The 72,089-nt window shown below is 38.4% G+C and overlaps 1 protein-coding gene across 2 annotated transcripts; it reads right to left on the bottom strand.

The window, feature by feature from the left end:
- Positions 1-19,665: 19,665 nt before the first annotated feature.
- On the bottom strand, positions 19,666-62,774 carry LOC124802475 (terminal nucleotidyltransferase 4B-like). 2 transcript variants are annotated; one of them, XM_047263274.1, is made up of 9 exons: positions 61,931-62,774; positions 61,668-61,838; positions 49,684-49,804; positions 45,204-45,440; positions 42,794-42,940; positions 39,253-39,446; positions 38,485-38,732; positions 21,242-21,434; positions 19,666-20,937 (listed from the first exon to the last, which is right to left on the bottom strand). In XM_047263274.1, the coding sequence occupies exons 1-9, from the start codon at positions 62,278-62,280 to the stop codon at positions 20,616-20,618; spliced, it is 1,983 nt and encodes a 660-aa protein (XP_047119230.1). In that variant the 5' UTR covers positions 62,281-62,774; the 3' UTR covers positions 19,666-20,615. The 2 variants fall into 2 exon arrangements, with proteins under 2 accessions (XP_047119230.1, XP_047119231.1); XM_047263275.1 differs by having other exon boundaries at positions 38,510-38,732; positions 61,931-62,761.
- Between the last annotated feature and the right edge of the window lie 9,315 nt (positions 62,775-72,089).

The raw sequence follows: 72,089 nt of genomic DNA, 5'->3' as shown, positions 1-72,089 counted from the left end.
TCTGTGGATGAAGGCACTCGCATGAAGGCATTGGAGTGCCACTTCTCATGAAACCATGTTGGAAAAGGTCACTCAATCTGCTCTTCCTGAAACAAATACATGTGATTAATGCACTGACCTGCCAGAACATTATGGCCACCAACCTACTATCAATATAAACCGCTCCAGGGGAGTAATGTCTGCTAGTCAGACAGGTGCACGGAGCATGTAAAATCAGCGAGTGTGCTGTCTGTGTGTAGAATGAGGAAGGTGTGCGAGCTATCCGAGTTTGACCAAGGGCAGACTGTGATGGTCTGGAGGCTTGGCCTGAGCATTTTGGCAATTGCACAGCTTGTTGGGTGTTCGAGGAGTGCAGTGGTGAGTGTCTTAAATATATGGCAAAATGAAGTTGAAACCATGTCCAGAAGTCATGGGCAGACTGATTAAATAGGACAGGCAGTGAACTGTGGCAGAACAAACATCAGACTTTAATGCTGAGTAGAGTACAAGTGTGTCTGAACACACAGTGCACCGAAAACTCCTAACAATGGGCCTCTGCAGTTGACTACCCATGCATGTGCCATTGACATTGATAACTACGACTGAAATGGGCACATGACCATTAACACTGGACATTAGCACAATGGCAGAGCATTACACAGTCTGACAAATGTCAATATCTTCTTCATGATGCTGATGAAAGGGCACAAATCCATCATTTTCCAGGGGAACAGTTCCTTGACACCTGTACTGTGGGATGGAGTCAAGCTGATGCCAGCTCCATTATGCTCTATGGAACATTCACATGGGCATCCATGGGTCCAGTGGAACTCGTGCAAGGCACCAAATAGCCAAGGATTATCGTACACTGCTTGCAGACCACATACACCCTTCATGATGAACAGATTTTCCAACAGCAGTGGCATTTTTTCAACAGGATAATGTGCCATGTCACAAGGCCAGGGTGCAATGGAGTGGTTCAAGTAACACAGTGGCGAGCTCCAACTGATGGGCTGGCCCTTCAACTCACCTGATCAAACACATCTGGGATGTGATTCAATGTGTTGGCAGAGCTTATCAGCCCCCTCCCTGGAATTTATGGGAATCAGATGACGTGTGTGCATATGTGGTGCCAACACCCTCCAGCAAGCGCTCACGGCTTCATTGCTTCCATGCCATGATGCGTCGCTGCTGTTATCTGTGCCAAAGGTGGCCATACGGGCTATTAGGTAGGTGGTAGTTATGTGCAACAGAAGTAGTATTTCATAATAAGTCCTTTGTAATAGCAAGTATATACAGAGCACCATCAGGAAACTAACTTCTCCTTAAAAAATCTGAAAGCTCTGTTGTCTAACCTCATAGTAAAAAATTCCTACTGTGAACTTTGCAACTAGGGTATATAAATGCTCTGAGACTGCTATTGATAATATCTTTATGGACAGGTATAAGAAAAAAAGTAATATTACAAAACCAACAGTAAATGGGCTATATGATCATGACATGTAGTGTCTTGTTTTAAATGTTGAAACTTGTCAGGATAAAAAAAATCTATTAAATGTGAGTATAGAAGGGTAATAAATCAGTCAAAAATTGAGAAGTATAGGAGATTGCTCAAAGACATGAACTGGATAGCTACACTCCTGGAAATGGAAAAAAGAACACATTGACACCGGTGTGTCAGACCCACCATACTTGCTCCGGACACTGCGAGAGGGCTGTACAAGCAATGATCACACGCACGGCACAGCGGACACACCAGGAACCGCGGTGTTGGCCGTCGAATGGCGCTAGCTGCGCAGCATTTGCTCACCGCCGCCGTCAGTGTCAGCCAGTTTGCCGTGGCATACGGAGCTCCATCGCAGTCTTTAACACTGGTAGCATGCCGCGACAGCGTGGACGTGAACCGTATGTGCAGTTGACGGACTTTGAGCGAGGGCGTATAGTGGGCATGCGGGAGGCCGGGTGGACGTACCGCCGAATTGCTCAACACGTGGGGCGTGAGGTCTCCACAGTACATCGATGTTGTCGCCAGTGGTCGGCGGAAGGTGCACGTGCCCGTCGACCTGGGACCGGACCGCAGCGACGCACGGATGCACCCCAAGACCGTAGGATCCTACGCAGTGCCGTAGGGGACCACACCGCCACTTCCCAGCAAATTAGGGACACTGTTGCTCCTGGGGTATCGGCGAGGACCATTCGCAACTGTCTCCATGAAGCTGGGCTACGGTCCCGCACACCGTTAGGCCGTCTTCCGCTCACGCCCCAACATCGTGCAGCCCGCCTCCAGTGGTGCCGCGACAGGCGTGAATGGAGGGACGAATGGAGACGTGTCGTCTTCAGCGATGAGAGTTGCTTCTGCCTTGGTGCCAATGATGGTCGTATGCGTGTTTGGCGCCGTGCAGGTGAGCGCCACAATCAGGACTGCATACGACCGAGGCACACAGGGCCAACACCCGGCATCATGCTGTGGGGAGCGATCTCCTACACTGGCCGTACACAACTGGTGATCGTCGAGGGGACACTGAATAGTGCACGGTACATCCAAACCGTCATCGAACCCATCGTTCTACCATTCCTAGACCGGCAAGGGAACTTGCTGTTCCAACAGGACAATGCACGTCCGCATGTATCCCGTGCCACCCAACGTGCTCTAGAAGGTGTAAGTCAACTACCCTGGCCAGCAAGATCTCCGGATCTGTCCCCCATTGAGTATGTTTGGGACTGGATGAAGCGTCGTCTCACGCGGTCTGCACGTCCAGCACGAGCGCTGGTCCAACTGAGGCGCCAGGTGGAAATGGCATGGCAAGCCGTTCCACAGGACTACATCCAGCATCTCTACGATCGCCTCCATGGGAGAATAGCAGCCTGCATTGCTGCGAAAGGTGGATATACACTGTACTAGTGCCGATATTGTGCATGCTTTGTTGCCTGTGTCTATGTGCCTGTGGTTCTGTCAGTGTGATCATGTGATGTATCTGACCCCAGGAATGTGTCAATAAAGTTTCCCCTTCCTGGGACAATGAATTCACGGTGTTCTTATTTCAATTTCCAGGAGTGTATTTATAGTACTTCTGAATCAAATGGAAAATACACAGCATTCATTAACAACGTTAATTCCTCTTTTGAAAATTGTTTGCCCCTAAAGATAACTCAAATCAAACAGAAATCTAAAAATAAACGATGGATTACACAAGGAATAAAGATATCATGTCGTACAAAAAGGAGACTGTATCTACAATCTAGGAGCAGATCTGACGTTAGCGTTGTAATGGATTACAAAGAATATTGCAAAATATTGAAGCAAGTAATCCAGACATCTAAGCAGCTTTATTATGAAAAAAGATAATTACATCAGGCAACAAAATAAAAACTATGTGGGACATAGTGAAGACAGAGATAGGTGGAACCAAAAATGAAGAGGAACAGATGGCTCTAAAAATAAATGAGACATTGGTAACAAGTGCATGTATTGCTGCAAACCTCTTAAACAAGTACTTCGTTTCTTTTACTGAAAGCTTGGGATTTTCAGGTTCAGTAAACAGAGCAATGAAGTAGCAGAGACCAGTCTTTATAAATAACTCCAGTAAAATGGAAATGACACATCTCCCAAAGAAGTAGAATCCATCATAAAATCCTTAAAATCTAAGATTCTAGTGATTACGACAATGTATCAACAAAGTTAGTCAAAGAGTGCTCATGCTAGTTGAGCTCTATCTTAAGTTATTTGAGTAATCAATCCCTTATCAGCAGAACATTTCCAGACTGGCTAAAGCATGCTGAAGTTAAGCCTCTTTACAAGAAGAGGGATGAAGAGATACAGTTGAACTATTGACCAATTTCACTTTTGCTGGCTTTTTCAAAAATATTTGAAAAAGTTATGTTCAAAAATCTCCTCAAGTTTTTATAGCAAATAATATATTGTCCAAGTCACAATATAGGTTTTTTAAGGGTTTTGATGTAGAGAAAGCTATTTACACACAATGAGAATGTGCTTAATTGATTAGATAACAAATTAAAGACTACTGACATTTTCTGTGGCCTGTCAGAAGCCTTTGACTTGGTGAGTCATAGCATTCTCTTAAGTAAGTTAGAATAGTATGGTGTCACCAGTAGTGCTGCAAAATGGTTTGAATCTTATCTAACTAACAGGAAACAAAGGGTGTCATTGTGAAATACCTTTAAGCAAGCAGTCAGTCTTCCTTTGATTGGGAATTAATTACATGTGGTGTTCCTCAGGGTTCCATTGCTTTTTCTTGTGTACATTAATCATTTCTTATCTGCTACATTGCCAGATGCTAAGTTTGTTTTGTTTCCAGATGATACAAACATTGCAATAAGTAGCAAGTCAAGTACAGATTTAGAAATGGCTGCTAATCAAATTTTCACTGACTTAATAAATGGTTTAAAGCTAAATCACTGTCATTAAACTTTGAAAAGACTCACTATATGCAGTTCAGAACCTGTAACAGATTTCCTTCCAACATGTGCATAACATGCAGATTGAAGAGGTCGACAGTGTTGAATTTCTGGGATTACAGCTCGATGATAAATTCAGTTGGGAAGTGCTTACCACAGAACTGCTGATGTGCATAAACTAGTCTGTATTTGCAGTGAGAATAATGTCAGATGTAGGAGATATAAATATATAAACAAAGGCTTGCATACTTTGCTTACTCTCATTGGGATTATATTCTGGGGTAACTTGTCAAACCAAACAAAAGTTATCAGGGTGCAAAAGTGTGTAATAAGACTCATTTGCAGTGTAAATTCAAGAACATCATGTAGAAACCTATTCAAGGAACTCTGTAGTCTAACCACTGCTTTCAGTGTATCTATTCCTAAATGAAATCTGTTGCAAGTAGTTTATCTCTGTTTCCAACCAATAGGTCAATACATAGTATCAATACTAGGAATAAGAACAATTTACATAAAGACCTAAAGTCACTTACCTTGACCCAGAAAGGGGTGCAATAATCAGGGAAAAACATTTTCAATAAATTGCGAGAAACCATAAGCAGCCTGTTTTCAGGTAAAACTCCGTTTGAAAGATTTTTTGATAGGCAATTCCTTCTACTCTATAGATGAATATTTTAACAGGGACTGTTAGACCAACTTAAATAAAAAGTCTGTTAGATTTCAGTTTTGACAGCAGTTGGTCACAACAGTCAAGATTAGGTATTTTGTGTATGATAAATTTATTAAAAGTGCATAACTATATTTTATTCTGAGAGAGTATTAATTCTATAAATATTAGCAAGTCCAGTTTACTGTAGTATATTCACTTATTTTGACAATCTCCTTACAAATGATCAGGTTCGTGAGTATTATATTAAAATGTTTTTGTGCATTTTGAGGTCCACATATGGATTCATGGAAAACTTAACTCAGATTAAAAGTGATGGTCAAGGTATTGAATTAGATTTAAAACAAAAAAGCTGCACATTTTTGAAGCTATATAGAGTAAAAGAAAACTGCTAATGCCAGTGTCAGCAAACGTCTACAGGGGTGCCTAATTGGTTTTGTGCAGATTCACTTCATAACTATTCGTCTAACATATTGGACCTACGTGATGAATAAAACCGAAATTCGTCTCATTGATGATACAGTTGATGTTCTTCAGGGACTTTTATATAGTGAAGAAGCATGCTATTGAGAAAGCAGACATCTACGACCACTAACACAGCTTACTGAGTCGAGCTTCTGAGAATACTTAGTGTGTAAAGGTTTCCTTCAGACTTTGTGAAAGAATTAGTTCTACCATTTTGGTGCTCCATTAGAAAAAAAAAATAATAATAACAGAGTGCATAGGTCAGCACCACGATAGGACCTGAGAACTCATGCCGCCTGCGCATCATAAAACAGGTTTCGAACCACTGAGATAACGAGAAGCTGGTGGCAGGCAGCTGGTCTGTCTCATTGCAGTATTAGTCGCTAAGCCTCATAATGCAACATTCAAGATAAGAAAGGTAATGCCAAGTGAATTTAGCAGAACACTTCACTTCAGAACCACATGTGGAAATAAATGCACCGTCACAGGGTTCCCAAACATTTGCAACCCAACTGCCATGTCTTGGCTGCACTTGGGGCAGCTATGTAGCAAAATGCTTGCTATGTCTTATATGGGCTCTCAGAGGGAAGGTGCGAGCACTTTTCATTTTTATGCACATTTATCTCCTGATCCTTTTTGACTAGCTATCTACATTTAAGGCATTAAATTAGACTTAATCCACAATTTCTCATTTTTGAGGCTTTCCAATGCAGAAGTCTGTTAATGCAAGTGTTATATAATTTCAGCAACAGGGATACCAAAGCTAGCGATAGTATTTCCAGTTATGCAGCATACAGCTTGTGATATACTGAGGTATACAATTTTCCATCACAATTGCAATATCCCAACAATAGAAGTGAATAAAACACTTTCTTTGGTAGTTTGTAACAAAAACTTATTTCAACGGAATAAAAAGGAATTGGCAATCAACCTTCCCCCACACACCACGAAACAGATCTCTCACGCTAGATTGCATTTCCAGTTCTGATCATTCATGATTCCAGCTGCAAAAATGCATTCTTCTTGCCATTAGCATACCCAAGATAGTGTAACATTGTATACATTGTTTGGCAACTCTACTGTCACGAAAGTGATTTGTGGGAGTGGGCCTGATTGATCCTTCTAAATTCACTTGACTTTTTCTTGTTGGCTCAATCAAATAGTCTGGGTAATTCACACTCAAGATATGACATTGGGTAGTGAAGTATAGCTTTTGATTCCAAAGTAACAGGAAAAGCCTAATAAAAAAAGATGAGGGACCCATGATGCAGTCAGAACTCTGCAAAAATATCTGCTTATTTATTTGGCACACCTGTGACAGTGTATTTACTTAACACTTTCGCTGTGGCATCGGTGCACGCGTGCAACTCTCGTGTGGCCCGGCAACGTGCGAGCGCGGGCTGGTAACGCTCGAGTGAAGGCCGGTGACAGTCTGAAATGGCAGGTACCGCTCGGAGCCGACGCTCCTAAGCACACCTGAACTACAGGCTGACGTCAAGACCTTGTAAGATCTGTAGGATCATGTTCAATACTGACCTGATGATGACACCTTAGGTACATTACTTCAAACAAGCTTCGACTGTATTGTGGTCATGTTTTAAAGTCTGTTTGCTACCTGACACCTGTAGGGGTCACTGGCGACATTCAGAGGTTTGTGATTTGTTGATAATGTAACAAAAATTACAATTTGGATTTCAAAACGCATATTCTTAAGAAGTAAAAAAAAAAAAAAAGGAAACTGGATTCATTTGAAATTATATTTACTTTAAATGCGCATTTTTAAGATTGACTCTGATAGAGGTTGTCAATTTAGTAGCATGTTTGCTCCTGCTGTGAGAGAATTAGCCATCTACATTTATCATAGACGCCCAGGGGACACCCGGATGTGTAGAAATTAGTAAGCGAAACACTTTTTCTGCTCCTTTTCACACTGGAAGGTCCATTAACCACCATTACGAACAATATAAGTTTGATAACTGACCACACAAAACAAAAGTTTACACGCTTTGATGCTAGCTTAGACGCTGCAAGCACTGACTCATGGCTTGTTGTGGCGCTTATAAGCGTCAGCCGCAGCGAAAGTGTTAAGCATGCAGCCAGAACTGTTCTGCTACATTCACCTGACATTTTCTTTCATATCTTGAATGTTGCATTATGAGACTCGGTGACAAGTACTGTGATGGGAGATACCAACTGCCACCAGCGTCTCATTATCACAGTGGTTGCAAACCAGTTTTATGATGCACAGGCAGCATGAGTTCTCAGTTCTAATAATGCAGCAGACCAGTACACTTCTAAGTTCTTATTTTGCACTTTATTTAATGGAGCTCCAAAATAGTAGAATTAAATCTTTAACGAAATCTGAAGGAAAGCTTCACACATTAAGTCTTCTCAGGGCTCAGCTCAGAGCTGTGTTCATGGTTATAGATGTCTGTTTTGTCAATAGCAAGCTTCTTCACTGTACAAATGTCTCTGACGAACTTTGACTCTACTGTCAACAACATGAATTTTGGTTTTGTTCATCTCACAGATCCCATATGTCAGAGGAAACGTGAATATAGTTCCTCGGTGCTGAATCTGCACGAAAGCAATTAGGCACCCCTGAAGAAATTTGCTGACACCAGCGTTAGAAGTTTCCTTCCACTCTAGGTAGCTTCAAAAATGAGCAATTTTTGGTGCTTTAAATCTAATTCAATACTTTAACCATCTCATTTGATTTGTGTTAAGTTCTCCAAGAATCCATATCTGATCCTCAGAATTTGCAGTGTGCCTGCCCTGCTACTGAACGTGCACTCTAAAGTATTTACACAATTTATTGCATACACTTACTGTAATAAATGAAACAACAGTAATACTCATTATACCAGAGTACTTCATCTGTTTACGTTGCTGTCGAGGCTGAAATGCAAGTCATAGACATTTTTTACGGAGAAACACTCAATAACAGCAAAGCATTTTATACTTTCCAAAGCGATGAGCAGTTGCTGACGCTTTCGACACAGGGTGATGCAGCACAGTGTTGCCACAGCAGCCACTGCAGTGCGCCAGCACGTGGGTCCAGGAGAAGACTGACACATGTAGCGTTTAGAGACAGACACAATCTGCCAAGAAATCGTTTGCAAAAATATTATTCAACACAGCTGTTATTAAAGATGTACCAGAAAGTGAAAAACATTGCAGCCATGCTACCATTACACTCAGAACTTCAACGCTAAAATATTTATGCAACGAGCTTACAGACTGCGAGACATTGCATTCTGACGATGCACTGTTTACCACTAGACCACAGGTGCAGACAAAGCATAGTAACTCTAACAGATGAGAAGACTTCCTCCAGGAACTGCTGCAGCTTACAGTGTTGCCACATTGTGCAGACTGCCAAACTCACACAAGTATTATCAGTGTGGACAGTATATTTGTCCCATGTCACAATTGGTGCAGACTGAAGGCACTGTGGCCTCCTGGAGCTTGTCACAAGTCATCATGGATGTTAAACAGATGATCAAATTTTATTCTTCGAAGATTAATATGTAACAACAGACCCAAGGACATACTTTTGTACAAAAGGAAATAAATAGTTCCCTGTTGTATTAAATAACAGCAGACTGCAAATAAATTATATTGCTTTGATACGAATAGTACTGGATGCCTTACCTCAAACAACAAATTCAGTACATTGTTGTATAGGCCTCTGGTATGATACGAGGCAAAAACCATGGTGATATCGCTGAACTTAATTTCATTTCAGCATATGACTGTCCCGAGGACAAAAAATTGTATCTCTTTTACTTTTATGTCTACTCTAAAGACATATTTTGTTTCTGACTTCAATCAGCCCAATTAACTTGCCGAACAATACTTCATACATCCCAAGGAAATATTTTAAGCAAGCAACTCGTAGCTCTTTAAGACAGCTAAGGGAGTGAACTACTTATCTTGCAGCCACATGTTCACCCCCCCCCCCCCCCTCCCTACTTACAATTTTGTTTCTGAATGGATGTTTGGTTTCGAACACAAATCAACTAGATATATTTCTTGAGATATATTCCATGGAAATGGTGGCGAAAAACTGACCCTTGCAATAATCTAAGCCCTACAAATTGTGCTACAATGAAAGTACATCAAAAGTAAGTAACAATATGCAATTTAAAGATCAATCAATAAGGTGTACAGATTTAGGATAAACACAAAAACAATACATTTATAGGAACAAAATGGTTCAAATGGCTCTGAGCACTATGGGACTCAACTGCTGAGGTCATTAGTCCCCTAGAACTTAGAACTAGTTAAACCTAACTAACCTAAGGACATCACAAACATCCATGCCCGAGGCAGGATTCGAACCTGCGACCGTAGCGGTCTTGCGGTTCCAGACTGCAGCGCCTTTAACCGCACGGTTTATAGGAACAGATGAATGTTTTTAATAATGTGAAATCGAATAAATGTTTTCTATTTTTAGACAGCACATTATCACCTACAGGGATAGAAAGATAATCCACTCTATCTGTGCAAAACACACAGGAGTAATCAGCACTGATGAAGGAATACAAAGATGTCAGATCAGTTAAAGTACAAGGCAGGTTGTTCACTGTCACAACTTTTTCGTTTGCATATAGACAAAAAAAAAAACAGAAGTCACGAGTTCTAAATGAGAGAGGTGTTTGTCACAGACAGAAAATCAGCTTGACATTGCCTGGTCATGACACAGAAGGCCACAAAGGTAATGCGCAGTAAGTGAACATCCTGGCTGGGGATGTATGACTTTTGCCATCTCATAAGCAAATAGAGAAAAAGAGCATGAATCAAGAAAGGCATAGGAGCAAACATTGCACAAGGCAAAATGACTTTTTCTAAAAAGAAACTGCTATTAATACCCAAAAATAAATGTTGAGATTAGAAAGAAAACATGAAAAGCTTTGTTTGAGCCACAGGCTCCATATGGAAAAAAAAAAAAAAGATAGAGGGCTACTGGGAAGACAAATGCAGCAATTGGAAGCATATGAAATGTGATTTATAGGAGACTATTGAAAATTGGACCGAGTGGGGAATGAAGACATCCTGCAGTAACTCAATGAGAAAAACCATGGCAAATAACAAATATGATGAAGCGAGGAGAGAAAATGGTTGGACACACAATACAACATTAGTAGTAGTTGAAGAGATGGTAGATGGAATTAACCACAGAAGAGACCCAGACATGAGGACACAAGCAGCATGTTACACTGAAATGAACACCATAGCTGGCTGGTGACAGGAATGGAGGTTTGTGGTCAAAACAACTGAGTTTATGCAAAATTACTTATGTTCCAAATAGATAACAAAAGTAGGAAATTTGCAACTACTATACCCTTGGTTTATTTGGCTCAGTGAAACAAAGTGGAAAACGTAAGCACGATTGTAATGAAAAACGAGTGGTTAGCACACTTGAGCAGGGAAATACATGGTGCTTGGACCAATGGAATTCTTTTACCGATTACAGATCGGAGACTATCAATGTGATGCCCTAATGCATGGTGAGATGATAACATTTAATAATATCACACAAAGCTACTTGAATGCCTTAGCTGAAGACCATAAGGCAATGGATGATCTACTAGGTTAAAAATTTACCATAGCTGTTTTACAAAATGATTCTCATACCATAAGTGTACATTAATGTTGCAATAATGCAAATATGGGGACTCAGAAATGGCAGAGAAACAATGTATTTGAGATGTGATGTTGCACGAGGATACCGAAAAGTATGTGGCCAGATAAAGTAAAAGATGAGGTAGTTCTCCACAAAACTGATATGAAAATATATTGGTAAAAAACAATGGACATGACATCAGAGAATAACTTCCTATATGCAAGACAGGAGGCCTCACAAAAATCAAATTGAAATATACCCATAGAACAAATTTTGAGGACAGCAAACATAAGTGCTACTATGGGACAATGAGATTGGCACAGGTAAAAAAGGGGATAGGGGTGGGACAGGATGCACTAAACCAGTTAGTAGATGGTTGAAAATAATGACATGCAATCCAAATGAAAGTTATAACTTCTGTATGGGCAAAGGACAGTACGTAACACACCAGTACTTCAACCCCAGGAGATGTTTGAAAAAAATCGAGTGCTGGACACTAGTGCCCATCTGAAAATGGACACAGAAAAGAGGGGCATAACAGATTGTAGGAAACTGATTAACATAGAAACACACAAGTTTCAGTTTTGCTCAGGATGTGTGCACTACATTTCCTTTAGTTTACACTGATTACTTTATTATTATTTAGTTTGAACTGGGACAGATTGTTTAAGCACTGCCACAACTGTGTGGTGTGGTCTTGGGTAGCACCGAGTCTTCTGCTTGTCTGAACTATACTGTGCATGGGAAGTAACTAATCACTCATGTAATGTGACTAAATGTACTTTTTTCCATCTATATGTATCTGCTATTCTTTTAGACTTCAAAATAATAATTATACTAATTTCTTATTGTTTTCAATTGAAAATCCGATGATTTGATTCTTTTAAGTCCATTTACTGCCTTCACGCAAATTTATTGAATTTGTGTGTTTCTCTTCTCTAATTCTATCAATGAATATTTTCCTTCATTGCCACAAATATTTTCATATATGCAGTCTGGAATGTGTACGAAATCTTTGATCACTGACATTGTGTTATCCCTCAGTAAACAGAAAACTTCTATTTGAAGTAAATCTATGGGAAACTGAATTTTTTTCATGGGAATAAAGTGCAGAGCAAATATCATCACGTACTTTAAAATTCAATACTATCAACCATTGTGTTCAAATAGACATTTTCTGTGTTATACTGGACATCTCACGGAAACTAATTTTGCTGTCACAATGCATGTCAACATTATAGCTACACGAAGTTACATAAGATTTTATATCTGAAGAACTGCCAACTCATTTCACTACAAAACTTTTCCAAAATTTTTGAGGTCATGCACTCCAGAATCATATGCCAGCTGGGCAACAATAGTATCAGTAAACCGCAATTTGGATTGCAGAAGAGTTGCTGAACTGAGAATTTACACAGGCATTCACCAAATTAACATGGGCTAAATAACAAAACAGCACTAGCTGGTATTTTCTGTGACCTAATACATTTGACTGTATGAATCATAACATTTTTCTGGATAAAATCAGGTTTTATGGAACTGATGGTATAGCCAACTAATGGAATGTCATATCTAAACAACAGAGAGCACAAAGTTATACTTAACAATTCAACCACCGTAAGCAGGGAAGATACTTCTGACGGGAGAAATCACCAGTTGGATTTCACATGGCTCAATCTTAGGTGTACTATTGTTTCCAATGTATGTCAACAATCTTCAATCCATGTATAAGAAGCAGAATTTATTCCTTTTGCAGATGGCAACTATTGTAATCAATCTGAACATAGACACAGCATCAAAAGACATAGTAAATAATGTTCTTAAATGTATTATTGAATGGTATTCTCTGACTGGTGTCAATCCCAGTTTTGAAAAAATAACCTATCTGCACATCTTGAGGTGCCAACAGGTGGCAAATTTAAAAATGATGACAAAGTAAGAACTATGTTGGAAACAAAAAATTTTTAGGTGCCCATACTGATGCAAATTTAAACTTGAAAGAAGCATTTTGGAAATCCTAAAACAACATAGTTCAACCTTATTTGCACCTAAAATCATTGCAAATCTTGGAGAGCAGCCAATCAGAAAGTTGATACATTTTGCATATTTTCATTCGATGTCACAAGGGGTTATGTTCTGGGGTAACTCTTCTCTTTTTAGTGTTCACTGTTCAAAATGTGCAGTAAGAATATTACACAGAGCTCTCCTACATGACTATCTTGTAGATAGTGGCCTTTTAGCAGTCAACATGCTGCACAGGTACACATTTTGAATACGGCCCCCCCCCCCCCCCCCCCCAAGTATATTTACTCCCTCACGAAATATTTTATTTTTTAAAAACTATCTATTTGCAAAATGTAAACTTTCATGGCTGGAAATGCCACAATAAAAGATGCTGGGCTACTATGCCATGTTTGAATAGATTTCACATTTAAACCCACTGTTTCGTCCCCATCTGCAGAGGACATTTTTAAGGGGTACTGAAGCTTCGAGTGTCCGTTTCACACACTGGTTTGCTACTGGCTGCAGCAAAATTCCATTTAGACGTGCTCCTGCGAAGTGGCGTGACATCACATTGTTTTGAATACTCGAGAGCAACTGGTCACTGTCGACTGTCATTGTCCACTGTTGCTGTCACACCATGTTGAAAGACTGGTACGCATCTCCTTGACATGCTAATTTTCAAGAAGAAAGCTAGCAGCTTAGGTCACACAATTTACCAAAAATCCACACACACACACACACACACACACACACACACACACACACAGACCATTACTTTCATGGGTATTTGAACAACCACTCACAACAAAAGCAATGCATCATAAAAATGTTGGCGGATAGAGCAAGCAACATCTGTGAAGCAAGTGGAATTAAAATCTCTCTCCAATAAATTGCTCAAGAATGGCTGATCATTTGTTGAGGTAAAAAAAGATCATTAAGACCACAGCACAATAATTGGAGTGATGCACAAGCGCCTGTGAAATCTAAAGGTTCCTGTCATTCATTACGGACATTACTGACTGCACTGGGAAAATTGTGGTTAATAAAAACACATTACGGTAACCTACAGACACACCGGATGATACACTATCACCTAAAACTGGTGAAGGATGACTACAAACAAATGGGAAAGGCAGGAATTTGTAGGATAAGAGCACAAAGGTAATTGTAGAAAGGGAGGGGGAGGGGGGGGGGGGGTGGAGGAAAGGAGGGGAAAGAGGAGAGACGGAGATGAGCCACTGCAGAACATGCATTGCAGCCAGGAAACTACCATATTCAGTTTGACAGTCCATAAGCACTGCCACCCACAAGCAGATACCATGAAAGGCCATATAAAGAGGCCATACAGATTGTGAAACAACTCAGAAACATACCTGGAAGGAGGCGGGCATGAAATTGATTGGAATTTGGATCCTGGCACTGGAGAAAATGTGTACTTGTCTTCCACTATGGGGTGACAGCTATAGCAGATGATGAATAAACAATGGCCAATTGCACTCGAGTATTCAGAACATGTGACGTCACGATACTCTGCAGGAACACAGGTAAATGGAATTTTGCTGCAACCAGTAGCAAGCTGAGGTGTGAATCACACACTCTAAGAAGCTACAAAGCCTGTTGAAAATATCCGCAGATGGGATCAAAAAGCTGGGTTTAAATGTGAAATCCATTCAACCATGGCATAACAGCCTGGAACATTTTGTTAAATTTGAAATAATCCACTGCATTTTAAAAGGAAGAATGAAGTACATAATTACAATACCAGAATAAGATTGTCTTTAGCACAAAAAGGGGTACACAATGCTGCCACCAAAATTTTAATGCTTTACCCAATGATGTACAATGTGTTATATACAGCAAAGTTAGATTTGGAGACAAACTCAAGAGGGTTCTCATTGACAACTACTACTATTCCACAGAAGAATTTTCAACTTTTGGGTCATTCTGTGTGAAATCAGACAATAAAAAAATAAATTTGAATCTTGTTGGTTTAGAATGCTTTTATTTTTGTCACTTAATTCTGCTTATCAAAGTAAGGTAGAATCCAAAATTAGATATTTTGGACATTTCATTTTTGAGTTATTAATTTTAAAGTTCCCAAAATTGCGCTATTTGTGACGCGTTTTGACACCTTCAAGTGTCAGTATCTCAAAAGCTGTGACTTACAGAGGCCAAATTTGTACAATTTTATTTAATTTCTTACAAGGTTTAAATTACTTGCTGCTTGACCATATTCATAAAAAATGCTAAATTTTCGCAAACCAAACTTTAACTCTTAAAATTTCAAAATTGGAATTTTTTATGTTTAAAAAATGCATTATGTGCAAAGTTTAATAATGGTATTCGAAAGTGAACATACTGAATTAAATTTTATACAATTTGCACTGCCAACTGTAAAGATTCGCAGAATGGTTCACGGAACTATACTAGGTGAACAATAATAAAAATCAACGAACTACAGGGACAGATTCCTTACTGGAAATTGAGGAAAAAAGGTCCTATGAATAAGTGTAAGGAAATGCATCTTGCCACGGTAGACGGCGCTGACGAATGAAAGTTGCTCTGACCATGTGCAGTGTGTTCTTTCTGTATTGGAGGCTGTGTGATTGACGCAGCATACTGTAAGCAGCACTAATGGCCTGGTATTCATGTCGGGAACAAGCTGAGATGGTGTCTGTGTATGGCCAAGCTAATATGAAATGGTCGAGAAGCAGCACAGCTATATTAAAACACGTACCCTCACAGGCACCAGCAACATCGTACAATATTTCAAGTCCTTTTTGGACATTTGTGTGGTCATGGGTTATTTCAGACACACAAACATGCACAGGGAGCCTGTGGATTGCGTGTTCACTGTATCTGGAGGACAGTGTTCTACAGGATACTGAGACGAACTTTAATACAAGCACCAACATGGCGTAGGCCAAAGTGTGATTACGTTTTCCTGCATGACAACTGCTACTATCCCTACCACATGTAATAATCATCAGCAGCACATTTCCCTCCATGGAAAGGATTTTATCGATGGTTTTTGCACCATACCATCACAATTATGGGATTTCTATCATCAGTCCTCTTTACTGATGAACCGTTCTGTTGCTTACAGTATGCTGCATCAATCTCACAGCCTACAACACACAAGGAACACACGGCATGTGGTCAGACGAACTGTCATTTGTCAGTGCCATCTACTTGGCAACGATGCATTTCTGGACTCATGTTCACAGGACCTTCTTTGCTCCATTTCCAGTCAGGAATCTGTCCCTGCAGTTGTTGGTTTTATTATGTTCATCCTATGGTTAAATGAAACTGCTGAATACTAACTGAGGATGTTCCGGTTCATCATTCTCAAAATGTACAAAATGATGCCATATAACAATTAACATAAATAATGTAATGCATTTTAAGCTACGTATTACCATTTTATGGAACTTAATTTAGTTGTTGCTCATTTTTACAGAGCAACAAAAATATGTGTAACCAATATATTAAAAAAACGGTCACTTCTATTGACAGTAACTCACTTCAATAGAGACTAGAAAAGCACTACGGTGGGAAATGGGGACATAACCTTAGGTGTTAAGAAAGAATGAAAATATGCATATTACATGAACTAAAAGAAAGAAAATCTGAATGGCTAATAATTGAACACAAAGAATCTTCTGGGAAAATGCAACTGAGTTGTAGGTGGTCTGATGACCCACAAGTTTATGGATGTCTAAGAAGGCTTGCATTTGTTGAATGCCTGTAACTTTGACAGGGGAATCCACAGTAGCCTAATAAAAATGAAATTTATCAGCTAAAATGAGGAGGCCAAGTCTTACTCCGGGATGTAGTGCCAATGGAAGAAGAAGAAGAAGAAGAAGAAGAAGAAGAAGAATCAGGTAAAAGAAATATTGCAAAGAAAATACCAAAAATGTTACACGCAATCTTCCATTGAGAAATTAGTAAAACTAAAACAGGTCTTTGATGATCCACAAGCCCAAGTTATTGTACAGTTTCAAGGCAAATTTCAAGTTTCTACTGTAATGAGAAAAATTTTGGTTGGCTTCCTACCCACAGTTGAATGTGTACATGTATCGAAAAACAAGTTTGAAGTAAGCAACTTCATTGCAAGGGGGGGGGAAAAAAAAGTGGAAAAAAGGCACGCACACTACTCTTGATCATACGCCTGGACAGTCCTTGTCTGCAAAACCAAGTCTGTAAGTGAAAGTTTTATTGTAATGATGATGATGATAGTACACAAATGCTTGGGAAAAAATGATTACATATCTTTGTGCAAGCCGAAAAATGGTTCAAATGGCTCTGAGCACTATGGGACTCAACTGCTGAGGTCATTAGTCCCCTAGAACTTAGAACTAGTCAAACCTAACTAACCTAAGGACATCACAAACATCCATGCCCGAGGCAGGATTCGAACCTGCGACCGTAGCGGTCTTGCGGTTCCAGACTGCAGCGCCTTTAACCGCACGGCCACTTCGGCCGGCTTTGTGCAAGCCAAAAACTTCAAAAAAAAGATTAATTTTGAGTAAACCTAAGGCTAAGTTTACAAACTTAAAGTAATATATTTCATAGTCTTTATTACACATGTTATGTTGTATACTGAAATATTTTCAGAGTAACATGGCAAAGCCAAACCTGAATTTCAATTTAAATTAACAATTTCTAATAATGTAATAAAATGATTGCTACCAAAGAAAAAATAATAATGACTGACAGCCTTATATGGTTTTTTTGCAATTTGAGGTTTCCATTACAACTTGGCAGTAAGTCAAGAGTCTTACACACTACACACTGAATGCAACAATTACAAGTAAAATCATGGTAATACATTCCCAGTGGTACACCATCATGGAATTTGGCACACACGTTAATAGTGTATGTCTAAAAAAAATTATTCATAAAGAAACTTAAGTCTGATTTTGAAATTTTATTAATTAAAAATTTTCGTTTGAAAGACTACAGCATTTTTATTAATTTGGTCAAGCAGTAAATATTTTCAAAGCTTACAGGAAATTAAATAAAGTGGTGTAAATTGTAGGTCTGTAAATCAAATAGCTTTTGAGATGGCCATTTTTATGTTTCAAAACTTGACAAAAATTTCACAACTCTTAAAACTTAAAATTAATAACTCAAAAACAAAAGGCCCAAAAAAGTTTAAGAATGTTGACGCAAATAATTAATACTATCATTGTACAGAGAATTAAAAAAATCTGAGATGTCAAGAGCCACCGACTGCATTCACATGGAGTGACCCTTTCGTAATGTGTAAAAGGTAGTGGGTACGAAGTAGTAACTCACAACGGTATTTAAGGAAGTAAATGGTCAGTACGTAGCTGCATTTACACATTAATGTGTAATATGAATGTAAAATACCTTATTCCACATTATAATGAATCATACAAATGGTTTAAATGGCTCTGAGCACTATGGGACTTAAGATCTGAGGTCATCAGTCCCCTAGAACTTAGAACTACTTAAACCTAACCAACCTAAGGACACCACACACATCCATGCCTGAGGCAGGATTCGAACCTGCGACCGTTGCGAATGCGCGGTTCCAGACTGAGGCACCTAGAACCACTTTGCCACAGTGGCCGGCAATCATACAAACGATATAAAACAGATGAGCTTTTAACTGATTTCCAGCAGTATGACATACTTAGGAAATAAAGCACCACTTGAAAATAATATAAATTTGTATTGGGAAGAACTTACTTTTCTTTCAGTGGATTTTTTTTATTAGGGACAGCATCTTTCTGTTTTTCCTTTTGTTCCCAGTATAATCTTCACCAAACTTTTCAGTTCAATCTGATAAATTAATTATGTTTATAATAATCTTTTTACAATGCTCTATAATGTTGTAATAAAGCTTCTGTATGCATCCCTGTAAGTAATATTATAGTTCTCCGTCTTTCCACATTATTGCCTCATATGGTTAATATGGCTTTGTGAATGCACAGGTTCTGAAATAAATCCAGCTGTGTAGATACTAAGTGTGGCACACATGAAGAAACTGTGTCACCCAAATAAATCAAATCTGTAGTTATGTTTAAGACATACATGATGCAAGCAAAATTTCTATCAGATGACTCTCACAATATTAACTTTTTAAACACATTTCTGATGATACTACTAAATTTATCTTATGCTGACCATAACAGTAGAATTTGTGGAAATTTCATATGAACGGGGACTGTCTTGAACAAATTTTGCAAGACAAAGGTGGTTTCATGCTCACACTTGTTATTTGTCTGACGGTTTCACCTGTGAAGCACTGTAATAACATGTCAAAACACATCATTAAAAAGGACAACAAACATTCTATTCAAATGACTTCTTCATTTTATGCCATTAATTTTTATAGTTTGTGTAAATGTGCAAGTAAACATTCAGTCCTTGATTATATGAGAAAATATATACAAAAATGATTAACTGCCTTGAACATCGATGAGTTCGAAGAGGAAATCTAAAAGGATTTAAATAAAATAGCTATGACAGTGGATTTAAAATAAGTTAAACAACTTTTATTGTGTGGTAATAAGCTGTAACAGCTATTAGTAAAAAGATTATAAACTGCTCTTGTTTGCACACATTCACTGCGACACAGCCATAACTATAATGATTTCTTGAGTGCTAAAAAATTGAAGCGTCTTTCATGTGAAAGCTAGTGTAAAGAAATAATACACTGTCCTGGTAAATAAAATCAGGGATTTTTTTGTGCCTTTGCATATACCGGGATAATCTATAAAATTAATGTTACATAAAAATATCAAACATATGTAACTTACTGGAAGCACATTTACAGAACCGCTTGCTCCAAAATTCAGCTGTTCACTTTTAACTATGGTTTCATGAGAAGATCAGTTTATAACTTTGGTAAACAATTGTTGTGGTACAGAAAAAGAGGCAATTGGTGACATCACAAAGATGCCAGAGACAAGACAACCACATGTGCTGCTACAATAAATGCACTGAAGCCCTTAGGTCATGAAATTTCAAGTCTGTTGGTTTCTAGTGCAGATGCCTTGGAATACATACTCACAAAAAAAGAAAAAAGAAAAAGAAGAAAAGGAACATGACAAATTACAAGCTCATAAATACACAGATATAAATGTGTTTTCACGATACTACACTGAATTGTCTTCTTCAGTTACTGTCCACACAGAATACTCACCCATTCACACATTTCAAGCATGCGCTCACACAGACACGTACACGATGGCTCACATTTTTTTTCTCGAGTCATTTATAAATAAGACTTATTGAAGATTATCATGTTCAAAACAGTCTAATCACACAAGGGTACATGTGGCCCCACACGTAAGTGCATCTCAAAGTGTTGCAAGTAGATTTGCAACTTCAAGAGCTCAGTCAATGCACCTGCCAACAGCAAGAACTTTTAACTAGTTCCGCCCAACACTTGGCACATGGCTGCAAAGTGAGGAAGAGAGGTCAAGCGACACACGACGCCCGACTGCGGGCAAAAATTCGGACACGTCGGCCAGGTGTAGACCCACGAGGACGGGCGCCATCACTGGGCCTCACCGGGCGTACCGCTCGGTTGAGGTCGGGGGCGGAGGGGGGACGGCTCCGTTCCGTAGAGGAAGTCCGCTCTTGCGCCGCTTGCTGGCACGGCCTCGATGAATGTTGTTGGTCGTGGGAGGTGCAGTCTGTTGTTGCTGCTGTTGTTGTAGAGATGGCACTACTGTCTGGTGAACACCGGTGGGATGGTAGGACATCTGTTGTGTTACTCGATGTTGTTGCTGTGTTGTCACTGGAAACAAAGAAAGTGTGAAAATTTTAAGAACTCAAACGAATTTTAGTTCTGAAAAACGAGATTAAAACGTCAGATGAATTCAGTGAATGATGAAAATTATGTACAGATTAAAACGTCAGATGAATTCAGTGAATGATGAAAATTATGTACAGATTAAAACGTCAGATGAATTCAGTGAATGATGAAAATTATGTACAGAGACATTTTCATCGGAGATTATGATTACATTATAGTTCCTTAAGACTAGTTGCATAAAGAGTCAAAAAAAATTGTGTTTTACATAAAAGTGTTAGGAACTTACCTGCAGACGGGGAGTAGTGTCTTGTGTGTCGGGGCCAGCCCCGTGTTGTTGTCATGCCCCTTGACAGGTGACGATATCTCCGACCGACTCCAACTATCTGTTCGAAGTCTAACCCTGTTGCATGGTTTGGAAGATTTTCGTACTGAACACTGGTCACTTCCCGCCTCGACGAACTTCTGCTGCTTTCTGAATCCTACATGCACACCCAAGAAGATTTTAGGATACATGCCAAAAAAAGAAAGAAAAAAATTGCTTCTCAAACATTAATATACAAATTTCATTTAACAACTTTTCGCTGTTCCAGCACATAAAATGACGACTACAGCTTTGTGCCACACATGCACAAAACTGAAACTGTCCTCAAATTGCTTTTAATTTCCACTGTCATTATAATACACTAAGAGTACTATTTGATATTATTGCGTAAAAGTAGACATAATGTAATAGTCATATGTTATTAACAAGGTTTTGGATAAAAAAAATTTCACAAGAAATAACAATAAAAATACAAAGAAACAAAAGGGCAGGCTAGTACTTACTTTCAGGATTTGGAATTCCACACTGCTGATAGATATAAAAGTGAAAACACTAATCCTAACTTCCATAACTACTGTATTTGCACAAATACAAGCTGCACTTTTTGCCTAAATTTTGGCTTGAAAAATGATGGTGCAGCCTTTCATCAAGGTTTTCCTCTCTGATCATAAATTTTCAATAAAAATGATATGTACATTTACCTTGCAAGTTTGAAATTAATATATCACAAGTTATTGCACTTACTTTTGTAAACCATCAAAAACTTATGGAAAAAAGTGGAAAAACTTTTATCTTGTTCACAAATACAGCAGCTGTTCTTGAAAAAGGAAACCGCTGCATCACTGCTTTTTCAGCACCCAACATCATTTGCTGTAACGCTGTCTGGCACATCAAAATAGACGGATGTTGGGTCTACATTCCCTTTTTGGGAATGTAAATAAAAAATTTTCCTTTGAAGCTGCACCAGTAATGCTTTTGTTTCTTTGTATTTTTATTGTTTTTTCTTGTGAAATCTTTTCGTAAGCTTGAGGCAGTCTTTGTGCAATTTTAGTTCTATGCTGCAAAGATAGGTTATTTCATTGCACAGAGCACCGAACCTACCCATACGAAACTTTAAATTCCATTTGATAAATGACTTTTACGTGCTAAGCAGCCTTCAACTCGAATAATTTCAGTTGTAGGAAGTACAGAATCAATGAAGTCTTTTTCCATATCTTGATATTTGCTTTTCTGCCCTCAAAATGAACACTGACTTTTCAAACTGTTTTAAGTTGAAACTTTACCTGCAGCATACCACTGACAAGCATATTTTTTTGTTTATCTTCATGGAATCTGTCAGTGCATATACGATAACTTGAGGTTGTTCAATTATAATGTAGGGTTGCCAACATAATTTAGTGTCTGCATCATGTACATACTAGGAGTATTTCGAAATCCGAAGTAAATTTAGTAGTGCTGCCTACATCAAGATTTACTTTCTTTTATAATTTTTTGACAAAAGTTTAGTAGTGGCCTATATTCACACAAATACAGCATTAGTTCAGTCCAACAAAAATAGTTTTAGAAGGTTAAAAAGGAGTGGCCGGTCACTCAGATTCCACTAGGGGGATCCACCTGTTATGAGGTTTAGGAGAAACAAAACCATTCCTAGGAACTGAGAGCAAGAACAGAAGTGAGGAAGACATCGAATTAGCTATCCATGTTTGGTACAATCAAATGTTTTTTGTTTGGCATGTTACATTTGATGGATACAGACTGTCCTTGTGGCTAAGTGCAGCTGGTGTGAGACTCAAAGTAGAGTTGAAAGTTGGTTGTACATCAGTTAACATAAATAACTGAAAATCTTATTTCACTTATGTTTCTTGTTAGAAGCAACCTACACAAAGAAAAAGAAGAATAAGAACTGGGTCACTGTAGACAACATGGGAGAAAATTGGCAGCAACATAAAAAAACTGGACTAGGGCCTGATGTGACACGGGGGAAGCACGTGTGACAGGAAATGTGAGATACCCGATCATCACTGTATTTACCTGTGCCCTGTGTACTAAGGATTGCTTACTTTGGGACATGGACAATGGACCTAACAATGTTCAAATAACAGCAATAGTATCTGGACACTAACAAACATGAGTTATAGAGACTATAAAAGTTTTAAGAACACACTTATAAGGGATCGCTGTCTGCCATTTATCCTTAACTACGGATGAAAGGCCAATTTTACCTCTTAAGTTTCTGTTTCCCTGAAAATCACTCATCTTTGTCTTTTCCAAGTTGAAATGATAACTGTGAATGTTTCCAAATGAAGATAAAAGAATCAAAATTACAGTCAATGAACATATGGACTCAATTGTTAATGGAGATTGCACTTATGTGCATTCCTCGTGGCCTAATGGTCAGAAGAGTGGAGTGATAATATGAAGGTGCAGTGTTGAAACCTACATGTTTCGATTTTTTTTTATCATTTATACTAATTCACTGGAATGAAAAAGATGGCAAAATTTGGGACAATTTTTACCAAAATTAGAAACTGAGTAACTGTGTATCACCTTCGCTACACTTCAAATGTTGTTCTTCAAGCAGCAAAAGTTGTGAAAGATATCATGCCTTATGTCAGAAAATATCCAACCACAAAAACAATTTTTCAAGAGCTGTTCTTTAAACATAGAACCAAACATTAAATCATTACTAGTTTAGAGTAAGAAACATTACAAACTCGTGCAGCTTCACCTAACAGTTATTCCTCATAACCATTTAGAAGCAATGACAACATTTTCCCAATAAATTAACAATAAAATACGTCGATTGACAGTGAACAAATAAGGTTGTTACGAGAAGATGAGTGCCTACAAACATGCATTAAGCGTCTCCAAAGGGGTAGTTTCATTACATTAGCAACATGTTACTGGATCACCTACCTCTCACAAAATATTAACTGTAACATATGAAATGGACTTCTAGAAATAAATTACTCATAATTCAAAGCTTTACATAGGAGTGAACTCAGATGTCTGCATCTAGAGTGATGGGGTGAGTGCAGTTTACAGGCTTTTAGTTAGGTACAGTTCGTCAAATACAAACAAAACATCATAGTGAAACAACGAAAACAGTAGAAACTGTAATTCATTGTATCTTCCTGTCGCTGGTATACTTAAGTAAACCATTGCATTACAATGCAGCATTATATATCTACAAATTTCATCCATCACATGTGCTGAATTAATATTTCATTCCATTCCCACATCTAAAATGCCTGCACAGGATCCAATGCAATGTCGATGATGTAAAATATCATTCCACAAACCTTTCTATGTCATTTTTTCATGGGGTTTGCGATATTAATCAGGTTCTCGTGATGTGCAGTTGACGTCTTGGATGCAATTGTGGAACACTGTACATCATGTGGATGCCCCTTTGATTATTAACAAACAAATCAACACCAAACTAATTGCCCATAAAGCAAAAATTAGTTGGTGATGACCAAGAAGATGGTGAGACGAGCACGAACCATGTGGTGAACTATCATGGCAACAACAGCATGGGACACAGAGCAGTGGAAGAAATTGGGAGACGTCTTTGAACAAATGCAGCACACGACTTGCTAGTAACAAACATAACGAATAAACTTCTACAATCGAATGAAGACATTTTAGATGTAGTTACTCAGTCGTAGTTTAAGCTCCAACACTACATCTCCAGGTAACTGTATTATGCTCCTGGTACTGATTGTGTATGGGTGACTGTAACTGAGGTATTGTGAGAAGGGTTTAGGATTTATATCAGATGTAGCATATTGATCTGATATTTATTTATCTTGTCAAGCTGAAGATGTTTAGAGCAGTTTTCTTTGATTACACAGGCTGTCCTATGATCTGAGCCTAGCTGCAGCAGCACAGGATCCAGCAAACACCTGCAGTATGCATACAAGTGAATTGCCACCAGCATGTGTCACATATCTGGCACAATTATCAGTTTTTAGGTATCCTGAACCCACACGACTTTTAAGTGTCAGAAACATTTACTGCCAAAGGCTGAACAAGTTCACCTCAAAGATGACTATGGGACTCTATGTCATCTGTGTATTGGGAACTGGCATTTGGTAATTAGGTCAAACAGCCATTAATTGTGTTTTACTGAAATCGATATTACTCAGCAAGTACACAAAACGTCAATACAAACACTACAAAAATCACTGTGCCTTGGAACATATTTGAATCAGAGACCTTTGTCTTGCTGTCTTAAATTCATCTGCAACAGGATGTCAGCCAGCTAACTTTTTGTCTTATTTAGACGTGTCTTAAAAGAAACTGGCCTCAGACACATGCATGTGACAGATAGTAGCTACTGGCATTTAGCAACTCTACAGAGTAGCTATTGATTATTTGTTAAAAATTCAAACAAGTTTCTTAACAACTAGTCCACAAATGTTTGAGCCACACACACTGACACTAACAGACAAGCACAAACACAAGACAAAACCATCAATTTCAAGGGCGTGATTCGAATCCGTTAGCTCTGGGTGTCTTGGCCCACATGGCTTCCACAAACCGGAGCCACACTATCTTAAGAACAGATCTAAAGTGGCCAGAATTTTTGACTATGACTTCCTCGGCCTGACAACTATTCCTCCTCAGATATCAGTATAAGAATGGCAAGCAGAAATCATATTGTACACAGCCAGTCACATTTCCTCACAGAGCATTCAGTTCCAGACAGAATCATCTCTATGAGTGAAGACAGGTTATCAGCTGGAGATACTGGCAGGAGGTATACCGTGCCACCTGCTAATGCTAAGAGAGGTCAGAGGGATTATGTTCAAAGAAGCACTATGAACAGAGTTCCTGTCTCATGCAGGAAGTGACTGAGAATGCACATGGAGGAACGAGAGCTAGAACATAAGAGCAAAGCAGCTGCAACAAGAGACCAACTCCTTCAGCTACAATGACACAGTTTGCCGAAGGCTGAGAGAAACTGCACAGCACACTCAAAGATCTACTGTGAAACAGTAACTCTGAAAGGAAAATGTTTTATACCATCTGATGTTCATGGAGCTCCATCTGAATGCAGCATAGGAAAACTTAATTTTCACCAACATAAGGTGTTTTCCATGAGCAACGATGGTCAAGAGTTATTTGAAGGCCGCGAGGGACAAGACATTGTGAAGAATATGCAGTGACTATAATGAGACGTGGGTGGCTATTGGTTTCCTGCAGGAGTTGGATTTCTGTGACAGAAACAGGAGTACTTCACAGAACTGAAGGAACTACTGATTGCAGGCAGTACACCAATATAGTAAAGAATACTATGCTTCCTTCAGTGCAAAAAATCAAATGTATATACTGCCTTATTTGGCAAGACCCCACGCCATCGGGGTTGTTCGCCTGCCGGGTGCAAGTGGTTTTATTTGACGCCACTTCTGTGACTTGTGTTGCTGATGAGCATGTGTTTTGTGATTTAGCATGTAAGTTCTTGATTTGACGGTGGGAGATTCATGTGATGAGCAGTTTTGTATCGAGATAGAAGATGGTGTAACTAAGCGAAGGCAGCCTTGTACAGCAAATGACGAATAAAATCAGCAGGGATATTTTCCGAAAGCTTCTCTATCATAAGTCGTCTCCTCATAACCTTTATTCAGTACATTTTAGATCTGTAGGTGGAAACCTATGAAATTCCTGAATTACACACCATTAATACCAGCACTTTTCTGCTTCAGCCAACAATATTTAAAATTTATTACTTTTTTGTGAATACAGAATGTGAGTAAATACTTAGTGGCAATGAACAATTTGTTAAGCAGGTAGACAAACTGATTTCGTCTGTAGCAGACTGACTTTGCTATGGTAATGATAAATAACAATTTCAGATGATCATCAGTTAAGGCTTAACAGTAGATAGTGAGCCCTCATAAGCACATTCTTAAAACTTTTATAGCCTCTGTGCCTTTTATTTGTTGGTTCTAGATGCTATTGCTGCAATTTGATCATTATCGTGTCCATAATCTTTCCCCAAAGTAAGCAATCCTTAACATTCAGGGCTTAGGTGAGTGCAGAAAGACCAATGGATATTTTGCATTTCTCAAATCAATGACACGCGTCCTCTGATGTCATTGCCCTGGCCTGATTTTTATGCTGTTATTACCAAATGGTCTTATTTTTCTGCCTTTTGTCTACAGTGGCCCAATTTCTTTGCTGTTGAGTGTACAATAAAACACTTTATGAAATACACAAAAGTCTAAAAAGAACATGGAATGATTTAAACAGGTTTTGATTGTTCTTGAAGGCATGGTAGCATGGAAGATGATTCTGCCTGCCTTATTTCTATTAATAACTCTTTTAAATTAAAGTAACTTTATTTTCTGCTCTTTTATCTTCGAGTAAATTTTATATGTTTATAGTTTAATGGGACAAAAGTTTCTTAAAATTCACATGAACAGTGAAAAGACGGGAAGCTGCCAACTTACAACAACAGCCAAATATACAAGAATTTAATTCCTTTTTTTTCATCCTCTTAAGTACACAAAAATTTGGAAAGCATGCCTTCCCTCTCCACTTGAGACATACTCAGACTCCTGGGGAGATAATTAACAGACATATATAACCAAACGTAACAGAACCTAAGGCACTATGCACCTCTCTAAGTATTAAATGATGAACACTAGAACGTGTCAATCTATTTAAAATAAAAAATGTAACTGTCGTATCTCCTCTACCTGAAAGATTTTCTTCTATTACTAAAGTAATTCATGAGTCTGTCTTAAGTGCCTCAGCTTGTATACATCATCTATGGAAGAACTGGATAGATGCAATTTTTTATTTTTATTTTATTGTACTCCCACTTGTACGATGTGCACAGAATATTAACACCTCTACAATTTTGGCAATTGTTAGTGCTGTTTTGTTTTTATCCTTTATCACAGTCTCTGTACCTTATGATTTGGTGAGATAGATTATAATAAAGCTGTTTCACTGAACATGTGCAGCAGAACATCAAAATACACAATGTTCATCATAGTGCCAAATCTACCATCACACTGTTTGACAAACACATTTAACAGTGCCATATATGGTCCAATATTTGACAAATATAGAAAGTTTGACAAACTATTATTGTATACAGAGTGCTTACAAATGCTAACAGAAGAAGTTCACTTTAAGGAAGGGAATGGACAGTTGGTTTAAATTACAAAACTACAATGTGAAATGACACACAATGGAAATGAAAATAACAACATGGTCATCCAAACACTACTCTCACACGAAAGTCAACTTAAACATCTGATGTTGTAACCTTACTTATCATTTTGTGTTGTACTGCCAACACCTGGTGCACAAGAAATGCTGTGATACACCTTTTCAAGTGGATGCTATAGTTCAAATCTGGGTTGGAAACACAGTTATGAGTCCTGTCTGTGCTGGGTTATTTACCCATCTGAAGTTTTTAAGAGTTTCTTTCTTACAATACCGAAAATGATACTGGAAACATTGGGTGGCTCTGGAAAGGAGACAAGAGCAACTGTAATAAGGACAAGCAAGAAATGGATTTCAGTGACCATTCAAACAGTTACATAAAATGCATGAGAAGAAGACCAACCGTCACTTCACCAGAGACCAACTGGACACTCCACAGGAACAAATAGGTGAATACTTAATTTTTTTTCACAACCGACTCAAACAATATCAATGAGCAAGTAAAACAGAAGCAAAACACTCAAAAGGAGGAAAATTAAAGACTATCTCAACTTCAACACTAGATGAAGACAAAACGAGCCTAATGGCAAGTGAAACCTGTGTACCTGAGGAGGGTAAACATCTCAGAAGAAATACATAACAAACTTAACAATAACCAACTGGCAATTTTTTACGGAGTGATCCAATCAAAATATGAATGGATAATGGTGAAATGTGTTTAATGATAATACAAATTTTTACACATGATGTTGGCATTTTCAATAAACTAAGAATAACCGCTGTCATTTTGAAAAAAATCTGGGTGCATCCAGCATGGTGCAGGAACCACCATCCTGTAGTTAGGTTCCAATCACTGCATCATTCTACAGACCATAGTTCAGTTCTTGCAAATGGCACATCAATTAGCACTTAGTATGTGGCTGTCTTAATATTACGGTGATTGCGGGAAATGGGAATGAGTAACTAACGTAGTATTATGTCACACCAATTACAAAGATTTTCCATGGTGTTCACAATATATTTACAGTCCCACAAACATCTGTGAGGTCTGCAGACTTTGTGACTGCTTGGTGGCAGAAATGGCATCACTGGAAAAATTTGTCATTTTTGAAACCTCCGTTACTGATTTTGTTTTACAACCATTAACTGACATTCAAGCTCTGTCTATTTCATATGGTTTTGTGTTCAAAATGTGCAGTAAACAGGAGAAATATTTGGAGCAAATGATTTGCGAAGCCTTATGAGGCTACAGATGATGAAAATGAAGTATTTGATGACAACTGAATATGATAATAATTCTAGACTTTTTTGAAGATAAGGTGATGCATTCATTTATCATGCTATGTTCAAAAACTGTATTGTTATCAATGGTTTTCCTGGTTACACCAAGAAATCAATCTGAGCATAGCAGTCCAAGGACTCTGTGTGTATCCATGTTTCAAGTTTTGTCACTGTAACCACTAAATTTTGTTTGTAACATTTCTGTGCGTTTTTTTATTATGTAAACTGGCTGCAAAAGAAATTTAAATAGAAAAATCATGCTTGTTTATGTATTTGAATACTATAACGCCTTTTCAACTTTTTTGTGACAAAAAGTATTCAGTTGAAGTTTCATCTGTATATTAAAATTTAACAACACAGATGTCTAATAAAAGTATGAAGACCAACAAACCCAGAAATACAAGTTATGTAGTTTACTACTGTCGTTTGCGACTGTAACAGAAGCCTTATTTAGACCAATGACATTTGGTTTGATTTTGAAACATGTCCAGTGGGCAGGTTTATTTGTCTCCTACTTCATTCATAACATTTTTCTACACACAAAATACATTTATGTTTTTATACAGTGCTTGTCGGCTGCCATATCACTATCATGTACTCTGAGATGGCAGCTGACCTAAACAACATAAAAAGTGAATGTATTTTATGTATATGAAAGAGCTATGCACAAAAAGCCAGCATACATGTGTAACAACATTAAGAAAGAAGTCTGAAGCAAAAAGATGTGACCAATAAAAATGCTTAAAATAAAGTAAGATGTGTATGATCTAAATAAGACATATTACAGCTGGAAACAATGGTATTAACCTATGTAATTTCTATAACTGTGACTGCAGTAAAGGAAAGAAGACAACATGTAATCCTAATATTTTTTTGAAATTCCAACTACATACCTGCACACACACACAAGCTGTGCCTTCCCAAGACAACACAGATTTTAGCGAGTCCACAGATAATGCCGTTGTTATGTGCTATTTCTGTCCACTATGGCATATGTGAAGGATCACTGAATTTTTAGTGTGATTCTGTAAATTCACTGTAGTAACACTGATTACTGTAGTATAAAACTCAACTGTCATACAGAAAGACTAAAGAAGTTTTGTACTGTTACAGCCACATTTCAGATTTCTGATATATGAGTGCAGCAGAACTCAATTTGGTGATTGTATGTGCAATTTAAAGCTTCAGGATACATCTTCAATGGGAAAGCAACAGTTGGCCTGCAGTGACTGAAGAAACAGCTGATCGTGTATGACTGAGTTTCGCACATAGCCCACAGAAGTCTAAGAAACTCAGCAAGCAAAGTCCTGAACATACGATAACTAACCGTTTAGAAGATCTTAAGGAAACAATTGAAGCTGAAGCCTTACTGCTTGCAACTGCTGCAAGCAAAGTAAGCTGCTTTGAATTTTAAGCACAGTTGCAACAACTTATGGAAGAGGATGGGTTACGGGAGAAGTTCATTTTCAGTGAAAGCAACAATTTTTGTTAACAACATAATAAACAGGCACAGTGTGTGAATCCTGGTGACAGCGAACCCTCACACTATCATGCAGGACATTCGAGACTCACCAAAAAGTTAATGCATTCTGTGCAGCCTCGCTGTTAGAAGTTTGTGGTCCCTTTTTCTTCTGTGGAAAGGCCATTACAGGACAAGTGTATTTAAATATGATGGAAAACTGGCTTACGCCACAACTGGAGACTGACAGTGTGGACTTCATCTACCAACAGGATAGTGTTCCACCCCACTTCCATCATGACGTTTGTGATTCTCAAACACAAAGTTGGGAAACTGATTAATCGGTCATAGTGGGGGTTGGTGATCAGCAATCCATGAAATGGCCTCCACACTCTTCTGACCTAACCACAATAACCACATGCAATTTTTTTGTATGGGGTTATATGGAAGGCAGGCACATGGTGTGCCAAATGTGGGAATAGTAACTTTATCATCAACTTCCTATCTGTGCCCACATATACAAATTCAGACACTGTTGCTTGATGCCACAACTAACTTTGTTAGCTTTTCAGAGAACTAACAATGAATGAATAATGTCACATTTATTCTAATCATGACAATGCAATATCCCAACCATTCTCAAGTGTGTACGAGAATATTATGATGCTTTTTAGATAACTAACCACCTCATTCTACAATGTGGTATACATCAATACATTTTTAGCTTTGGTAGGTGTATACGATTAAGTCACACAAAAAACTTCCCATTCACTTTACATTTAGCTTGCCACTATTTGGCTCGAGATTCGAAGAACTTAGGTAGCTGGAATTTGTTAAATGTTTGACATCACATTCAGAATGTTTCAGACTGGTCTTATCCAAGAGCGACATTATTTTGGATATCTGCTGTGATAAAGGTAATCTCAGTTTGTCACACTGTCTCTTAGCACACAACTGCACATGTGCACTTCCATCACTCGTGGAACACATTTTATATCAACAATATATTTACAGTATAAACAAGAAATTAAGAGAGAGAGAACAGTATTTAGAGAAGGCGGTACAACAAAAGGACAAAGTTTTCATTTCCCTGTTCAATTTTACAAATTGAATGTTGTGATTTGCAGCAATTCTATAATAAATACAGGCAATTTATGCAAATGTCAGCTTACAAAGTAAGCACCGCTAAATGCATATTCAGTGATGATATTATTTTCTGGTCTATGTCTGTAATAGGGAAAGGAGAGTTTTGAAGGATATTTGAAAAGAAGCAGTGCGTTCACCATACCTTTCAAGCTCTTACAAGAACCAGGTTTTTCTTGAGCTACTTGTTAATATCTGCTTGCAATTGCTACTGTCTGTATGTCTGCTTTTATGATAAGTTGATATACATTTAAAACATGGCTATAGGTTCGGAACAAAAAGTTTCCTTTTCTAAATGTTACGAGCACTAGCAATAATTTCTTGGTAGTTTCGAGACACTGAAGTGTGGAAATATTTTTCTGATCATGAACCAGAACACGAAATTAATATTAATTTCAGGTTTTAACTCAAGCTTCAAAGAAGTTCCGCAACTACATATTTCTGAATAATGTACGCTTGATAGCTCCAGCTCACAACTCAGGGGGTTAGATGGAAAAGGTGCTACCCCTCAATTTAGTGGAGATTAGGCTGATCACAATATTTGTTGTGTTTTCAGCTACATCACATACATATCAGATACTATGAGATCTGTTCAAAAATTTTTTCTATCCTTACTTTTAACATATTGTGCATCGTCTCCTTTAAAATACGCTCCTTCACAATTGATACACCGTTCCCAAAGCTGTTTCCACTTCTGGAAGCAACCTTGATATGCCTCTTGCTGGATCGCACGAAGCACTGTCGGCGAATGTTCTTTTATCTCATCTATTGTTGCAAATCTTTGTCCTTTCAACGGGGTTTTCACCTTTGGACATAAAAAGAAGTCCCCAAGTGCCAGGTCTGGAGAGTATGGAGGATGAGGCAGCACAGTGATTTTGTTTTTTGCTCAATAGTCATGTACTAGCAGGGATGAATGTGCGGGTGTGTTACCGTGATGAAGAGCCATGAATTGTCTTCCCACATTTCAGGCTGTTTCCAAATAACATTTTCTCACAGGCATCAGAACACATTCTGACAGTACTATTGACTAACAATTTGCCCCAGTGGCGCGAATTCGTGATGAACTACCTCTTCTGAGTCGAAGAAAAATACCAGCACGCCTTTGACATTTGAAATGACACGACAAGCTTTCTTTGTCTTCAAGAACCTTTCCCAACCCACTGTGGAGACTGAACCTTGGACTCAACGTCACAGCCACAGACCCACATCTCATGACCTTATGATTCTCTTAAGGGGAGTCACAGAACAGAAAAACATTTTTTTTCACATTTTCGGATTTTTATCTTCATTATAAAATTTGAAATTTTCCAAATAAAATGATATGTGTATCTTTTATAAACTCACATCGGAAGTATTTTATTTTATTTTTTAAATATAATCTACACTGGTTGAAAATTAATTTTAACGTGGATTATTTCAAGATTTAATAAAATCGGTAATTTTTTAGGTAGAAAGCTGTAGACTGCTGTGTTATAAAGGTTAAATTATGTGTTTGTATTGGTAGCATTGTCAAAAACAGTATCATATCTTTTCATAGTACAAACACACTTTGTATGTCCAACTGCTAATGTTTTTCCGAGGAAAAGTGATGAATAGATTGGTAAATCTCTCAAAAAGTAAATTATGACACCAAAATGAAGTGTTTTTAAGAAACATGGGTTTCACAGCAACAGATTTTCAAATAAAGGGAAACACTATGTTCAACATGTGGCATGTGAAGTTACAGACAATGAAATACAGACAAACTCATCAGTATCTACATAAACACCAGATTGAAATAAAATGTTGCGATACAAAGTTTTCTCAAAACAAAAGTGATGAGTATGGTAGGTTAGGTTATATTCGAATAGATTTACACATTTTAACAAGGGTGTTAGGTGAATGTGTATGTTGTAAAATATGTAGAGGTACAGTTAGTTTACATGAAGACAGTTGGAGATATCAAATGGACTAGCCAGGAAACTTATCATTAATTGCGCCAGTTGCATATGTACTCTCTCACTTTGGAATTCTGATAAGTGTAAAGATAATTATTTTGAAGTAAATGTTACGTGGTTTTACAGATTGAAAGCTATTGGCAAAGGACACACTGCAGCAGAAACAATGTGTGCTGTGATGAATATGCCATGCCCACCTTGTAATATCAACAAGTATCCAAGATTCATTGGAGCTGCTGTGTAATCTGTTGCATGTGTGTCAATGAAGGACACTGCACATGAAGCTGTTGAAATAAATGATGGTATGAATGACATACCAGGAGCTTTCGATAGCACTTGGCAGAATTGCGGCTACAGTTCTAAGAATTCTGTTGCTACGGTGACTAGTGTGGATACTGGAAAGGTAACAGATTTCCAGATTTTAACCAAGCATTGTTGTAAGTGTAAAATCAGGGACTGAAGAATGGCATATCTGTGACAAAATGATGAAGGAACAAACAGTGGTATGGAGGCCTCTGCACTTAGTGAAATTTTTAGTTGATCTGTGAACGAAAGGGAAGTGTGTTACACTAAGTTCTTAGATGATGGAGACTCAAAAGAAGTGAAGTAGCCTCTATGCCTTATGGTGAGAAGATTATCACAAAACTGGAATGTGTTGGTCGTGTCCAGAAGAGGGTGGGCACCAGTTTGAGGAAGTTGAAGCAAAGTTTGAGAGACAAGAAACTTTCTTATGGTAAAACCGTGGTAAAACCGTAAGAGGCAGGCTGACAGACAAAATGATTGATGAACTAAAGCAGTATTATGGGATGACCATTAGAAATAATACTGAGGATTTATCAAAAATTAAGCAGGTAGTACGCCAGACTGTCAACCGATGAAAAACCAGTACACCACTTTTGTCCTCCTGGACCTGGTTCATGTGCAATTAGCACAATGCCCAGTACTCTAACAATTCATACAGCCATAAACATTCCAGCCCAGTAGCAGTCATGGAAATCATAAAGCATATTTACAGAGACCTGGCAAATCCTGAATTACTCAAGAAGTGTCTGCATGGTCAGACACAAAACCTCAATGAGTCGTTCAATAATCTTATATGGACTCTAATACCTAAAAATGTTTTGGTTGGAATGAAGAGAATAAAGTGAGGGGTCAGTGATGCTGTTATTGCTTTTAATGATGACAACATTGGTAGGGTGAAAGTGCTACAGCATATGGGAATTAATCCTGGAGAAAACTGCATTAGAGAACTTGAATGGATGGACAAAGTTTGCATTGATAAAGTGGAGTATGAAGTACCGTTGGCTACTAAGGAGTCCAAAAAGAAGAAAAAACTTGGAAAAAGATGAAGAGGATGATATGCAGTGTGGCGCAGGGTGCTTCTGAGTGACTAAAAAAAAAAATAAAATAAATAAATAAATAAAAAAAAAACTTTAGAAGCTGTTCCTGAAAATTTACATTTTCTGTTGTATTTTCCCCTAAATCTCAGAAACCACTTCGAGTAGGGTATTCAAATTTTTAGGGAGCAATACAGGGTGTATACATGGGCAAGTAAAAAGAAATTTCCAGATCTCCCAGTTAAAAATACACTTTCTGTATTAAGGAGCAGTATAATTTTCCTCCCAACTGTAAAACTTATCAATCCTTTAAATCATTATGGTTTCATACACCGATGTAGAATTTCCTGGCATTTTCAGAACGAAACACGGAGGGGGGGATATTTGCGACGTACATTGCGTGTTTTCGTATTGCGAAAGTATAAGTTCGAATTTCACCAAACTACACATATTACTTTCCAAAGCACTGAAATAGAGATTGCGATGCGATTCTGTAAGCCAGATGTAGTTCAAGTCACATGATCTCGCCAGCCGATGACAGTGGATATTATAGAGCATAGGACACCTGATGTAGTCAGCCAATAGCAGCAACATCACTATTGTGTAGCACGAACACACAAACAGGAAATGTTAATGGTTTAAATTAATATACATAGTGTTGCTACAAGAAAAGCAAAGCTTTCACATGTAATATTGGTCTCCGAGATTAACAAGCTGCAAGAGAAGCTGAGCTTTCACATATAAGTTAATCTTTTTTTGCGCATGTTACACTTTAAGATACATCATACAATTGTGCCAATAAAATTTTTAATAATGACATAAATGTCTTATAATCTGGGCTCGAAATTCTTCTGAACGGTTGTCCTCAAAGAGTTGATTTTTAAATGAGAGTCTAATGCTCTGCGATTTAAGAAGTTCATCGTACATTCTCGCATATAGTTCATCTTGCGTAAAAGGAAATTTGCTTTGAAAGCAACACTCTTCAATCCACCATTCGTAATATTTTCCCGTGAACTGTGGAAATAGGTTCGTTTCAGCAGTTGCCTGAGAAGGCCAGACAGGTGTCACCGTGCTTGCACAGCTATGACAACACAGGAAGCCTTTATATTCGTACATGTAAGACATTAAAATAGCTTACATTATCTCATAAAAGAAACAAGATATCGGAGGATACTTCAAGAGCATCATAATTTCGTGAACCATATTAAAATCCTTAATTCAGCTTATAGTGCACATTCATATGTCCAGATTCAGATGTAAACTTTCCTGGAGTACCAGTACTGTATTATCTCATGTTTGGTTCTTTATTATGGCATAATGCCATACGTGCTAGAAGATGTTAACGTGCACTTTAAATGCAAAACACTTACTTTCAAATAAATTGACTGCCTCAGCATGAAAGATTAACAAAAGTCAAATTTCTTTAGCAAACCGACAGAAATTACTTCATTGTTCTGCAAGGCGATTAATGCTTGAATGTCAGAAAGGTGTAAATAAAATAAAATCTGCAACTAACAACATATTTTAGCCTTCTGTAATTATGTGAATGTATTTTAATTCACTTCATAGCTCCCACCATAGAAATCCGTTTTGTTTTTATTTGACGTTAGAGAAATGAACGAATTATTGACCGTTTGAGGTAGGACTCCAAAAATTTAAAAAATTGACTTTCCAAAAGTGTTCTTTTTGTAGCACACATCTTTCTGAAGTGTCCAATACATAAAACACTTGTTCAAAGAAATGTAAGACATGTTATTTGGTCTTAAGCGTGCAAAAGTACAGTGCCACGCTTCTTCATGCAGCATTCTTCTATCACATGTCACTGTATTTCGCTCTGTGGAATTCAAACGTGTATATTTTATAGTGGATGCATCAAACTATATGCAGGACAATGGAAGTTAAAATGTCCCGTGATGCCTCTCCTGCTCCTGGTCTGTCGGTTTGACAGATCCTGAGGCCAAAGTCTAGAATTCTGGTATTGGCTTGTAAGCTGTGGGACAAATTTGGCAGCAATATGATTCATTCAAGATGTGTCAGGATTTCATAAAATGATCCAGCTAAAGTATTACATTCTTCTGTAATCTCTCAGACAGTCAAGTCTTCGACTGGCCTGCCCAGTTTCTTTAACCTCTCTGACATGAGAGAGTCATCGGTGGACATCAAAGGGTATCCTGAATGAGAGTCACCTCTGACTTACATCTGGCCATTTTTAAACCGTGTGAACCATTCGTAACACCGAGTATGGCTTAAGCACTCATCAACATAAGCTTCCTACATCATTTGGTATATTTTCTTGAGTTTCACGCAAAATTTAATACAGATGTGTTGCTCCTCTAACTCTGCCATCTCAAAATTTTCAAACTGTGCAACACAATGTTCTACTCAATACAGCACTGAACAATAACCAACAGACATACAATGAAACTTCTGGCAGTTACGCACTACACACAGGCATGTGCAGGGATGCCAAGTTCTTTTTGCTACAGCACACCATTGGTGCAAAATTATGAATATTCTGGAAGTTTTTGAACAGACCTCTTTAACAAGTAGTTCCATATTTACTGCTAGAAACCACTGCCCAAAATATATATCTGTCAGTCTTATTGTGTTTTATACCCTTTAATTTAACATAAAAACATAGAAATTGCATCAACTTGAAAGACTTAGCTCTATGTTTTGCTAGTCCCTTCAACTGACACACAATACCTTATAATTTGTTGTTCTTACATAATGACTGTTTATAGACATAAATGTGGATGAAGAAGTGGAAATAACATTTAACAAGCTGGAACTTTTTACTACTACTACTACTACTACTACTACTACTACTACTATATGCAGAATGACGTGGCACACCACACCCACCAAACGGGAGCGGTAGCTGACCCACCGAATCGCTGGAGGAAGTTAAACTTGAATCTCCAGTATCCAGAGTTGACTGATCACTGCACGAGCTTAAGGATTCCTCTGCTTCTGCTTCAGGCTCGGCTTCAGGTTCAGCCTCAGGCTCGTGCTCTCCTTCAGTCTCTGTAGATGATACGGGAAAATTTTCCCGGATCCATGCTCTATACTGGATCACTTCATCAGTCACCCTGATGATTCGGCCTAGAATACTGTGAAATAAAATTTACATTACAGACTGAAAATATACTGGTCTGAAGTCTCCCCAAGTATTCCTTTGAAACTACACTGCTAATAAAAAAAAGTGTGTGTTTGAATACCTGTGGAAACTTAATAAAACGCTTTTTGAAGTTCCAATTGTGGAAGGAATCCAGCATTTGCCCTTAAAGCCATTTGGGGATATCTCAGGGAAGTTAAATTTGTTATGAGATGGGTGTTTGAATATGGTTCCTCCAGAATACGAGTCCATGTTTCTCAACTGTGTCACAGTGCTCATCTCAACCTAACCTGTTTCTTTTAAGCTTTATAGGCCCATTGTGAAAGGTAAAAATAATGTCATATACATTACAATTTTTTATCTATTTTTGGCCCACATCTTTGTTTTTTTCATCTACACAATACTTAACAGTAAGTGTCTAGAAGTGGTACGCAGAACAATTTAATATTAGACAGCTGCCACTTCTATGGCTCATCACATGTTTCACTTTATGTAAAAATACATTTTAAGCATACCTGGCCTTGTTAGCATCATAGATGAGGTGATTAAGTGGATTCACAGCTTGTGTAAGCACAATATAAGCATAACTGAAAGCCTGCTTTACTTGCAGTGCACCATATGAACTGCGTCCTATGTCATTCCCAGGTGTTAGTGGGTCTTCAATGTAAAGAAGTGAAGGGTGTTGTCCATCTGCCATATCACGCTGCACCTGCAAGAATAACAAGTTTGGTTGACTGTCTGGGCCTGAATTAATAATCAGTAATAATTAATTAATAGTTTCCTGTTGATAATTCACTCATATAAAAAGTGGAATTGCCTGTCAACGGTTATGTTTTAGTTTTTCTGAGAACAGCCTGGGTAACAGAAATATCTAATTCTTGAAAACAGTTAAGAGACTGAAGAATATTTGGTTCACATGATCTATGCACTAGGTTGAAAGTTAATAAAATTTACACAAATATGTACGCAAGAACTGTTTTGTCTGATGTTAGCTGTTAAAGGAACTAATTGCAATATGCCTTTGGGGAGGTAAAAAAATAAATAAATAAAATCACCCCTGTATGAATGAGAATTTGTCCAAGTAATTATCATCGATCTTTCCAAAGCAGTGCAATGTAATGGCACAATTCGTTATCGTATACTCAATGCTTTCAAGGAACAGTTGCAAACAGTAAAAAAGACTAAACAACAATTAATTCAGGTATTTTTCTTCATTTGCTATCTATTGTTTGTTATTAAATTTTTTATAAAGCCAACAAAGTCCAGAAATATAAAGAAGTTGCCAATAAATTAAAAGCTCACCTAGAAGTCTTAAGGATAACAAAAGAGAGTGAAGGAAATTTTAACCCTTCTGGATTACTGAAGATAGACAATAGTGTACACTAAATGACTGCAAAATTTCCACGCAGGCCCTTGACGTGCGGGATCAGCTAACCTACTTCATTAAATTTAGTTGTTCTAATTTGTCCATACAAAGTGTACCCAAAAAACACTGGGATACCATAGCCATGGGTGGAGCTTATGTAGTATGGATTTCTGCCACTAGGCAAGTACAGCGCAATGCATTGCCAGTTCAGTGCCGCCTGTCTCGTCGAGCTGGCTGTCCAAGGAATAGAAAAGCAACTGGAATCACTCAACAGAGGCAAGTTCACTGGACCTGACGGGATACCAATTCGATTCTACACAGAGTACGCGAAAGAACTTGCCCCCCTTCTAACAGCCGTGTACCGCAAGTCTCTAGAGGAACGGAAGGTTCCAAATGATTGGAAAAGAGCACAGGTAGTCCCAGTCTTCAAGAAGAGTCGTCGAGCAGATGCGCAAAACTATAGACCTATATCTCTGACGTTGATCTGTTGTAGAATTTTAGAACATGTTTTTTGCTCGAGTATCATGTTGTTTTTGGAAACCCAGAATCTACCTTGTAGGAATCAACATGGATTCCGGAAACGGCGATCGTGTGAGACCCAACTCGCTTTATTTGTTCAGGAGACCCAGAAAATATTAGATACAGGCTCCGAGGTAGGTGCTATTTTCCTTGACTTCCGGAAGGCATTCGATACAGTTCTGCACTGTCGCCTGATAAACAAAGTAAGAGCCTACAGAATATCAGACCAGCTGTGTGGCTGGATTGAAGAGTTTTTAGCAAACAGAACACAGCATGTTGTTATCAATGGGCGTGCCACAGGGGAGTGTTATGGGACCATTGCTTTTCACAATATATATAAATGACCCAGTAGATAGTGTCGGAAGTCCCATGCGGCTTTTTGCGGATGATGCTGTAGTATACAGAGAAGTTGCAGCATTAGAAAATTGTAGCGAAATGCGGGAAGATCTGCAGCGGATACGCACTTGCCGCAAGGAATGGCAACTGACCCTTACCATAGACAAATGTAATGTATTGCGAATACATAGAAAGAAGGATCCTTTATTGTATGATTATATGATAGCGGAACAAACACTGGTAGCAGTTACTTCTGTAAAATATCTGGGAGTATGCGTGCGGAACGATTTGAAGTGGAACGATCATATAAAATTAATTGTTGGTAAGGCGGGTACCAGGTTGAGATTCATTGAGAGAGTCCTTCGAAAATGTAGTCCATCAACAAAGGAGGTGGCTTACAAAACACTCGTTCGACCTATACTTGAGTATTGCTCATCAGTGTGGGATCCGTACCAGATCGGGTTGACGGAGGAGATAGAGAAGATCCAAAGAAGAGTGGCACATTTCGTCACAGGGTTATTTGGTAACCGTGATAGCGTTACGGAGATGTTTAACAAACTCAAGTGGCAGACTCTGCAAGAGAGGCGCTCTGCATCGCGGTGTAGCTTGATCGCCAGGTTTCGAGAGGGTGCGTTTCTGGATGAGGTATCGAATATATTGCTTCCCCCTACTTATACCTCCGAAGGAGATCACGAATGTAAAATTAGAGAGATTAGAGCGCGCACGGAGGCTTTCAGACAGTCGTTCTTCCCGCGAACCATACGCGACTGGAACAGGAAAGGGAGGTAATGACAGTGGCACGTAAAGTGCCCTCCGCCACACACCGTTGGGTGGCTTGCAGAGTATAAATGTAGATGTAGAATTTTCACGGAAGATTTGGAAGCGAAAAAGGTTGCTGACAATTGTTCCTTGGTTTTTGAGTGATCATCAAAAGGAATGGTAAGGTGAATCATGTCATGCTTTGAAACAACAACTTGAAACTGATCCAGAGTTTCTGTTAAAGATTACTACTGGCTGATGAGTCATGGTGCTATGGTAATGGCCCAGAAACAAAACAACAGTCAAGTCAATGGAACAACAGTCAAGTCAATGGAAAGCATCATAGTTACCCCCTCCAAACAAATATCGCCAAGTCAAATTAAATGTCAAAACTATGCTGATCTGCTTCCTTGATGCCAAGGGCGTCATTGATTCAGAGTTTGTTCCCCCATATCAGACTATCAATTAAACCTTTTATTTGAAAGTTTTAAGAAGATTTTGCAGCAGTTTTTGTCAAAGAAGACCCGAACTGTGACAGACAGAAGACGGGTTCTTCCAAAATGACAATGCACCTGCACACACAGCCATCTCTGTTAATGAGTTTCTGGCTAAAAACGTCACTCGCGAAATAATTTACTACCTTTGTTAAAACAAAATTAAATAGGCAAATGCAACTACAAGAGATTCAAGTATCAGATGAATATGAAGACGTTATTTCCATTCTACCCTCCTCTCTGAACAGTGACCGATGTATTCATGGCCTGGATCACTGGTCTTCCTGGAGGTTAGGCGGGGTTACATCCCCACCCCCAACAACAACAACAACAACAACAACAACATAACAATAAATGAAGATGTAAATAGAAAATGATGTGCAGGTTGCATGGCTTTGTATAATGATGTTCCAGGAAACATGTACACACTTTTGTTGCACAATCAATGCTTATCATACAAATTTTCTGAAATGTAGTGATGAAGGTTAAGAACAGAATTTAAATGCTCAAATTACTACGTAATCTTTTCTGCACTAGGCAACATTTCAAAGAATTACTTGTAGTTTTTTTTACATGACTCACCTCTTCCTTTGAGATGTAGGTGCCTCCATTCTTAACGCGAATGCCAGTCTTCATGTAATTGAATTTACGGCCATACAGCTCAAAAAATTCAATTAGCAGCACACCAAGATTAGCGTTTGGGCTATATGCATTCTGACGTGGATGCAACTGCAATGAATAGAAAAATAAAATCGTAATTGAAGTTAATGCTTGTAGCAGTTTCAGTTTGAGAAACATAGTTTATTAGGCTCTTACAGAGCAGAATACATATTATGTGAAAATTCTGTACAGGAAATTGCACAGATGGTATATAGCACTATGTCTCTCTCAACAAAGATGGAAATCCAGATTCAAAATCACTTCATATGAAGTAAACACCCAAAAGAACACCTTTGGGATGAGTTAAGACTCTCAACTGTTCTCCAGGCTCCAGCTCTAACATCACCATCTTAGCAGGTTTCAGTTCCTTAGGAAGAATGTGCTGTGATTACTTCAAAGGCGTTCAGACACTTCACTGTAAGTGTTCTCAGCAGAGTTCGAGTCATCAAAGGTGAAGTGTGGATACATCCCACATTAATGTCTACTAATAATGTCTGGATACTTTTGATCAGAAAGTGTATTGTGACTGTACATTTAAAAAGCGTTAACTCTTAAAAGATGACGACAGGTGACCAACAGATAATATTCTTACAGCTCGCTTTTGGCCAATAAATAATTAATTCCCATGAGAACTGGCCCCAGAAAATTGTTCCATAAGGTATTATCGAGTACCAATAAGTCAAGTATGTTTGGAGTTTGATTTGTTTGTTTGTTTGAAAGACTAGCAATTATAAGAAGACTGGAAGTTGCTTGGCTTATTTGTTTGAGCAACTTACACTATGTGATCAAAAGTATCCGAACACCTGGCTGAAAATGACTTACAAATTCATGGCGGCCCCCACATCGGTCATATTGGAATTCAATAGGGTGTTGGCACACCCTTAGCCTTGATGACAGCTTCCACTCTCGCAGGCATACTTTCAATCAGGTGCTGGAAGGTTTCTTGGAGAATAGCAGTCCATTCTTCACAGAGCGCTGCACTGAGGAGAGGTATGTCAGTTGGTGAGGCCTGGCACGAAGTCGGCATTCCAAAACATCCCAAAGGTATCCTACAGGATTCAGGTCAGGACTCTGAGCAGGCCAGTCCATTGCAGGGATGTTATTGTCGTGTAAACACTCTGCCACAGGCCATGCATTATAAACAGGTGCTCGATCGTGCTGAAAGATGCAATCGCCATCCCCGAATTGCTCTTCAACAGTGGGAAGCAAGAACGTGCTTAAGACATTGATGTAGGCGTGCTGTGATGATGTCATGCAAAACAACAATGGGTGAAAGCCTCCTCCATGAAAACCACGAGCACATTATAACAGCACCACCGCTGAATTTTACTGTTGGCACAACACACGCTGGCAGACGACGTTCACCTGGCATTTGCCACACCCACACACGCACCATTGGATCGCCACATTGTGTACTGTGATTTGTCACTCAACACAACGTTTTTCCACTGTTCAATTGTCCAATGTTTACGCTCCTTAACCAAGCGAGGCGTCGTTTTTTACTTACCGGCGCGATGTCTGGCTTATGAGCAGCTGCTCGACCATGAAATCCATGTTTTCTCACCTCCCGCCTAACTGTCATAGTACTTGCAGTGGATCCTGATGCAGTTTGTAATTCCTGTGTGATGGTCTGGATAGATGTCTGCTTATTACACATTACGACCCTCTTCAAATGTCAGCAGTCTCTGTCAGTCAACGGGCGAGGTCGGCCTGTACGCTTTTATGCTTTACGTGTCCCTTCACTTTTCCACTTTACTATCACATCGGAAACAGAGGACCTAGGCATGTTTAGGAGTGTGGAAATCTCATGTACAGACGTATGACACAAGTGACCCAATCACCTGACAACGTTTGAAGTCCCTGAGTTCCACGCAGTGCCCCACTCTGCTCTCTCACGATGTCTAATGACTACTCAGGTCGCTGATATGGAGTACCTGGCAGCAGCTAGCAGCACAATACGCCTAATATGAAAAACGTTTGTTTTTGGCAGTGTCCGGATACTTTTGACCACATAGTGTATTCCATACAGAAAATATGCATACTGGCAGTTGTAAAGTGTGTGCCACTGTAAGATTAACCTTTATCAATAACCTTTACCAATAGTTATCTATTTACTTGAAATATGCAATAAAGACAGTAATATTCACAAAAATGGAAACAACTTGAGCACAGATAGAGACTAATTCTAGCAAAACTACACCAATACCTAATAAAACAACTCCGCAACACAACAAGAACACCAATACCTGAGAACATGACCACATTTGAAAAATCACAAAAAGCAAGCTCGCTCTTTCCAGCCTCTCAAAATTAATTTGTACTGGTTACATACCTGCAAGAAGCTAATCGTCATGAGTATGAGACTGTAAGATGAGATACCACCAGTGAAAACCTCATTTAAATCTCTCTGTAAAAGGAACTGTTTTAGTACAAGGACTAGCTTTGGCAAAACTGGGAAGCGCTCTTTGAAGTCCTTTATGAGCTCTGCAGACTTCACACCATTGCTCATGTTAAAGCTGATGTCAACCTTTATGTCCGACTCCCGATCTTTCAGCTTTACTATTGGTACCTGTGAATTCATTAACAGAAAATGGTTTCAAAACATATTTTTCTCCATAAGAATAATATAGATTACAAAAGAAAAAAAAATTATGTCTAATTACTTATTTTTAAAAAAATTTGTGTGTGTGTGTGTGTGTGTGTGTGTGTGTGTGTGTGTGTGTGTGTGTGTGTGTGTGTTTTTGTTAGGGGGGGGGGACACACAAAATAATTAAGAACCAATTTGTTGACAGAATATTAACATTAGTATATATACAAATATAATATATACAAAAATCAAATTAGCACATTTACATGGTCTTCTTTTTCCATTACAGAAAACAGCAGCATCAACATACAACATTATGTTTGTTCAGAGCGATCTTCATTGTGGATTAAGGGTATCCACAATGTATCAGCAGCTGCAACTGGAGTCCTCCCCCTTATTTAAAATGCCTTACTATAATATGTTACCAACTTCATGCTACGATTCAATTTTCCAATAATGCCGCATTCTCAATGGTTACTTTTTATTTCCACGTATTTGTCTATGTTACTTTTTCTTACACATGCGATGGTCGAAAAGAATACTATACAAAGGAAATGTTTAGCAACAAACAAGAACATATTCAAGATTGGTAATCAAGCTCAGCTACCCGTGTTCATCATTGACTCAGTTGTATGTGCGTCTTGGTGGAGAAGGTGATTTTAGAAGCTGAGTTATGCTCATGAACACTATGTTTATGTGAGTATCTATTGTTCCCTCATACACATGCACACGAAGAAATCCTTCAACAAGTATATTTACTAAAGAAAAAATAAATGTTGAAATGATGGCAGCAGATCGAAGGTCTGAGCTACAAGGGCAAAGAATATGCGATTATTAACTAGTTAGCAAATGTCATTTCATTTCATGAATTAAATATATATTTATCTTTATTTGATCAAAGTTGTGATTCATTCTTCTGAACTTCATACCCATACATGAGCTGCCCTCTCAAAAGGCACGAGAACTCCCATTTCCCTTTCACAATATTTGCACCTCTGGTGTTCCTTGGTACTCTCAAAATCTGCAGTACGGTCATTTCTAAACGTGGGAATATGGCAGACTTTTATTCTCAAAATTCCATACTGATCATGTAACACCAAGTATGTCAATTGTCTGTCCCTGTTTTTAGTTAATTTACAGAATTATACCAATTTATTTCAATTTTATCACTATCATTCCAATTACACATCACTTTAGAAATACGAAAACTTCATCGATCTGCGCAAACCACAGACTTTGAACGCTGCAGAAAATTGTTTGGAAGATTTTGTGATGGTAGTTAAATTTCAAACCGTATTGTCTGCAGCTTGGGCAACAATTAAAACAGGTAAATTGTGGCTGGCGTAAGACATGGCATCCCCTCATTGGAGCATCAATGTTCGTCACAAACTGAACAACAAAGTTCCACATTGCTCGATTAGACGTAGTGGTGAAGATGATGTGGCTCTGTTCCCTTGGCTCCCAAGTCACCTGACCTAAGGCCTTTTAATATTTTCCTTGGGACGAGGGTTTGATACATTAAGGGCCATGTTTACGTACTCTCACTGCGAAGAACATTGCAACAGCCCCGAGAAAGTATAACTGTTGTGATGACGACGGACGTAGGGGCAATCTTAGAAAATTTGTGGGGTGCAAAATGCAAACTTTGTGAGTTTATGATTCTTTTCATTCATCAGTCTATCTGTACATAGGACACTTTAGAAAATACAGAGCTTTGATAACAAATAGCTCATTTATAGTAACCGTGTATAATTTATCAAATCTGCTAGTGTCCAGGAAGTCCGAGGGATTTCCAGGGAATGGATTCCGAGGGCATTCTTTAACAATATGTTTGACAGTGTGTCTTGGGAGCCCACTGGTGCATTCCACTGTGGTAGTCTTTCCCTACCTGTATAGTATGTCACTGCATATCTCATCGGTAGTCCGAATCATACTGAGTGTTTTGTCTTTTGGGTTAGATCAAATTCCCACAGATTGTTGTTGGCTTTGAGAAAGCTAAGGAACTCCTGCAGAGTATTATATTAGGTACTATTCTTTCTTCCAAGCTTCATGGAATCTGCAAGGTGCTAGCTGTTCGGAGTGGTTTTCATCTGGAGTGGAGTCTGCTGATGTGGATAGCAGTTACATCCTCATGAATTGGCAGCTGTTAATTGTTGCAAATTTTCTTATATTTCCTCCGAAAGATACTGTTTCCTCTCAGGCTAGGTGGTGAAATGCTGCTCGGGACACGTAACGAGAATATGGGAGTTGACTTTATATATGTACATCAACTTAGTTGCATATCTACGGGCTTCAGGTGGCTGCTGTTTATCTAGTGCCACTGAGAAGTCAAGGCAGAGGGCAGGTGATCTTTGAGCCAACGCTGCAGAATCCCAGTTTGTACTGTACATTTTTTGCAGAATAGTATTTCTTGATCTCACTTTATCTGCAGTCTTTGTTCGATTCTGTTTAAATGAAACGGTTCTATCATGTTTAAATCCAAGGTATTATGGGTAATTGCTATGGGTCAGGTGATTACTATCGAAAAATACATGAAGTTCACAGTTGGCTCAGATATTACTCACATGAAAGCAAGTGAATTCAGTGTTGTTCACCTGTTGGTATATTTGTGAACAGATCCATTATACAGACATCTTTTGCTAATACAGTCACTACTTTTTATAGCAACATCGCTTTTAATGATATTGGCTGTAACAGCAAAATTTAATGGTCCCATCTAAATTCTATGTAAATGCTATACTTACAAAATCACTTTGTACAACATCAATTATTTTAACTTATATGAAACACAATAATTTTTTATTACATTTTCAGACAAAAGCATCAGCTATGAAGTCCGAAGTTCATTTCTGTTTGTAACGTATTTTGGGATTACTAACAACAATTTAATACTATTTTCAAATTCTTGTTTCCTGCAGATTGTTGGTTTCAAAACTCTGCATTAAATGTAAAATGTGCACGCCCATCTTAAATGTAAAAAAGAAACAAATTAACTGATTATTTGAAGTAGGACAGTATAATGTAGTATGCATTACTCTATTCCATTTTAAAGTTAAAACAACTGGTTGAAAACCAAACAACACTGTATTTGCTGTAATTGTAGGATTCTACAAAATTAAATTCTGATATGTGTTATGTTTTCAAAGCACAGAAGTGGAACAATACCATATTTGTTACTGATGCTTTGTGGTTGTGTGTGTTAGAAATTTTCAACGAGTTGGGTATTGTAAATCACATTTGTACAACATTTTACAGAGAATGCAAAACAATGTGTAGGCTTTCATGTAATGTGTGTAGAGAACACTGTTCATTGTGGTACTGTTGATTACAGTAACTGAAATTAAGTTGCGTCATTCTCAACTATTGTACTATACAGCACTTGCAGTACGTTTTACACATGCTCAACATTTTATCTCATTCTTTATCCAAGACCTTGTTCAATATTTAATTAATAATTTATGTTGTTGCTACTTCTTTTTTCACTTATTGCAGGTTTTATACATTTTGCTGACATTTTATTCCTGTATGTATTGCATAAACACAAGAAAAATTCCTCTTCATTCACTATGGACAAATACAGCCTGTAATTTACCCAGGGTTACAGCTGAGCATGGGTGTTCACATTACCCCCACTAGTAGTACTGAGTTTGCTCAGCATGATTATAACACTCATTATCAATTTTGTCTTTATGAACTCCATTATCCAACTGATTGCTGCTATGGTATCCATTTTCTAAAAACTAGATACTGATCATTTTGTTCCACCGACACAATTTAAGACTACAATATTGTCAGAATATGAACCACGACAATTTCAAATTTTACATGGGGAATACACAAGTGAAACAAGAATCCTGTTTCTATGGAATTAGTGGCGTAAAACACTGAATTGTGTCAATATCACGGCTTCTGAAGGTGAGTGAGGGGTACTTTCTCCTGTGCAGCTTGAAGTGTTTTTGCAGACAGAAATAGCCTAGGTCCAACATCCTGGGTACATCTCAATGACAGATTTACATTTAACTTCTGTGACAAAGCTATCAACAATGGAGAGTTGGGTATGGGAGGGAAAGGATAAGAAATTGTCTGACAAGATAAATTACGATCATTAGGGCCAGCATTCAAACCCTGCCCTCCCATACAACGGAGCATTACACAGACTAGTTATTTCTTTGACCAGAGCAATAAAAACAACTTAATATTTTTATACTGCAAGTGAATAACTTACCGAAGCCTTGTCAAGAACTTTAATTGATGATGGTTCTGCAATGTTGTGTTCCAACAACGATTGTTCCAACGTCCGAAGTGGAAGGGTCTGCCATTTGCCAATCACAACCAGATCTATATCACTGAAATCAATACAAGTAGGTTTTTAGCATATTATAATGTATAATAATAAAAATAGTACTACTGCTACTACTATAATAACATCATTAACAACATCATATCAAGACATCACAATTTCTATAAATGTCCATTTTAGTTTTCATGCAAGCAACATGTATAACAAGAAAGATAAAAAAAAAATCTGACATCAAAGTACAGATTATTATGCCAAGAGATCTTCGTTTCAGAATATTCTGTATAAACAATTATGCAAAACAGTAGTCTATGTATCATATGGGAATGAACACATACACATACGTGTAAATTGCAAAAATGCTCTCTTTTGGGGGCAAAAATTATGTGGAATACTAATATTCATAGCCCATACCACCTTCACACAAATCTATGCTAAAAGATTTGTCACCTCTCTTTGACACTCTTTTTCTAATGAATGAGAACAATAAATTGTGTAAATAAAATGTTATGATTGCATGAGGACAGTGGTTTGAATTTAATCTTGTTGGCCGCAGGTACCAACAATCAGTCTCTCCTCATCATGTTGCCCAGAAAGTCTCCTGTGACTAGGTTTCTGAGTGACTTTTCTGTAACTCTCCCCATTTCCTAAAACTCATTAGTCCTTTTTTCCATGCCTCTTCCTTTACCTTCAACCCTTCTGCCAGAAGACCGAGCCACTGACTAAGAACTCACACATTTCCATATCTTTAATATGCTTTTTCTCCTGCCGCTGCTTTGTGAGTAGATCTTTTTATCCATCCAACTATACAGTATTTGCAGTTAGCTTCTCATATACTTGCTGCCTTTGCAATATTTCAAAATCAATGAAACTGGATAGCTTGCTCTCTCATAATATGATTGAATTATTAGGAAAAGTGTACACTGCTACTCGCCTCATCCTGGCTGAAAGCTTACGTGTGTAATAGCCTTTTAGTTGTGCCCATCTGTGACTCAAAGACTCTACTATATTGTGATTAGCAATCTGCCCTTTTCACAATATTATCATTATTTCATCCTGGGTCTTCCATTGTATGATTGACTGAACTTATAGCAGCTAAAGTGGTGAATGTTTGCTCAAATATAGTAGGGAACAAAAACACTGAAAAGCAGCTTCCCACCTGCAAAATAATTAAGTAATACATTGGACAACTTACACATGAATTGCCACGCCAGATACTAGGTGTATAATGTAACAAATCCATAACCAAAGAAATGAAGAGAGGTGTTGGCAATATCATTAATCCATTGTTGTCAGCATTATATTAAGGGTACGCATGACAAGACTGGACTTTCGCTGGTTTTTAAGACAACAATGAACTTCTATAACCTCGTTAAGCTCATTCAAAACACCTATTCTTTCATAACTGACTAAATTGTTTTGAAAAGTAATACATTACTGGAAACAATTGGCAACTGAATTTGAACATTACTTATGCATCCCAAATCTCATGAGACTATGGGTTTAGACTCAGTATAACTAGTAAAATAATTTTCCATTGCGTTCAGAAACTGTAAATTCTCCCTCAATTAAACAACTGTCATATCTCATTTATCTTTTATTAGTCTCCAGTCTTCTGACTGGTTTGATGTTGGTCACCATGAATTCCTCTCCCACGACAACCTTTCCATCTCAGAGCAGCACTTGCAACCTACGTCCAAAATTATTTGCTGGATGAATTCCAACCTCTGTCTTCCTTCACAGTTTTAACCCCCTCTAGTACCCTGGAAGATGTTCCCTAATGTCTTAACTGGTGCTCTATCATCCTGCTCCTTCTCCTTGTCAGTGTTTGCCCCTTCTCTTTGTCAGTGTTTTCTGTATATTCCTTTCCTCTCCAATTCTGTGGAGAACCTCATCTTTCCTTACCTTACGAGTTTATTTAATTTCAACATTCTTCTAAAGCACCACTTCTCAAATTCTTCTGCTCTTTTCCATTCTGGTTTTCCCACAATACATGTCTCACTACCATACAATGCTGTGCTCCAAACATACATTCACAGAAATCTCTCCCTCAAATTAAGACCGATCTTTGACACTAGTAGACCTGCCTTGGCCAGGAATGCCCTTTTTGCCAGTGTTAGTCTTCTTTTTATGCCCTCCTTGCTCCATCTGTTATGGGTTATTTGGCTGCCTAGGTAGCAACATTCCTGAACTACTTCTACTTCGTGATCGCCAGTTCTGATGCTAAGTCTCTTACTGTTCCGATTTCTGCTAATTCTCACCACTTCCATATTTCTTCGATCTACTCTCAATCCATATTCTGTGCTAATTACACTGTTGATTCCATTCAACATACATTGTAATTCTTATTCAATACCACTGCAGACAGCAATGTCACTGGCTAATCTTATTGTTGATATCCTTTCACCTTGAATTTCAATTCCACTCTTGTACTTTTCTCTTATTTCCGTCATTGCCCCTTTGATGTATAGATTGAACAGCAGGGGCGGAAGACTACATTCTTGTCTTACACCCTTTTTAATGCATACAATTTGTTCTTGGTTTCCCATTCTTACTGTTCCCTCTTGGTTCTTGTGCATCTTGTATAACACCTGCCTTTCCCTATCACTTACCCCTACTTTTATCATGTTTTCAAACACCTTGCACCAGTTTTCATTGTCAAATGCTTTTTCTAGGTCACCAAATTCTACGAACTTGCTGTGATTAATCTTCAGTCTTACTTCTATCACTAATCGCCATGTCACAATTCTCTCTCTGATATGTTTATCTTTCCTAAAGATAAACTAATTGTAAACTAACAGATCCTCAATTTTCTTTTCTATCCTTCTGTAAATTAGCCTTGTCAGCAACTTGCATGCATGAGCTGTTAAGCTAACTGTACGATAATTCTTGCACTTGTTGACTTTTGCAATCTTGGGAATTATGTGGATTATTTTTTCCAGAAGTCTGATGGTGTGTTGCCAGTCTTCCACATTTTACACCCAAGAATAATCATTTTGCTGCCACTTCCCCAATGATTTTACAAATTCTGATGGAGTTTTATCTATCCCTTCTGCCTTATTTGATTTTAAGTCTTCCAAATTCCGATTCTAATACTGGACCCCTATCTCTTCCCTATCAATTCCTGTTTCTTATTCTATCATGTTGCCAGATAAGTCTTCCCCCTTATAGAGGCCTTCAATGTACTCCTTCCATCTATCAGCTCTCTCCTCTGCATTCTTAGTGTTACATGCTCCAGCTTTCAATTTCACCAAAGGTTGTTTTGACTTTTCTATATGCCGAGTCATCCCTTCTAACTATCACTTCTTTATCCATTTCTTCGGATTTATCATGTAGCCATTTTTCACCTTAGCTTCCCTGCACTTCCAATTTATTTCATTCCTAAGTGACTTGTATTTCTCACAATATTATGAAAAGGCCACTTGTTATCCACTATGTAGTAGAGATGCCAAGTCACATACAGGCACAACAAAAATACTGTCAAACAAAGTTTTTGGCCCAACAGGCCTCCATCAGAATTAGACAATACAAATAAACAAGCACGCGCGCGTGTGCATGCACCTACGCACACAGTATCTCACTCAAATACAACGGCGCGCACTGTGTGTGTGTGTGTGTGTGTGTGTGTGTGTGTGTGTGTGTGTGTGTGTGTGTGTGTGTGTGCGCGTGAGTGTGTGTGTGAGAGAGAGAGAGAGAGAGAGAGAGAGAGAGAGAGAGAGAGAGAGAGAGAGAGAGAGAGAGACCCCCCGTGTTTGGACAAAAGCTTTGTTTGGCAGTCTTTTGTTGTGCCTATTGGCAACTCAACATCTCTGCTTCATGGTGATTATCACCTAGTCTTTTCATAATAATGCCATCATTCCATCCCAGATTTTCCATTGTTTGACTTGTATTTCCATATTTGTGAATTTCCCTGGGCATTTCTGTACTACTTTTGTTGATTATCTGAAGTACTCCCTCTGTTACTCATACTTTTTTCGCAGTTACCTTCCTTGTACCTAACTGAACACCCTAGTGAGCCACTTATTACAGTATCTATTGCCTCAAAGAACTTCTTGCATATCTTTTCCTTCATTAGTACTTTCGTATCCGACTTCTTGTCCAGGGTTTATTCCTGATTAGTATGAAAGTTCAGCCTTCTCTTCAACTTTACCAAATTGTGTACATCAGCCCCTGGGTACACCTTACAATCCAACGCCTTCTCGTATCTCCCGACCTTTTCCAAGTTTACTCCCTTTTGCAATTCTTGAGCAGAGTATTCGCTATAGCCATCTGAAATTTATTCCAGAACTTAATTAGTGTTTCTCCTCTTTCATTACTACTACGAAGTCCATATTCTCCAATAACCCTTTTTTATGTCTTCCACAACAACCAAGTTATAATCCCCCATAACTCTTAGATTTTCATCTTCTTTTAAGTACACATTACCTGTTCAATATCCTCATATTCTTTCTCTATATCTTCATCTTCTGCTTGTGACGTTGCCATGTATACCTGAACTATTGTTGTTGGGCGTTTGTTCGTTGTAGAGTGTGATGCAAACAACCCTCTTACTGAACTGTTCACAGCAGCTTAGTCTCTGCCCTACTTTTTCTGCTGCTGTTGATATTATCCTATACTCATCTGACCAGATATTGTTGCCCTCTTCCCATTTCACTTCAATGAACCTCACTGTGTCTAGACTGAGCTTTAGTGTTTCCCTCATCAAATTTTCTAGCTTCCCTACCACTTTTGAAATTTAGGCATTCTACACCCACAACTCTTCGGGAGGGGTTATACTTTTGTTGGTTATACAATCTTTCTCATGGTCACCTCCCTCTTGGCAGAACCCCACAGAGATCCAAAAGGTGGACCAATCCAGAATCTACTGCCATTGGAGAGATCACTATAACACTTTTTTTAATTACAAGCCACATGTATGGGTCTTTAAAGCAGTGATTTCCATTGCCTTCTCCATCCTCATGCCCTTGATCACTGCTGAGCCTTGTACTTTTTAGGGGCAGTTTCCCACCCCAAGGCTAAGACAGTGGCCTGAACCTCTGTCCGCTTCTCTGCCCTCTTTGACGAGGCCACTGGCAGAGTGAGGTAACTACTTATTCCAGGAGTCTTTGGCCACTATTGCTTATTTTTATTCAAAATTTAAGCAGTGGTGGGGTTCAAACCCAGAACCTAGGATGTTTTTGAAAGAAAAGAGAGAGAGAGAGAGAGAGAGAGAGAGAGAGAGAGAGAGAGAGAGAGAGAGAGAGAGAGAGAGGTAGGTAGGTAGGTCTTTTTCTGTGTAAATGCCACAATAACTCCATTGCTTCTGCAGCTGCAAACCCACGTGGTGTAAACCCAGTAACTAACGTTAAAAGATATCCTTAGCCATCAAGTAAACATACAACTTCCTCAAACCTCCACCCTTACAGAATACGTGTGCATAGGGGAAACTGATTGAGGGGATCAAAATGTGAGTCAGTAAAAAACAAATATCTCCAACAGGTAACGGTTCTGGGCTCTTCTCAGTTGGTTTCTGGATGTCACTGTATGCAATGCCTGGATACTCTCCTGCAAAAATGAAAATACTATTGCTGATATAAGTTTTCGATGAGAAGTTGAGGAGATTTGCAACACCACCGAAAGGACTTTGATCAGCCCTGTACTCCTGTACAGTAGAAAATGAGCTCCAGTGTAATGGAACAAACCAACCAATTGTGAAAATATATGAACATGGAATACCACATCAAGTAACTCATTACATTTGTAATCTGCACGTGTGATAGATTTCTTTCTTTCAGTAGAAAGATGTGTAAACTATCCATATAAATGTATGCAACACTCAATAGTTCTTAGCATTACGTATATGGTAAATTACGGTATATTAAAACAAGAAAGGTAAAAACATTTCACTTTAAATACTTGTTTTTCAATACAACTAACAAGGAAGAAGTAACAAATGTAAGAAAAATTAACAAAAACAATTCAGGTACTACAGGGTTAATACTGGATTTTTAATTTGGAGGAGCAGGTCTCAAATTACCGTCTAACCATTTAAGCTTTCTGTAGATTTCCTGAATTACTTCAGGCAAATGCTGGAATGACCAGTCCCCCTCCAATGAAGACCAAGTTTCTTATCTGGCAATAATCTACCCTTCTGTCAATCAGTAGGTCAGGGATCAGAAACAGGGAAAAGTTTTTTTATTTTTGACAAGTGTGGTACAAAACACTTGCAGATGTGGCGGCAGTGGCAAGGATGATGATGGTGGAGGGGAGATGATGCACAATACACAGTAGAAAGTGTCCAGCTGACCTTTATTCTGGCCGACATACAAGAAACCTTAGATGGAAGTGACACCAAATCATAAATTGGCAGAGAAAGGCTTTTATGATTTTCAGACAAACATGGAGCTGGGCAGAAGAGAAATGTCCATATTAGGTCTGGATAGGGATTCACCTTATGTGAGCATCAACAAAAAGAATAAAATGCTGTGTATGCCCTCAAGTAGAGCTGGGCATCAAAAGGCACTGTAGGAATACTTGTCACAGGTTTAAAATAAGAACATTAAAACAAATGAGCCTAGATGGACAGCCAAGCTAACGGGAAAGGCAAATTTGACTTTGAAGCAGACAGCAACCATCTAGATACATACAGTTTCTTTCTGTTTATGATACAGGTGGGAGTATTGGGTGAAGATTACAAAGCTGGCCTATAATGTGCTCTATTTCAATTGGTGGGTGTGGAAGGGAGGGGAGGGGGGTGTTCCACACTGATGTGATGTTTACATAATGAAGTAATTTTAATTTGGAAAATATATGCTGTTTTAAGTATGTACAGTGAACGAAAACTCTCGAACAAAAAATGTTTGGTGGGTTCATTTAGAAGCAAAGGACATTTCAGAATTTGAACTCATCTACTCTAGAATGTAAGCCCTTCAGCTTTTACAAATTAGATGCAAATTATTTTCCCACCGTTGTATGTACATATTCATTTCACTCTGATGGCAGAAGAAATGTTAAATGCTAATATTTCTCTGGTGATGTGAGGGGAGTTGGTGACAAAGTTCCTGAGCACTAGATTTTGTGGCAGTGCCCTGTGTAAAATTCCAAATCTGTTTGCACAATACACAGTAGAAAGTGTCCAGTATCTTCTGGAGAATAGGCATGTGACACTGCTGGTGGCGACTTGACCAACAGATGAGGATTTTCAGGCACTTGATTACAAAACCATCAACTCAGTCAAACAGAATTCCTCCACACATAAAACTGCAAACATCAGCAGATTGTTAATCACTAAAATAAATACTAAATTTTTGTAACAGATGTCACCACATTTTAAAAATTCAGAAGTACTGAAGAAGTTAGCAAATTCAAAAAGAGAATACATTGACAACTATGGTGAACTACTGCAGTTCTCTGTTGTTGACTTCTAAAATATTACTAGGCTGGTCTGTGAAATTTGAATCCCTCACAGCTTCCCTCAAATTTTGGTTGTTTTTGTTGCGACTAACATTTGTAGTGCAGCATGACGTCAACGTTAGGTAGAAAGATTGTAATATGGTTGAGAGCATGCGAAGCCGATGACTGAATGCCAAATGAAGACTGTAGTAACAGACTGATATGATGTGTAGCCTAATGTTAACATTTGCTACCAGGTTTCTTCTCTCTGTGTAGCAAAGCGGTCATATAGACCCAAAGCAATATGCTGGATATACAGTCAGTATCTTAATGAACCAACATAAAAACATACATTACAGTTGTTCAATGTAACAGTGATGATACCGTTTTCATAAAGATTACAGCCAATGAACAAAAAAATTTAAATTGGGGACATACTGACTCCAGGGGTACTCAGCGCTAAAACTAATGAATAAATTTTAATGTGTTGTAAATATAAAACATCGCAAGGTACAACTAACTCAGGGAGTCATATTTTGGTGGTAAAAAACAAAAAGCATAGTGAGATGATCTTCCAATGTGCTTATGGGATCATACTGACCACAGTGGTACTATGAAGGTTAATGGTACTACGAAGGTAACGCACTTTTCGCTGTGAAAACGAAAACTGCAAGGTAAATTCAGGAAATGTATATACAATAATGGGAATGTATCCAAAGAGTATTTTGATGCTTGTTATGCATATACACTGTTAATAAAGTACGAAAAATACAAGGGGGGAGGGGTACACTACATAATTTACATATATCTTCGTAACAGTGCTATCCTTTCATTGTAAAGATTATCATGACAAATTTCCTCAAGTGTTCATAGGACACTCAAAAATACTCTCTTCCTCATCAAAGATCTCTAAGCATTTTTCAAATCTCAGGCATACGCCAAGGCAGCTGATATGCGGCTTTCCAGGTTCAATGTATTTATTTTGCACATGGATTCTATTCAATATTTTCTTTGGTTCTCAAATTGCTACACATAATTGCTTCACTACCTTTTCTCCCCTGGTATTACAATGCTGTATGGAACATTTGGATCAGAATTTATTTCCACATAAAGTCATGAAATTATTTCACCCACAAAAAAGTAGCTTTTCATGTGGTATCTGTGCTGCTTATATTTTGAGGAACTTATGTTCTTCCTCAGTAGGTTTTTATAGACTAGTATTTCCTTTCCAATCTGGTTCAGGGCTCTTGATCTCTTAATTTTCAATGACACTTTCTAAGTGAAGAGTCCAAGGGGTGGGGCAGGGAGAGGGGCGGGTGAGGGAGGGAGGGGGAGGGGGGAGAGAGAGAGAGAGAGAGAGAGAGAGAGAGAGAGAGAGAGAGAGAGAGAGAGAGAGAGGAGGAGGGGGGTAGGTTCTCAATATACGTAGAATTCTTTGTTAAGTTATGCAACGGAATTTTCATTTATAAAGTATTACGTGATTGTGGCCCAAAACCACGGGAAAATTATCATACAGGAAATTCAAGTGAGTAGGCTTATAGTGATAAAAATTACTAAGACAGAAATGACTGATTCGTCCTTATGGTGATCTCTTCCGGGGTCAGCCTCAAGAGGGTTGGGTTGTTTTGGGGGAAAGAGGTCAAACAGCGAGGTCATTGGTCTCATCGGGTTACAGACGGACGGGGAAGGAAGTCTGCTGTGCCCTTTCAAAGGAACCACCCCGGCAATTGCCTGAAGCGAGTTAGGGAAATCACGAAAAACCTAAACCAGGATGGCCAGACGCGCGATTGAGCCGCTGTCCTCCCAAATGCGAGTCCAGTGTGCTAACTACTGCGCCACCTCGCTCTGTTCAGCCTCAACAGGTGGGTCATTCTTAGTTTAAGAGTTAATGACCTGCTCCCTTCCCCTATCAACCTCTCCTTCCTCTCAATAGAAGAAAAACACAGTGCCAAAAGCAGGGATCACTATTTTCATTTTCAAATGTTTCTATGTGCAATATCTTGAATGGCACTTTCCAAAAGTAAATCATGGCGAACCATTCCATGTTTTTTGTGAAAAGAGTCTTGTCTTTCTATAAAATGAGAGGATTTGTCGTCATGAGACACAAAGGTGTTCATAAACAAGAAAAAAGTAAAATATCATTATAATTGACTGACTGTAGAGAGGATCACTTCCATATTTCACAGACTTTTGATTACCTCAAAAATCAAGGTGTGAACTTATTTTAGTAACAGCACGAAAAGAATGTTTCACTTTTTAGAACAATGTTCTGAACTAATTAAGTATAATGGTTAGATAGTTTTTCCCAGTCACTGTGAGAGAACAAATACAGATGATATTTCACATCAGTGATACTGAACAATAAGTCCGGATAAGATGTCTGGCACTATGTGTCCAGAACAAATGAATTAATACACTAAGAACCTCAGGGGGGCTTCTGGCCTAAGCTTCAGCAGTGTAAATGACCACTGATATATTTGGGAAACAATCAACCTAACAATACCACAGACCTGCACTGAATCATCAGTGTTGCAACATAAACCACTCAACAAAATCTGACATACATAAAAGACCAGTCATAACAAGGTTTATTTTGTTGACTTCGCCAATCATCAACTAAACTGTCACTCTTCCAAACTTAACCAGACCTTTGGCTACGCTACAATCACAAACTGTAATCACACTTCAAAAGATTAAACACAATCAAGCTACTGCCAATGTTCTGCTCAAGCTTTGTGAATGTGTGTCAGTTGACATGCACATTGGAAGGACCAACCAAACCAATACTGAAAAAATTCTCCAACATATACATCCCAGTGAACACCATTGACTAGTGTACCTAGGATACAAAAAAAGTGGTATAAGTCTTGCTTCGCTTATGGCAAAAAGAGATGAGCAAGCGGACTGAATAAACATCAGGAGAGTCCAACAGATTTTTTTTTTTCCTTCCTATGTTTCTTCCAGCACATGTAAGACAAAATTTTGCATTACCTTTCATTTATTTCCAGCAAGTAATGGACATTCCCTTTTGACACCGACTTATCTGAAAATGCCTTCGCAAAAATTAATAGCTACACGATTGAATGCCTGATCACGGGATTGTAGTGTGAAATACATCATGGTACAAAATGCTGATGGTAGCAATTTGTACCATAATTTTTACATAATCTCAATGCAATTGAGAAGCCCGACACTTATCAAAATATTTTACTATGGAAATATTCCAAAGGTGTGGGAGGTGCCAGAAATCTTTAGATCAAATACGCAACTGCATCATGCTCATAGGCTGTCATGGTAAGTGTGTAACAGTCCGACGAATCTATGAGCCACTTTAATTCAGTCCTGCTGAATGAGAAACACATAGTGGTGCTATGAGGCAGGAGACGGGGTAGGAAATGTGGGGTGGAGAGGTGTGACATACAGTAACGGGTGAAGAATATTTGCTAGCAACTGGCCCACTGTTTATTTCGTTCTACCTACAGGCTCTTCACTGTATACGAACAATTTTGAGATGCAGCATGTCTTCAACTTGTTTACAAGACATCAATATTACTGTCTGCGCAAACTAAGTTAGCACCGCACAATAACTGACAGGAACAACCATACACGAGTGTCAACTTCAGCTTTCACGGACAGTAAAACTATAACAATTATGTGCAAAATATATTGTGATGTCAAAATGTATACAGCGAGTACAAAACAAATAATTCTAACCGTGTGTGTACAATACAGAAAGGAAGATACTTTCCACATGAACAATGTCACATTCACAACAAGGCAATTGCCTTATTAGCTTAAAATTAGGATAGAGACATGAGTAGTTGCATGCCTGGTGAATATGGAATTTTGCTGAACTATGATTCCTATGAGAAAAAAGATGATGCTATGACTGCCAAAAACACGAACTGGTTCCCAAACTCTTTTAAATAATTACGCAATCTGTAGAATACTATTTTCTATGTTTTGTACTGAATGAAGTAATAAGTTTGTTCATTATCAACTAACTGCACAAATTGCAATAAACATGCTGCTGATATCTTTTCCACGTCTGAAATATACTTTTGGAGTGTAACTCAAACTTGGAAAAGATCTACTTCAAAAAATACATAATTCCATTGTCCTAACACTGACATTTGACATCTTAGATTACTATTTTTGAGGTACACCCTGACTTGGTTTTTCGTACTTTTACGCTTATAACACTTGTAAACTTGGTTCAGCACATAACATTTCCTACTGAATTGATAGAAAAGACAGTAAATGTTAAGTAAATCATAAAGCTTGCGAACATGCAGAAAATCTTATACCTACATAGACTGAACTGTTCCAGCGTTTTGTATTGGATTTTTACCTTGTTTTTATTACAGGATAAAAATAAACAATCGGCTCTACACCCAAAACATTTCAACCACCGCATCACAACAATGTACGCGACAATTAATTCTATAATAACTGACACGTATTTTTATTAAATTGACACTTAAAAATGTACAACTATTTTATATTTTTTTAACTAAAAATGAAATATGCTACCCACTAACCTTGTTGGGAGATAAAGGCCTGTCCTGAAACTTCCAAATATTTCAACTGTTGAATCTGGCCACAAACTACGGATAACTTTTTTAATCTTTCGAACCACACTAAGGCGAAGCTCATGTTCTGCTTGCGTTGGACTCATGTACTCGTAAAAGTCCTCGATCTCTTCATGAAGACTGAAAATCGTATTCTTTCATTAGCTTTAAGAGGCATATAATTTACGATACGAAACGTTCGAAAGTCGAACTGAGTAAAAAAAACCACATACCCGATGACACCACGGCCGTAGGTTTTATTCGAATTTCTCCATGGGCAACCACCGTGCTCACCAACCAACGACGCCTGGTTAAAGTTCATGCCATAAGTACTTGCACGATTTTTCCTTTTCCTGCGTGTGCGCTTGTAGTACGTATTATTATTTATCACACGATCATGAAAATCTTCATTGTTCGTTAAACTATCTAAATGAATGTAATCCTGTCCTTTCTGTCCTATTGCTGGACTAGTATCTATAATATTCATACTATCAAGCCCCTTTTGGGCTTCCCAAATGCGTGTCCACAGCACTTTCGATGGTCCGTCTTGCTCTGGCTGAAACCAACCTATACTGGGATCCATAAAACGCACCAGCCCTTTTGCAGGTGCTCAGACAACTTAAAGACACCACCACTATGCGCTTTTGAAGACTTTTATCACTATTTTACTACAAATATAACCACCAACAGCACGATCTGCACACACATCAACCGGCTGCAGTTCCATAAACTACCGCGAGATGACGGTAGCACACGAAAGCAGATATGATCCAATTTGGCTAAAATATTACTGTTATTTGATAAGAGGGCGTAACAAATAATACTGTCGTATAATATATAATTTTAAAGAACACCACATGCCGTGTGCAAATAAACCATAACCTGTGATGCAAGAGCATTGATTTGCAACGATGAAGACTAGCTTCAACGTTTACATTGCAGGTGACAAATCCGATCAGGGACAAACTATTTTCCCTTCCAGTAAAAGTCTCGTGGTTATTAATAGACCAGTGGAACAGCGATGCTAAGGTATTTGAGATAGAAGGCGTCGAATATACACAACTCTGGAGCATTCATTTGTATTAAATGATGCAGAAATTTCTGGAATTTGCTAGGTCTATTGTAATTTCTGTGATTACCGACAGAGTTCACTGCGGTCACCATATTCATCTTTAGTATTTGTTAGGCTGCGTATCTCATACGAAAAGGGGGAAAATATATTTGAGCGATTATCATACTCCGTTTTTCGGCAAAACAGTGTTAATTCGAACAAAGCATTCGTTGATATGATAAGATACGCAAGAACAGAATAATAATAACAAAAATACCTTCTTATGAAAGATGTTTTAGTTACGACTTTTTAAAAGCAATGCTAGTGCCAATTAATGGGTTGTCCGAGGGTTTAGTTACTAACTATTTCTGTAGTCTAGAATGAAAGTCTCTTCGTCGTACCATCTTTCTTCCTACTCGAACAACTAAATAATGTTAACCACAGCGATGGTACTTCATGCAACAAATTTCAATTAGATGCTAATTTGAAACGTACGTTCAAATGTATCATCTATGCCAAAGTTCATCACATCGTTACTTATCATGCTCATTTAAAAATTTTAAAAGATGATAGACTCCAGAAGAATGATTAAAAATACGCATGTGAAATCTGGCTTTTACGATTATGTACTTCACAGTAACTTGTCTAGAATCATTTGTTTATTTTCTATTTGAGAAGATCAATGTCATTTCCTATTATATTTTTTAAACAACATTTGTCAACATGTGCGGAAGACGAATGGGTACTGATACGCAAACAATCATAAATGAGATTGAGGAGCGCTTTAGTGTAACTCAAAGCTCATTTAAAAGGAGGGAATGGTGACATTAACTACTGACTTGAAGAACATAGATTGTGAGGTGCTTCAGAAACTGAATAATAATATGATACTCTAGTTAATATCATACTTCGAACCAGAAAATTATGATAAATACACTTAAAATATGTACTACTTTGGTACAGTGTTCACATGTTCCGAATATGGAGCATCCAGAAACTATATATATATTGGCCACGACATCTTGGTAGATGATTGTTGCAGTGTCTGTGTGTTTATGGGTTGCATTTTTTCATATGACTTGTCAAGTCAATGGCAGCACGGCATTTCTTGCCGCAATTGTCGCAAGTGCATCTGGCTGCTGAGGCAGGAGCAATGGTAGCATTGCGAAGCCTTTTCTGCCTTAATCTGTCTAACAAGCCTTCATCACGCTTCAACATTTCACATGATATATCATCACGCTACTCTGATCTCATGCTAGCCCGTGACTCCCATCTGTTTGTGTCGATTCCAAAGCTCTCGATATCTCGTTTACAGGAGTCCTTGAACCTCAATACAGGACGTCCTACAGGTCCTTTGGCTATAGAGATCTCTCCAAGCATCACCTCACATGGTAATCTGTCAGGATCCATACGGTGGACGTGTCCCAGCCAGCGGAGTCGTCTCTGCTTCAAGATAGCTGAAATACTGTTGCAGTTAGTTTTAGATAGCACTGCTTCGTTGTTCACTCGGTCCTTCCACGTTACGCCGAGGATGGACCTCAGGCACCTCATGTGGAAAGCATTAAGGCGACGTTCTTGTTTGGCATAGGTAGTCCATGTTTCCAATGCATACAAAAGGATGCTGAGGACGCAAGTTTGATATACAAGAATTTTGGTGGTCAAAGAGAGTTTGTTGTTTTTCCAAACACGTGTATAGAGTTTGCCAAAAGTTGTCGCAGCTCTTCCAATGCGAGCATCAATTTCCTTGTCAACAGATATGTTTGATTCTATAGTAGATCCAATACAGCAGAAGTTATCTACGACTTGCAGAGTAGTGCCATCTAGTGTGATATTCGGCTTTGTGTTAGCACCCTGAACCATAATTATGGTCTTACTGCTGTTTAAACTCATCGAGAATAGGTGGCATGCGTGACTAAATCTTGATACTAGCTCTTGCAGCTCTTCTGCAGAGTTCGTAACAACTGCAGCATCATCAGCATACAGGAGTTCACGAGCGACTATCTCGTAGAGCTTTGTCTTACTCTTCAGAAGACTGACATTGAAAAGCCTTCCATCTTTCCTAGTATGCAGATGTACTCCAACATTGCAATTCTCGAAAGCCACTTGGAGCAGACCTGAGAGGAAAATTCCAAAAAGTGTAGGTGCCAACACACAGCCTTTTCTCACGCCACAGTTCATACTGAATGGTTTAGATGTACTGCCATCGAAGATTACAGAGCCACGCATATTGTCGTGAAAAGATCTTATTAAAGACAGCAAAGTTGGGGGACATCCAATTTTTTCCAATACGCTGCAGAGTCCCTCCCTACTGACGGTGTCAAAGGCTTTGTTGAGGTCAACAAAAGCCACATATAATGGCACTTTGTGTTAGCGGCACTTCTCTTGTAGTTAGCGCAAGGTGAATATCATGTCACTTGTGGATCTGCCAGTTCGAAATCCACACTGTGACTCAGGGTAGATCCGAGCAGCCAAGTTTTCCAGTCTCTTCAGGATTATCCTTGCATACCCCTTTCCAGCAATGCTCAAGAGAGATATTCCTCTATAGTTGTTACAATTACCTCTGTCGCATTTTCCTTTATAGATTGTTACTATATTTGCATCTAGCATGTCTTGAGGTACTGTGCCTTCTTCCCAGCACTGCAGTAGGATTTGATACAATATCGGCAAAATGCAGTCAAGTTTGATGATTTCTGCTGGTAAGTTATCACGCCCTGTACTCTTGCCTAGCTTTAGACTTTTAAGTGCGAGTTTTAATTCGTCAACAGTGGGAGGATCATCAAGCTCAGACATAACTGGGTAAGTTGGTAAAGTGCTCAAAGTTTCTGAAGGAATGTTGACCTCTTCTGAGTATAGTTTAGCATAGTGCTGCACCCATCTATCTAGCTGCTGGTTTTTATTGTTGATTGGGTCTCCATTTAGATCTTTTATTGCAGGAACTTCCTGCTTGTTGGTCCAATGGCCTTTTTGATGCCTTGATACATGCCACTATAATGTCCTTTGTCCCGGCAGATCTGAATAGTTTTACAAAGGTTGGTCCAATATCTATTTGCGCAATGGCGAGAAACTCATTGCAGATCTGCTTTGCAGGCCTTGTATTCAGCTATTGCTCGTTGGTCTTTAGGATTATTCACAACCTGTATATGAGCATTACGTTTCTTGTCTATATATGGCCGCAACTCACTTTCACATTCAGTAAACTAGTCACTTTGAGTCATACCCTGCTTCCCAAATGTCCCGATAACTGTCCGCATAATGTTTTCTTTAGCTAGATGCCACATATTTTCGGCGCTCTGTGCAGTTATAAATTGCTCAGGATTCAGTTTCCTCTCAATTTCTTCACTGAACTTTTTGTATAGCGCATCATCTTGAATGGCTTTGGTGTTGATCTTCACTCTTCGAGAAACGCTCTCAGCTGAGTGAGTCTTCATTGCTGTGAACTGTGATTTGGTCATAACTAAATAGTGATCAGTATCACACTCAGCACTGTGATATGTGCGGGAATTACGGACATGACATAGGTCGCTTCTTCTGGTTATGATGAAGTCGAGCTGATGCCAATGGCCTGAACGTGGGTGTTTCCATGTTACTTTGTGCACATCTCTGTTCTGGAAGTAAGTGTAGGTGATGCAGAGAGAAAGAGAGGTGCAAAGTTCCAGCAGTCGCTGACTGTTCTCATTCATATTTCCAATGCCGTATGGGCCAGTGCAGTCGGTCCAGTTGTTCCGTTTATTCCCAACCCTGGCATTAAAGTCTCCCAGTAACACGAGTTTATCTGATCCACGAACATTCTCCAGGCATTTCTGCAGGTCTTCATAAAACATGTCTTTGACTGCATCTTCAATATTTATTTATTTATGCATCCTTTGATCTCTCTTTAGAGCACTACTGGATACAGTGATATTAGATATGTCAGTATACATTTATAATCACAACTATAGAGGAGATTACAATTTTAGCACATTTATCATTAATTTGTAATAGACACATACATATTAATAACTAATGAAAACATAGGCATAAGAAAGATTTTTAATGTTAACCAAATTTATTACACACAGGAAACCGAGTTCAGGTTTTGTTTAAATGAATGAAACATAAAAAATTAGGTTTACTTTTCATTGACACAATGTATTCCTTTTGTATACACAATTCTTACTAATTCTTGTGAACAGGACTCAAAATATTCCTTAACACTTTACAAACATGCTGTTCATAGGTATTCCTTTAGTTTTGTCCTGAAAATATATTCATATTTCATAAATTTATATTGTTTAAACTCCTTGACGATAATTTTGTATAATGGACACCTTGTTTCAGTGGTGTCTTTGTTGGCCAGTTGTAGTTAGCTAATATTGATGTAATAGTTATCTTTTACTCCTGTACTGTAATTGTGTAATTCTCTGTTCAGCATTATTGTACAATTTGAGACTCATCTTAGTTTGAAATGTACACATATAGGGTTAGTCATAATTTTATGTTCTTTTGTTTTGATTTTGCAGAACTCTCTTCGCTATAGCCTCCACTACATCTATTTGCTTTGTTTTGCAGTTTCAGCTGTCTGTTCTTATGCACATTGATGTCCTTCCCTGTATTATTACACAGTACGATAAATGTGGATGAATTAGTCTACAGCACTTCTTTAACAGTGCATCTGCTTGAACTCTGTGGCACATTTTCTTCATTAAAAATACATATACTTGTTTTTCAGCTGATCTTTTCTATATGATTTTCTCAAGTCATAAATCTGCCTATTATTAATCCTAGAAAGTTGCAACTGTCAACTTCTGTTACCTACATGATCCTAAGTCTTATATATACTTTACCCTCATTTGTTGTTCTCTTTCTAAGTATGTCTATGTAGGTTGTTTTATTTCATTTACAAATACATTGTTGTCACTTAAATATGTCCCTGATAATTCTTGTTTTTAAATAATATATTGAGCTACTGCTTACAATGAGGGATGTATCATCTGCATATATGATTACATTTTCTTTTATTGATGCTGCCTTGACAGTGACATACAATTTAAACATTATTAGACCAAGTATTAAGCCTTGTGCTGCCCCATACCTAACTACTTGAAACGCAGAGTAAAAGGTTTCTATGCTATTGTTTGTATTTGTTGTGTTTCGGTAATGAACACGATGTTCATGATGTGAAATGACTCAACATTACCAATTCACATACGCAATATTTATTTATACACATTATACAGACAGATACAACTTAAACACTTGGTGTCTCAGAACACACTGCCCAAGGTCCAGAGATACTATTTTTGCAGCGATATTCTTGGGATGGAAGTCCATAGAGCTTGTGTACTCACATATTATACGTGAATTCTACATTTTATTTTCTGTTTTCTATTAATGATTTTATTAGAGTGGCTGCATTTTCTGTAATATTATATCTGTGAAATTTATCTAACAGAGAAGTATGGGATACACAGTAAAGATCAAGAATATGTTATGGACTTTCTTTTGTTCTTCTAAAACTGTTTCTATGTGTCCTGATACTTGACACAGCTGATTCTGTAGTCTTCTGTTTCCTAAATCCATGATGTGCTTCATTCAGGGTATTTTGTTTTTCTATGAACTTCATAACTTTTTTTAATAGCTATTTCTACAATTTTTGATAAGGTGGGTGTAATTGTTATAGCTCTGTAGTTTCCAGGATACATGTTGTTGCCATCTTTTTCAGACATGTGGGGAACAGTATACTCCCCATTACTAAGTTTAATATGAATGTCAGAAGCTTAACTAGCTACTGTGTTTGATTATTTTTGCAGATGTTCCATTTATGCTTTCTGTGTCTTTGTTTTTCAGTGATTTGATTATATTTGTAACTTCTGTATTACCTGTTGGAAATAGGAATAGACATTCTGTTATTATTGGTGAAGCTATACTGTTTTTAGCCAATGCTTCATTTTGTTTTATTAGCTTCTGAACTATATTTACATAATACTGATTTAAAGTGGAATATATTTCACATGAGTCTGTCAGTTCTTTCCCTTACACTGTAAGTACTATGTTCCCACTTTCTGTCTTACTTGATTCATTGCTGTCTGTATTAATGTGTGAACAGACTGTCTTAGAAATCTTTGATTAAATTCCTATTTGATGTTTATAATCTCTCGATTTTGGTTGCCTTATCATCTTCCTGTAGTCTTTCTTCTTATGTGTGTACATTTCCTATATATTTCATACGAATCTTTAAATCTTCCCTAGCATTCATGATATCTCTGGTGATCCATTTTTTAGTATGTTTAACATTTATATGTCACTGACATTTGGAAAGTTACATTTATGTGGTGATTTATGACTGAAACGGAATTTTTTCGACTTTTTCCCACTCTTCTGATATGAGTAACATTTCCAGTATGTTGAGATTTCCAGAGTTTGTCAGCTTATGCTGTACAATTACATTTCCAATTTCAATTTTCTTTTTCTGTAGCTCAGTTAATTGACTATGGTGATCTGAAGTGACTAAGTTACTAATGCACACTTTCAGTTTATTTAAAGGTACATTTGCAGAAACATGATCGATTGTTGTATCTGATGATTCATTGGTCCTTGTTAGGCTGTTTGCAATCAGTTTCATATTGTATGTATTTATGGCATCATGAAAACATTCTGCATAGCTGTTCTGTTTCAATGTATTTACATTGATGTCACCACCTACTATGAAGTATGTGAATTCTTTAATAGCTTTGTCAAGTACACTGCTAGCCACCGTAAATGCAACACCCTGAAGGAAGCATCCGAATCAAGTGAAATTTACACCATGGGTTTGCAGCGATGAGATATGCAACTGATAAGAATTTCAGCGCAGACGCACATCATGCGCGACTGCGGCGCCACCTCATAGCGCCATTTAAGGCTTGGCGATTTCGACGAGTGTACGTTCGGCACGTGTGTTTACCTTGTGGTTGTTTCACAAGACGATCAGTTATGCCTCGTAGACAACAGCGAACATCGTTTGATCAAGTATCCGAGTTCGACAGAGGAAGGATAGTGGCTTACCGAGATTGTGGATTATCATACAGAGAAATCGATAGTCGTATTGGACGAAACCAAACAACTGTAATGCGGATATGTGACCGTTGGATGCAGGAGGGTACGACGGACCGACGTGGTCGATCGCATTCACTTCGGTGCACCACTGCACGTGCTGATAGGCAAATTGTGCGCATGGCAGTGACGGATCGCTCAGTGACATCCCGAACCATAGCACAGCACATTGCGTCTGTAACGCATCATCCAGTGTCTGCGCGTACCATTCGACGCCGTTTACAGCAGAGTGGTCTGTCCGTAAGACGTCCATTGCTTCATCTACCATTGACGCAGAACCACAGACGTCTCCGTCGCCAATGGTGTGATGACAGACGGATGTGGACGGCAGAATGGAATAACGTTGTCTTTACTGACGAGGCACGCTTCTGTCTGCAGCACCATGATGGTCGGATTCGAGTGTGGGGACACCGTGGAGAGAGGATGCTGGACAGCTGCATTATGCACTGCCACACTGGTCTTGCACCGGGTATTATGGTATGGGGCGGTATTGGATATTACTCTCGCACGCCTCTAGTACGCATTGCCGGTACTTTAAATAGCCGGCGCTACATATCCGAGGTGCTGGAGCCAGTTGTCCTTCCTTACCTTCAGGGCTCGGCCACAGCCATATTTCAACAGGATAATGCGCGACCACACGTGGCACGTATTGTCCAAAGGTTCTTCGTCAATAACCAGATTGAAGTGCTTCCCTGGCCGGCTCGCTCTCCGGATCTTTCGCCGATAGAAAACATGTGGTCCATGGTTGCTCAACAAGTGACCCAGATTACATCCCCAGCTGCCACACCAGATGATCTTTGTCAACGTGTGGAAGCTGCTTGGGCTGCTGTACCCCAGGAACACATCCACCGTCTCTTTGACTCAATGCCGAGACGTGTGGCAGCGGTGATCTCCAACAATGGCGGCTACTCTGGCTACTGATTCTGGCAGGAACCACATGTCACAGACGTCTGTAAACGTAATCATTTGATACTTGGTCAACATATTATCTACAAAATAAATTTTGTTGTGCTACCTCTTGTCTTTCTTGGTGTTGCATTTATGGTGGCCAGCAGTGTAGTATTTCAAGCACTATTAGGAAATTTTTTCTCCTAGTGTTTGGAGGGTGATATGTAGCTAACATTAGACATTTGTTCTTCTGGAAATTTGTTTGAATTGCTGCTACTTCAAAATACATTTCTCTACAGTTTATAGCTGGCTATGGAACACATTTACTTATACTACTATCCATGTACCATGCCACCCCTTAACTAAATGTTAAGTTCTGCAAAAATGTAACACACTGTTATAACCCTGTAAATTGTACGTTTTTATCTCATTTTCAGTCAATCCAAACTCATTCATTGTGAAGATATTTGGTACCTCAGCACCAAGAAAACTTCTATCTCCTCTGCTGTTTTTAAGCATAATGAACAGTTTGATGATATATATGGAACTCAAAATTAGTTTTAATTTTTTTTCTATACTGTTTCCTTTTCTTTTTTATCTGTGGATACCTGAAGTCCTGGTTTTTCAGTTGTGTAGCTTACTGCTTATAAACTTGGTGTGCGTTTGTCACAGAAGAGTCTATTTCACACAAATATTGGCCATTCTCTGGAAAAACTTTATCATAATGTAATGTTATTCATTTGGTTCCTCTACCAATTATTATCTTGATCCTGTTTTTAGAGTTTTTCAGTTCAGGATGCAACAGAATTATGGGGTAATGAACCTACATTCTGTTTGGTGCTTAATAGTCCACTTTTGTGCGAATGTTAGTGTTTGTCATTCACAGTCCTAACATATTTTTTCCCTTCAGTACTGACAGCAGTTTTTGTTTCATTGTAAAAATGTACACTTCCTCTTGTTTTCCTGTGTTCTTCTTTGAAATATGCCTCTGCTTTCTTGCAGAGGTCTTGTCTGTGGTATGTGGCAGACTTAAATGGATGATGGATATGGAGTGAGTGTAAGCATTGATTCATCAGTTAGCTGTGATATAAAAATGAGATTTATCTTTTTATTGATCAATGTGGCATATGTTGTTTGGTGATGATGATTGTTTTGATATTCTATTGTGCACACTGAATCATTATTCTAGTACAGTGAGTAAACGCAGTAAAGTGTTGATTACTATCATAATCACATTTATAACAATTGGAAGTATAATTCCCCGAAAGTGATGACCTTGTGCTGAACCATATGGAGTGTTCTACTCAATCAGGTGTACAACAAAATAAGTCCCAATATAATCACTGCTGTGAAGAGAGAGGGTCAGGATCCACCGTCCACCA

Source organism: Schistocerca piceifrons, chromosome 6, assembly GCF_021461385.2.
Source record: "Schistocerca piceifrons isolate TAMUIC-IGC-003096 chromosome 6, iqSchPice1.1, whole genome shotgun sequence".
In the NCBI taxonomy this organism is placed as follows: Eukaryota; Metazoa; Arthropoda; class Insecta; order Orthoptera; family Acrididae; genus Schistocerca; species Schistocerca piceifrons.
Note: the sequence above shows the minus strand (reverse complement) of the source record. Positions and strands in the feature narration are given on the sequence as shown.

Excerpts from the sequence above, each read along its gene's own strand:
- LOC124802475 (XM_047263274.1), bottom strand. The coding sequence starts at position 62,280 with ATGGATCCCAGTATAGGTTGGTTTCAGCCAGAGCAAGACGGACCATCG. Across the intron at positions 45,441-49,683 it reads AAGTTCTTGACAAGGCTTCG|GTACCAATAGTAAAGCTGAA; the intron begins GTAAGTTATTCA and ends ATGAATTCACAG. Across the intron at positions 42,941-45,203 it reads TGACGATTAGCTTCTTGCAG|TTGCATCCACGTCAGAATGC; the intron begins GTATGTAACCAG and ends TATTCATTGCAG.